The following is a 70,357-nucleotide window of genomic DNA, read 5'->3' as shown; positions in this document are numbered from 1 at the left end:
TTAAAAAATATGACTTCAAAAGTCGTTTGTTTAATATATTGTCTAAAAGTGATTTAGAATAAATATTTAAATGTGGTCCTGTTCAGCTGCTACTGTTTTATGAACATATTTGTAAGCCTAAAAAAATTCAGTCATGAAAATCTGAAAATGGTGAAAATATTAAACTTCAGGAAATATTTTTCTGCTGGGCTAAAATATCTTGTAATATTTGAACACTAGGTGGTGCTGTTGTACCAACTGAGCAACATCTTAACAGGTGAAAGAGTTTGACTCACAGCTCTGGTTTAAACAGCTCATCTGGAGGAAATCAGATCTACATTATCGAGATGCCTGGTATGTAGAATATATGTTTTCTCAGCCGTTTTGAAATCCAAACAGTTAATGTGCACTCTAAGCCATGTTGTGGTTCACATGAGGAAGTATTGGACTCAGAGAACTCCTGTTTTGGCTGAAACTGTTTATTGCTTAAGCAAAGGCAAACTGTGATGGAGGTGTTTCAAAAACTTGGGAAAACACCAGTGATTGCACAGATTCTGTTTGTTTCCAATTAGTTTGATTCTGTGGCTGCTCAGCCAAAGGTTGTGGTTGGTGATCACAGCAGTGGTTTCAGTAAATTATTCAGACACAACCATGCATAAAGGAATGAGAAGCACAAAACTCTTCAGCATCTTTATTGTAATGTTTATTTATATAATTTTACTTTGCAGCCTTCCTTCCTTGCAAAGTTTATTTATAACTATGACTTTTCCCCTTTCACCTTTTCAGCTTTCACATTATGAGAGATTTACCCAGACAAAAAGCAAAAACCTGCAGCCAACAATATCAAGAATCATAGCAAGTGTAAAGAAGAACAAGGAGTCGTTGATATAAGAAAACTTTGAATTTAACAACTTGAAGTGAGTCGGATTTATATGAAGACACCTATGTTACATGGAAGAGCTCAGTTATCAAATTATGATGGAAATAAACAACTAAATTTATTCAGAAACTGTTTCTTGAAATACTTATTACACTTATAAGGCAAAATAAGAGCATTAAACTCTAATTTCACTCAGTTTGCCTTAATTGATGAATAACTGGGAATATTCTGACTCCTTGTAATTTTTTAAAATACGTATAACTATAAGAATCAAAGATTACAGAAAACTTTTTATATCAAATCATGTTTGCCAAAGAGGATCAGATGCTTCTTGTTCAGCCACTAGGGGGCGACTGCACCACTGTTTAGCATCTCTACGATTATCCCTGCTGGCAGTCCTTGTCTCTGCAGCTCCTCTTGAATCTAAAAAGATATAATGAGAGCTACATTATATAAACAATGAGTCACAAAAAACAAAACTAAATTGCATTTTTAAGCTCAAAAATTAGCTTTGGATCAAAGAGGCTTTTCACTTAGTAATTTGTTATGTTAAAGTAATATTTCTAAGAATAAAAACAATGCAGAAGATGAAAGTAAAACTCATAATGAAGCAGCTGAACGTGGATGAAGCTGATTGTTCTCGATAACATTGAGGTGAAGGAGGTTACTGACCAGGTTAATGATGGCTGCAGATTCATTCAGTGACAGTGAAGTGGAAAGCTTTGCGTTCAGAGCCAAAACATAGTCTAGAAGCACAGAGAATCAACATTATGATTTAAAGAAAAAGGATAATTAACCAACAAGGATCACTTGGCTGTGTTTTTATGCAAACTTTGTAGTTAGATCCGATTGTAAGTGGACGTCTTCCTGCGATTAGCAAAACCATCACGAATGCAACAAGTGGATTCTGGACAGTAAGTCAACAACAAAACACTTGTCTCTTCCAGCAGCCGTTGTACAGCGCTAAACTAGCCAACCAAACATTCTGGAACTCTGCTTGGGTTGCTAGGTAACAGGTGGGGTTGCTAGGTGACAGGTGGAGTTGCTAGGTGACAAGTGGAGTTGCTAGGTGAGAGGCAAACCTTTTTCAAACGGTCCATTTTCTACACACAGACACATGAACTTATTGCCAAATAAAAGCTGAATAATAAAATTCTGTGGACTGTTTGAAATTTGTTTGGAAAAAACATAAATGATAAATGGTTTGCATCAGTACAGCCTTTTATCAAGTCAGAGGACTCGAAAGCTGTTTATGCTCAAGTTAGTAATTCATCTATTTACATTCATATTCACATGCTGATGGGGGTGAGCTGCTGCATAGTAGCCACAGCTGCCCTGGGGCAGTTTGAGAGGCGTGAGGCTGCCGGACCGTCTGAGCACAACCAGCAGACAGATTGGGTGAAGAGTCCAGACCAAGTTCAGCAATGGGGACTCAGAGGAACCACAAGATGAAGGGACCCATAAGACTTAGACACTTGGACTTATTTCATTGGTTGAGAACAAAAAGCTTCAGGTTTTATGAGTTTATCTTCATGCTCAACATCCCACACTTACATGATTCTGAGGCTGGTGTTGAGTTTGGGTCGGAGGATGGAGGAGGTGAAGTTGTAGTTGGAGGGGAAGCAGTTACTGGACCTGTGGATGGAGCAGCAATGTTATTAGTTCAGGAGAAATCCCACTGACTTCACGTTGAAAAGTATTGATTTCCACTCACTGTTCCCAGTTCTCACAACGATGCATCGAAGGTCAGACTGGTAAACTGAGCCGGAGGAACTGGGAGGTAATTAGAGCAACAGCTTAGATATAAAACTAATCATAAAATGACCAATCAATTCAGTTTATCTAAGCATTAAAAAAGCAATTTCAACGAATCAATACAGTATCTGTTAGATTCTAAATTTTAGGAAAAAATATTATGATTATAATTATCAGTTCTTATAATTTTTTTTTTGTTTTTCATTAAAATGTCCAAACTAGAATGTCTTTGACCTTAAAAATATTTGCTTCAGCATCTAAATCAGATTTTTTACATCACTACTGTAAAAAAACAAAAAACATTCCTAGTCTTTAAACTTTTCACATTTTGTCAAATCCCAAACTTTAGCATGCTGTTTGTACAAACTGCATCTAAAATGGATTATTTTAAATGTTTAATCACTTTGGATTTAATGCTTTAATTTATTAAAACCAGAGAACCTTTAGAAACTTTTGTGGTGGAATTGTATTTATTTTCCAACCGTTCATTTGATTCCTTAAAGCTCCCACACATTCAGGCTCTGTGCACAAATTAGATTCATAGTCAAGTGTACTGATTGTATATATTCGCTGCAGAAGCACAATATCTTATCAAGTTATTCTGGTCTAGTTTCTAGTTAAATTATCTTGAAATAAGACAAAACTGACTCACAATTTTGATGAAAAAGTACTTGTTCCATTGGGAAATTACTTCACATATGACAAGGCATAAAATAATCTAGAAGCTTTTCATCAATATTAAAGAATCATTCACTCAAAACAAGCTGTTATTTCTTGCTGAAGAGGTGCTTGGAAGCACCGTAGCTTCTAAGATCAAAAATACATGATACGTTTTAGTGTTTTTGCAGTATTTCTTGTGCCAGATAGATAAAAGCAGGTTTTATGAGTCAGATGCGTATCTTTGCACCTGTTCTTCTCCACCAGATCTTTTAGAGCAGCATTCATTCATGCATCTCTTTGAGTTGATCAGCCCAGCGTTGCAGCCAGAACAGTTGGATAAGAACTCTGCTTCCTGCTGGGTGAGGCCGGGTATTATTTAAGCAGTTTTTAAAAGCACTAATGAAATAAGACACTAACTTTGCTTGGACAACGAAGCAGAGATGATGACCCTGTCCTTCATCACTGGCCGATGGCGTCCATGTCAGGCTGAAGTTTCCTGGTCCTGATGATCTCTTGGTAAATCCCAGCGGCCCGCTGAACAGGAGCTCAGTGGTCCTGTAATAAGATACGGCGATATTTCAAACATATAAGCATGACAGGATCCCAGATAGCAATAGATGCTAATTCAATGTTGAGTTATTGGTCAAAAAGGTCTATTGATTGATGATTGATGGTCGATCATTGAGCAAACAATCATCCAATTCTAGCCAATTAGCTCATGTTGAACAGATGTGATTGAATCAATCCTGTTTTGTTTTTGAATACTAATGACTGAAATCCCAATGTCTAGTCAATATTGAATCAATATTGAATCAATATTGAATCAATGTCCAGAAGGTAATTTATTCCAGTTTTTTCACTGTTTATATTTAGGGTAAAAAATAAATATAACTTTTCAGGAGACTCCATTTTCTGCAGACTTTGTGAACTTCCTGTATTGACCACTCACTCAGCCTGGGTTGCTTCTGCTCTGACGCTGATTTCCAGAGTCTGGTTAACGTTGGTGAAGATCTGAGCTCCATGTTGTGGAGTTGGAGGCAGAAACCTGGGCAGATATTCACCTGCTGTGCAGGACGGAGCTGCAGGATCCACTGGAGCAAAACAACAAACATTCCTTCACTGGTGAAAAGTTTGATTCTCTGTGTTAGTTTATAACCCTCAGTTGATATTTCAAAGGTTTACTAGTAGATCGAACACATTCAGCTAAAAAACAAACTTTATAATTCATTCTAGCTCTGTGTGGTTCAAAACAAGCTCAAACTCTGCAGCTGTACCTCTGAAAACAAACTGGACAGGCATGCTGCTGAGGGAGTCGCTGGTAGTTTTGGTTCCTTGTGAACCAAAGCTGTCAGTCAGAATGACGTTCTGTCTGGGAAAATCCTCCACCACCATCTGAACCGCATACGGACCTTCAACGCTGCTGTTAGTGGGTCTGAATGACAGAGAACAAGACTGGAGGAGAACAGAAAGGAGGAACAAAAAGGTCCAAATCAGAGAAAGAGTATTTTTATTTAAAATCAAATTCATTCAGACCAAGCGAACTAGTAACTAGTTACATTTACTCGAGTATCTTTTTTTTTGAAAAAAGGTACTTTTAGGAGTATTTTTACAACACTGTACTTCAGTAATTTTATTATGAAGTATTTCTACTTTTACTTGAGTTCTGGACTTTCTACCCACTGAATGAAAACAAACATGTTTTAACCAAAGATTCACCTGACACAGACAAACACCTGCAGTTTTTGTTAAAAGTTTATCAGTTTTTTTTTTTAATTGCTTCAGATAAAAATCTGATTTTGTAATTTTATCTTATTAATATGAATCATTTCAGTCTTTAAGACACCAACATTTTCACATAATTTATATGATATTTTTAAAAAGTAATAAAATTCAGACTAACTAGTGTTAATTTTAATACTTACAGACGAGAGGGTGAGAACGGATGGCGGAGTGCAGATGTTGCACTCTGGAAACGCTGCATATCTGCATCGACTGTCGTCTCCGTCTGGATCAGAGACCAACAGGTCGACGCTCCTCTGACAGTTTGAAGGAACTCTGAGAAAAAGAAACACGTCAACAAAGCCAAAAATAGAAGAGCCAAAAAATGTAATTAAGTAAAAATGTTTTTGGTAAAATGTCTACTCAAGTACTGAGTAACTGATCAGATTATCAGTAATCATGTAACATCATCAGATAAATATAAATATATATAATTAAACATTCCTTCACTTAAATAAATATAATTAAGTTAAGTGGAAATATTGGTGTTTTAAGTCAGAAAATTACAATAATTTATATGAGCAACAAAAAAAAACTCATTTTCCAAATCAGTTACTTTCACTTAAAAACTTTAACAAAAACTGCAGATGGGTGAATTTTTGGTTATAAAGTGTTTGTTCTTTATTCAACAGAAAAAAATCACAACAAAATTACTCAAGTACAGTATTGTGAAAATCCTCCTAAAAGTACATTTGTTTCATAATAGTTGCTCCTGTAAATGTTATTATTTTCTACCAACTCTGCATAATACATGTGAAATAACCACGTCTTTATCCGTCGTTTCATGGATTTGTTTCACAATTTAAACCCGTCTGATTGGTTCTTCAGGGTTTATGTCCCAAAACACTTTAATTGTGTCTGTTTTCTTTAGTTTTCTCTCATGATAAAGTCTCTCCTTAAAACATAATCAAATATATTTTATTCTGATTTATCTGGTCAACTGCTTTGAATAGAAACACTTTGAAACAAAAGCATCAACATCCAATTTAAAAAAAACAACAAATCTTTGGAAATGATCTTGCATTTTTATGACAATAATCATCTTTTCTTCTTCAGGACGACTGATTCACAGAGTTTCATCTGCCAAAGCTGATAAAGACTATGAAGCAAATTATAAAAAAGTAATCATTTACTCTCAACATTTATCTGTCTGTAAAATGCTCTGTTTGTAATGGATGAAAACATTAGAAATGACAAACAGAATCACCTGACTAGAGGGAGGATGGTGGTCCGGGGCGATGAGTTGGGTTTGTTGATGTCAGACCGGTTTCTCAAGTCAAACTGCAAAAGAGCTGTCGATAATACGATCCCATTTCGGTTTTCTGTCCAGGGTGAAGCACTGACCCTGCAGAGGACGATATTATTAGAAAAAATGATGCAGAAAGAGCAAATCTATAAAGACCAACTAGACAGAAGATTTTTCCATTATCCTAAAAAAACGAAAAACCCAAATGAGCCCGGCTGCTGACGTTGTCTTGTTGGTGTTTAAGATTAGATCACAATATGAATAAAAGACATTATATTTCCATTTAAAGTTGAAGTGGACTTACGATTGAGTTAATGTATAGAGGTATGGATAAGAGAAAGTGCCAGAATATCCTTTCTGACACCATTCACCTCCGACTTCATCGATTGAATAAGTCGGCCCAGTACAGAATCCATTACAAGTCTCAGTGTCGAACTCTGCACAGGAGCTGAAGCTCACCTTAAAGTCATATGGTACCTGTGGATTTACAGTGAAGAGTTGGTAAATAGGTCTTTTTTCCTGGAAAAAACTAAAACAATATTTATAAAGAAGCTCAACTTACTGCGTATCCACCTGGCTCACTGTTTCCAAAGGCGTAGTTGAAGACGACACCATAGAAAGAAGCTTGAGCTCCGCTGATTAACAGCAGCAGCAGCAACACAGACGGCGGCATGTTGGCAGAGTCTGCAGAGTAAAACTGAAAGCTGTCAGAGACAAATGAAGTTATTCTTTCACGGACGATGTCTGGTTCACGCCCTGAAAGAATGACGGTCTGATGGTATGCATCAGCATAATGGACCAGGATTCTACCTGGTATGAGGAAGGTCATGGCTGAAAGATCAAATTCAAAAGCCTAAGAGTGAATCATTATGCGGAGCAACAGGAAAAGTCACAGTTTGCTTTGAAATGTGAATTCGTGAAGAGAGGAGAGAGAATTTTATCTGTGTTCAAAATTCAAAACAAACATCTTAGATTCATACTGAGATGGACGATTAAAACCAGCTCACAGAGTAGCTTCCTTTGTTACAATGCTTTAAGAACATTAGACGACTGAGAACTTCAAAGTAAGTAACATTTAATTTAAAACACACTCATATACTTGAAAACATTGTGTCAAATAACATTTGTGTTGCATATTTGTAAATCTAAATAATTTCAGACAAGAAAGTTGGGCAAAAGTGAAAACGTTAAACTTCAGGAAACATTTTTCTTCTGGGATAAAATGCCTTCTAATCATTAGACAGCAGGGGGCGCTGCTGTAGCAACTGTTTCAGTCCCTTTTGTTCAGGACATTTCTACAGGTGAAAATGGATTACATGGAAACCTTTATTTTCTCCAGCCTTTATTTGCATCCAAATAAAAAGGAAAAACTTGCAGTTAATGTCATCAAGAACCAAAGAAGAAAAAGTTTTTGACATAATTCTAAGAAGAGCAGAAAAACTTTATTTTCTCAGGGATTTAGGGACTTAAAATTACTTGAAATATGTTTGGCTACATCCCCAAAATTTTATCCAAAACTGTCTCATAGAAGAGTTGATGCTACTAATTGGCATCATGTCATTTTATTCTGTTTTCATTCATTGATAAACAAACCATAAATAATATGAAACAGAGCTTTCTGACTTAACAGGACGATGAGAGATTGAAGAATATTTTAAATATCAAACCATGTTTTCTTGCATGGAAATCAACCAGAATAAAGAAGTTGCTGGTTTCTTTCCCAAACTTTACAGATAAAAGAAACAAAAGCAAGAAATATTCCCTGTTATACATAATAAAAATACACTTATTCACACTTTCTTACACTTATTTCTTCAATAAGTGTAAGAAATTATATGATATTAAGGTCAATAAAAACCCCATGTTATACATAGCCATATTATATGGTAATAAAGAAATACCAAACCCTGCTTTTTCTGATTACTGTAAAAACTAAGTTTAGCCCCATTACCTAAGACAACCATAAATTTCTAAATTTAAAACAGATAAACCCAGTAATTTTCATTTTTAGCCACTAGGGGGCAGCTTTTTCTTTAACCTAAACTGAACCGTCGCTCTTCAGACGGACATTTATGTCTGCAGGCAGCCCTCGTCTGATCAGTTCATCTTTAATCTGCAGAAGAAAATATTAGATAAATATGAGACACAGTCAGTGCTGATTTATAAAATATAATCTGATTAACACTGCAGTTAAACTTCAGGTCATGATTTGACATTTGAGTGAAATGTGTTTGTGTTAAACTCAGGTTGTGATGGTTTGTGTTAAAGTCCAGGACGTCACTGACCGCTTTCTCGATTTCATCCTTGTTGTCTTTCAGTGACAGCGAAGTCTTGATCTTCAGCTTCAGAACCGTAATATGAGCTGGAAGAGCAAGAGATCAACATGGAGTAAAGAACAACTTCCTGTTACTTTCAGTCCTGTTTTCATCCTACTTACATGTTTTAGGAGGAGGATTAGTAGGTGCTATGGAGGGTACTGGGATAACAACAGCAGAAACATCATGAGTTCAGAAAATAAAACGTAAGACAAATCAATGACCAAAAAGGAATAATTGACTCACTGTTTCCAACCCTCACAATGACGCATCGAAGCTCAGACTGGTAGACAGAACTGTTCACACTGGGGAGATAATTTAGCACCACAACATTAATATTAAACTATTTCTCAAAATAACCATATGATGCAAAATTTATTTTTTTTTGTTTTTGCATAAATGTTTTTAGTTTTCTGTGAATAGTCTTTAAAGTCTCTGCTTAAATTTGACTTTTCTCATAATTGTACCCACATCATTGTATCACTGAAGGTGAACATTATTTAAATTACTTGTCTACTTAAGCACATTTCTATCCCTTTTACTAAAGTAAACTAGTTACATTTATCGGTCTTTTTCAGATAAGTATTTCTACAAAGTTTCAAAACTTCTAATCAGATCAGATACTAACGTTGCCTGGACAGCAAAACAGACGGGATGACTTTCATCATCATCAATGACAGACGGCGTCCATCTCAGGGTGAAATTTCCTGAACCAGATGAACTCTTGGTCATGTTGAAGGGTCCACTGAACAGGAGCTCAGTGATCCTTTAACACACAGGAAAAGCATCAGTCTGTTTGGTTATATCAGCAAAATGCCCTGGAAACATTTTTATGAACTAATGATCAAAATGATCTGACAGCTAAAAATAATTAATGTTCAGATTTTATGTGTTTGGTACCAGTTGGAGTCATTGTGTTATTTTAACACAATAAAGATCAAGTTTCAGATTTTCACCATGAATTATTTAGAAGCTGAACTCTAATTAGAGACTATATTTATTTTCTACTCACACAGACTGAGTCGCCTCTGCTCTGATGCTGATTTCTATCGTCTCATTAAGGTCTATGAAGAACTGAGCTCCATGTTCAGGAGTTGGAGGCAGAAACCTGGGCAGATATTCACCTGCTGTGCAGGACGGAGCTGCAGGATCCACTGGAGCAACGCAGGGAAAAAACAAATACAGAGAAACTTATGAAACCCCCTGGGTTCCCAGGAATATACATGTAAATGTTCTTTTTAAAAAGAACAAATATAATTTATGCAGCTTATCATGTTAAAATAAGATATAATAATTTCCAAGTATTTTGGTAGGAGTTTTAAATGGGTAAGAGTTCATTTAAAAAAGATAAGCAGTTGAAGTTGACTATATTGCTTTTATTTGTTTTATATTTTGGTGGGCACACTAATTAAAAACTGTCAGTTATTTTCTGTGTATTGGGTTCAGACTCAAAGACTCTGATGTGTTCGGACTGTTCAAAATAATTTCATTTAGAACTCCAGGAACATTTAAAAGAAAGGGAAAGTCCCTATTTATAAACCAGGTGGTTGATAAAGGCTGTTGTATTTTTACATATTTGTTTTATTTTTCTGGTTATTTGAAGGTTAAAGAACTTGGCTTTTAAGTTCTACTCATTCAACCAGACATAAGGTCAACTGGTGACCATATTCAGTGTGTCTACTTTACTTTTCATTCTGAAGTTTGGTAAATAACTTCTTCACTGTTATAAAGTCTCATTCTTTATGGGTCAGACTTAGGCAGTTCAGTTGAGTTTTATTCCTTATGACAAATCAGTACCTGGTGGTTCATGGGAAGTGTAGTGAAACCAGTTTCTTGGGGCGTAACATTAAATAACGAGAACCCAGAGCGCTAAATCTAGCTTTAGATACCAGAAAGCACTGCACTTATGAAACTCTCGTCTACTAAACTAGCAACTCTTCTGTCAGTTTAAAGATTAATTCAGTAAAGTTACACATTTGTCCATCTGAGTTGTTCTAATACTATGGGATTTTCTTGTATTAAGAAATGTAAAAGTAATTTAGTATTATTTCAACTGATAATGATTGAATATTAAATTTATTCACATCAGTGTTTCTCTTTGAAGTGAAGCAACATGATTGAAATATAAACTCAAACCTTTGAAAACAAACTGGACAGGGACTCTGCTCATAGAAATGCTGGAGTTTCTCGACTCTGTTGCACCAATGTTATCAGTCAGATTGATTGTCTGTCTGGGAAAATCGTCCATCATCAGCTGAACTGCATATAAACCTTCATTATTGCTGCTGGTTGGACTGAATGATAGAGAACAAGCCTGCAAGAGGACAGAGGGAGAAATAACAGATTATAAATCAAGTTTAATAATATATTTATATATATTTCATTGTGGGTTCTATTTGTGTTTGTTTGTACTGACAGTATTAATTTATTTTTAACTTAAGCTGCAGATTTATGGCTGTAAGCACTTCAATTGAGAGTTCATGCTGAGAGCACAAAGCAGTTAATTTACAAAATAAGGTATTTTGTAAATTAACCAAATATGTTTCCAATGAGTTGGAATCTTTTCAAACCCCTGGGGTCAAAGGTAAATATAAATATCAAATCTGAGAATGAAAACAATTATTTTTATAGATTTTTTGTCAGTGACAAAAATCATTACACATTCAAGTACTTAGTTCAAGTACTTAGTTCAAGTACTTAGTTCAAGTACTTAAACATACAATGCTGATAGGTGAACTTATTGAATGTATTAAAATGCAGTGAACTAATTAATAAACATTTCTTAATAGTTTATGAAACTATTAAAAACTACTTTGACTATCTAAAAAAGTCTGAGATTCCAACGAACTACAAATTTCTGTATTTTACGACTCCACCACCAGTTTGCTTTACCATTTTGTCCACTGGGGGCAGTGTTCACACGTTTGACTTTCATCAACCTTTTGTTAGGCTGTAGCTAAATTGTGTCTCATGTTACATAGAAAAGTGTGTGTTTATGTGTATTTTAAACATACGATCACATCTAAAGAACAATGGAAAAATAAAGGATTGTGAGGAATGCTGGTGGGGCCATTTGCATGCAGTTAGAATATACTGGTTATACTGGTACCATGAGTTGGATGATGAGTGAAGGCTACACTCATAATGTGTTTCATACAGGGGGAAAGTAGCTTTGAATTCTTGGTGGTACAATGACTAAAAAACATAAATGAATTTTTGTTCTCTCTCTAACTCTTTGTGTATTTTACAAAGGAAAGTCCAAACTCAAATAAACACGTATCAATGTTTTACTTTTCTGCACGCTATGCATTTCTGCTATTTCTAAGGCAGAAATTACAAGATCTTGACGACATGAAAAAATAATTATTATGTAGGTAGGCTACTAGCATGTATGAATGAATGACTTTAGCTTGCTGCAGTTAAATCATAATTTAAAAGTCAGCAAATGTTTTATTTTATATAGTCACATAATATGCTGCTCTAATACTGTGGAAATCTTATCAGAACAGAAATGTTCTGATGAAAAACATTTCTCCTTGTGCTTTTTCTCCCACCTGTGAGTGAGTTTGGCTGAAGGATATTTCCCTCCTCTCTTCTGCCTGTGAACCTCACATCTTCCTTTCCTGTAACCTGATATCATTTATTACTTACTGGTGAGAGGCTGAGGACAGACGGAGGTGTGCAGGTGTAGCACTCATAGATATTGGATGCAAATCTGCATTGAACATGGTCTCCGTCAGGGTCAAAGGTCAACAAGTTGATGTTTCTCTGACAGTTAGAGGGAACTCTGAGAGAAACAGAAAACAAACATCACATAATTACAAGAGAACTCCTGAGAACAAATAATCTGTTTAAATGTTTTCATTTACAGAGGAGCTTCAATATATTGACTGATTTATACTTCAGTGTTTTTCATTTTTTAGTTTTGAACTTTTGTTTGAGTTTTGTTGCTTTGAGAAATTACCAAATGGATCCAATATTTAATATGTCTAATCTGTATTTCTCAGTGTTGGATAAATTGTGATGTTATTAATCAAATATTTGTTATTCTCATGTAACTTTATAATGTATCTTTTCTTATGTGCTTTTATTGTTTAATTTCATCTTAGCATTAAGAATGTTTCTGTATTGTTGAATTACTCTGATTCCTTTCTCAGAAGGAAAGGAATCAGAAGAAAAGCAGACATCAGGATTCAATAAAAAAAAGAGAGGAGCAGACAAATGTGGTTTCAGACGGTAGGAGATTGTAACTGAAAGCACATCTCTGTCTGTTCTCCTCGCGAGTCAGAAAGAATCTAACTCTCTTGTCTTTCCTGTGTTTGTTTAATAGGTGTTAAACCTGACAGATTAAAATGTTTAAGGAGAAATATTATTTTTAAGTAATTTTAAATTAATTACTAAATCTGCTTTTTTTGCATGTGACTCTTTGTTACAGATAGAATTGATTCAGTTTTTGGATCTAACTTTTCTTTGAAAGAAAAAAGAACAAAAAACCATCAGACTCAAAATACAGTTTATGCTCCATCAAAAGCACAAAAAGTTTCAGGTATTTGTTATTAACATGATATAAAATCTGAATTACCTCATAACAGGAAGGATGCCGGTTAGTGGTGATGAATTCGATCTGTTGAGGTCAGATCGTTGTCTCTCTTCAAGAAACATTATAGCAACGCCAGAATAAATGCTGTTTCTATTGTTTATCCAATATATATACATATTCCACCTTTAATAGAAGATATTTAGGATATTTCTGATGTTACTAAGTTTTTAATACACAGAAAATTTTACAAAACAGCAGATCAGAAAACTGACAGGAAGAATTTTAGACTTCTTGGAAAAGCAGAAAATTATTAGATATATTTTTGCATGATGTTGAGATTCAGTTACCCAAGGGAGGAACTGTGGAAACTCCGACTGAACTTAAAGGTATACTCTCTCAGACACCATTCACCGCTGCTTTCATCAATCTTCTTGCTACAGCCATCACACAGCCATGTCTCAAGCTCTTCACATGAGCTGTAGCCAAACTTCAAGCGAAACACAGTCTGTAGATTTAAAGTGAAGAGACTTTAGATACAAGACAATATTTTTTTCAAAAGGGAAAATAAAAGAAACTTAAGAAAATCTCAACTTACTGCATGAGCGTTTCCTTGTACATCTTTAGTGGTGTGGGAAAACACAGTACCAGTATAACCAGCTTCTGTCCAGCTGACCATCAGCAGCAGCAGCAGCACAGAGAGCAACATGATGAACGACTCAGTTCTACTAAACTAAGATCATCAGAGACAGACGACTTTATACAGTCTCTCCTTATTCTCTCTGTTTATTATTGGAAACATGTAAAACTCGTTCTCTGGACTGTATTGACATCATGAACCAGCAAATGTCGGACACCTGAGTCAGAACGATTAGAAAAACATTTCCTACATTGTAAAATTTGTTTTGCAAACTAAAAACTAATTTTTGCTTCATCTCAGTTTTCTAAACCCTGCAGCACTACCAGGTTAATTATTTATCTCTCCTGGTCAGTTTTTGTGTTTCAGTGAATATTTAAGATGTTCACAGATCAGAGCTGATCAATACCAGTTCACCACTGGTTTCACCAGATACAGACTTTAATAGCTGCAGACCAGCAGTTTATCGCTGCAGTTTACACCAATATTATCTGACATATAATCCATGTTATGGTTTTGTTTGCTTGTTTTTACACCAATATTTACAGATACATTTTAAACTGCTACTTAGTTTGGTGGAAAACCTTCTGCTGTCAATGTTTGACTATGAATCTGTAAATAATCAATATTAAAGATATTTATGTATTTAATTTGCTCTTCTGTCTGCTATGTAACGCAGTAATTTTGGTTATTTTTTCTTTTTTGTCCAGACATTTCAATGAACATGGTGTTCGACACTTCTACAAAATATGGACAGGGAGAACAACATCATGCAAAATATTATAAATATACACATCATTTTTATTTACATGTTTTTGGAGGTGTGTGAAAATCACCTAACTGATGTCCTCAGTTGAACTTCTCTTATTTACTATGTTCTAGTTGGAAAATGTTTAGGTTTTTAGAGTTTAAATGAGTCTTTCATTCTTTATCTCTGTAATATGAGAAAATCATTTTGTCTTCCTGTTATGACAAAAACCAGGTCATAACAAAAACAGGAGACCAATCAGTGGTTACGGTGTGGAAATAGACAAAAACACAAAGAATGTACATTTACTCAATTACATTTACATAAGTAACTTTTTTGAAAACATGTACTTTTAGGAGTATTTTCCTATGTTGTACTTGAATAATGTTTCATAAAGTATTTCTACTTTTACTTGAGTAAAGTTTCTGGATTCTATACCCTCTGAATGAAAAACATATTTTAACCAAAACAACAGATACGATCACGTTCCACGTACATTCAAATCATTTTTTAAAACTAGAAAAACTGGTCCAACAATAAAAAGCACAATACATTGGATTGTTTTTCTTTTTGTTTTCTTTTGCTGTCACGAAACAGGCAGTGTCATGTTCCATGTTTTTCTGTGTTTGATTTTGAGTTTTCTGTGTCCTAAGTCTCCTCGTTGTCCTGTCTTCCCCTTGATTGTTCCCAGGTGTGTCTTGTTCCCTTGAGTGCCCTCAGTGTATTTAATCCCTCCTGTGTCCTTTGTTCCTCGTCGGGTCCTTGTCGTTGTTGTCATACGTTGCTGTCTGTCGACGTCGTTTGTTTTGCTCTCCGCCTGTTTGAACCATTGCTATCGGTGTGAGCCCTGGCTTCCGCTCAGCTGTGCTGCCTGCCCGCGAACTTACTTGTCTGTTTGACTGTGTTTTCTGGGCAATTTTTGTTCTTAAATTTTTACCACTCGCCTTACCTGGGCCTCCAGCGTCTGCCTCACCGCCTCCTCTACACCACCACATGACAGGCAGAGGGCAAGCTAAAGATGGCATGAAAAATTCATTTTTGTAGGTTTAAAAGAAAGTGTGAAAAGTCTGAGAAACAAATGCAAATGCAAAGGGAAGAAAACAAATAAACCAAGAAACTAAACTAAAAGTGATTATATTGCAACAGCTTAGTACCTGGCAATATATGACAAAAAAAAATCAAAACCCATGTCAATAAATCATAACATCTGTTGTTTCTGCATCTTAAATTAATAATTTATGTTTCGTTTATTAGCTTAGCACAAGTTCAGCCCAAAGTAGTAGCCTTGAGTATCTCTGTATCTTGAGTATCTTTCTCCTGAAAGCATCCTGATCTTTCACCATAACACAAAGACTGTGCTCAATGTGTGTATTGTGAAAAGAGCCATTTAAAAAGATGCTCAATATTTAAAATTTTACATATCACAACACCTATTACAAAAAAACAACATAAAAAATTAATCAGAATTTTAAATTCCCAGATTAAAAAAAAATACCTTCAGCCCAATATGGATAACTGCCCAGCTGGGGAGGTTTGCTTCTCAGACTACGATGTTTTTGTCCCATCCCCAGTTGACTACGATGTTTTTGATCACAATGTTTTTGATTCTTATGGTTTTGATCTGTCCCCATTTGAAATGCAGACAGTTGTGTCTGAGAGCGCAACTTCTGCTTTAAAGAAGACAGCATTTGAAGAGAGTAAAGAGAGCCATGTTCAGATCAATGTGGAACAGAATGATTTCTCTGTAGAAGTTTGCTTTGAATGCGGTTCTAGATCAAAGAACATCTGAGGTTATGAATGCGTGTTTCAAGACATCAGTTCATATCCGAGTAGCACTTCGAACTTCAGCATTGGTTTTCAAAAGGATATTCAAGACATGATGGTTAGCATGTGTTTCCCCCTCGGCTTTGGCCTCGGCTATTTAGTTACAACCGGGATGAAAAGGGTTTTTGACAAACTTCTCCTTGAAAGAGATTTTGAACAAAGTACTGAATATGACGCGTTTGACGCATTTCTCTTCAACTCGACCCCAGTTGAGAACCAAACCTCCCCAACTGGGGAGGTTTGCTTTTCAGTCTACGATGTTTTTGATTCGTATCTTTTTGACCCGTCCCCAGTTGACCACGATGTTTTTGATTGTTATGGTTTGCTGTGAAATGCAGACAGTTGTGTCTGAGAGCACATATTCTGCTTTAAAAAAAGAGAGCAATTGATGAGAGTTCCAATGAAGAAAGCCAAGTTCAGATCAATGTGATAAAGAATGATTTCTCTCATCTTCCCAAAGATCAAAATTCTGCGGCTGCAGAAGTTTGCTTTGAAATGGCAAGTTTGGATTTGACGTTAGCGTTTAAAGAGAGTCCCCAGGAAGACAACGTTGTCCTCAAGAATGATTTCCCCAATCTCTCAATAGAACCAATGTCCTCGGCTGGGGACATTTGGACTGTGGTTGAGAAAGTGCTCACTGAAACCATAGATGTCAAGAACCAAGTCAGCAGAAACGAAGAAAGCGACATTTGCAATTTCTGTACGTTTTCTAATCCTTCCAAAGGTGGTTGGTTGAAGCAAAAATCTTTAATGGATGTATCTGAAGAATGACAGAAACCGTTGTAGAGGGAGGAGGAGGAACAATCTTGATAGAGAAAGAAAATGAATTTAATTCCCTAAACAATATATATGTAAGAGAAAATATACATAATAATATACATGGATGGGAGCCATTGCTGTTAATTTTCTGTGTACTTTCCATTCTTGTCATTGTTGTTTTGTTTTTTTTTGTGATTTGCACATGTTTGCATTATTTGTAATTTCTGTTTTTGTAGTTTCTATTGTGTGTTCAACATCATGGGAAGCATTGGATGTTTAGGTTTAAATTTTATTCCAACTGACAATGTTTTTTTACCAGTAGTAATTAAATATCCTGTTTTTACTTAAAAATACTTTATTGATCCCACAGAAAATTGAATGTTCATCAAGATTCTTCAAAGAGCCATTTAAGACAAGACAATCGGACGAAGAGGATGGACAGGATTGTCCCTAATTTTCTTGATCCTATGAAGAATCCTTCTCTGCATGATCCTCTCCAGAAGTTTCCCAGAACAGAACCAGAACAGAACCAGTCTTCTTTACCAAGGTGTTGAGCGTTTTTAGGTCTCTGGCTCTGACGCTCCTCCAGTCCAGTCTGTTGTCCAGATGAACACCGAGGTGTTTATATCCCTCAACCACGTCCACATATAGATAGATAGACCTTGTTGAGAATCTAAGTCTGGTTAGCATAACTGTAGAGACAGTCAACCTTTATGCATATGAAATATTAGATGTAGCATGAACATTTGGAGTAGACTTTACATTAAGGTAAATTTAGATAAAGATCCAAACTAAAACAACTGGTAACGCTCTGAACTTGCATACATTTCTAAGGAGGGTTTTTCAGACAGGCAGTGTTGTACTCCCTTAAGGGGTTTTCAGACAGGCAGTCTGTCTGTTATCAGGATGAGTAAATTCTCTGGTGTTTGTTCAAGAGTTCAGTAAAACACTAAAACCTTTAAAAACAATTCTGCTAGAAGTATAATCAAATGTATTAAGAAATTTCCTATAAGCATTAACAGCATGTTCTGAATTAGTTAGTCTCTAATCATACTATTTGCATGCATTTTACATTACTGAAATAGAATAGGATTAGGAAACTATTTCACTTCTAAAATATTTCAGGTATTCTAAAAGAGCTTTTCTAAAAGTAGACAACCCTGCGGGTTTTAGATCCAAACTCATAGTTATTATTTGGCATTACATTTTTGTGCCAGTTTGTTTAAAATAGAAATCTGTTTCTTGTTGAATCACTGAGGCAGAAAACCACTAGGCCTAGCTGCAGGTCATAAATTCTGGTCTGGAATGTAAAAAGGAGGGAGACTATTTCCTCTGACTGGTACGAGAAGATCTTGGTTCAGGATGACTTTTGTTCTCTCCATATATTTGTCTTTGGATTTTAGCAGGTCTCAAGCCAGGTAATAAAATTAACATTAAACAGCCCTACAAGGGGAGGACACACCTTCTAATGCATTTATTTAAATTAAGGGAATACACATTCTTATAAAAAGGTTTGTTTTACAGCAGAAGATCGAACTGCTTTGTGCCCGAGTGAGCAGTTCCCAAAAATGCATTTTTGTCTTTCCTTTTCAACTCGTTGCAAGTAATGCTATGTTTTGTCATGTGTTGGACTTCTTGATGATCTGAGTGTAATGCTGATGTAACATTCTGTATGCATTGAATTCTCTGGATAAAGCACTCGATATATCTGATGTCGTATGGTTGTTCTTTATTATTCCCACTGCGCGTGCGGAGACTTTTGGATCTGGGAAACTAGACGAAAATTAACAAGCAAAGTGAAGCTATTCCTCTGGTTCTAACAACCTATATCTATAGAAATAGATATCTCTCTCTCTCTTAATATATGGAAATCAGAGGTGCTCTGTCAAAGAATATAGATGTTTCTAGACATTTTCTGGCTTGTTAACAGTTTATGGGCTCCTTGCACCTGCCACGCTTACTTCACAACCTCATGTGCAAATGCAGCTCTCTTTCCGCTTTCAGTTACTATGACTGATATAAAAGACAAAGTCGTACTTAAGACACAAATAAAACAATACTATGCACTTTAAGTTTTCATGGATTTCCAAGCGATCCTGAATTAAGACAGCTTGTAAATATTCATCACTACCAGTTAAAGGTAACGCCTCACAACAAATTTTGTAGCTTTCACTTCATGCCGGATCAGCTTCTTCAGCCTAAAGACGAAGGGAAAAAAAGTTGTCCTGTGTTATTTCCAATGAATCGCGTCTGTATTCAGCCTGAAACAGCGAGTGTATGGGAACAAGAGATCAGAGCCGAACAGCCGAGCAACTGATCCGCCTGTGAACACCGCTGTAAACGCCGTCCTAATGAGCCCTTCACAAGAAGCATGCAAAACAAAACAGAGACCTTAAGTGACACAGCCATATTTTTCTAAAAGTAACTACTCTGAACCTGAACAGTCAGCTGAACTAGAACTGAGACACCAGAGCCGCTCTACTGTTAAGCTCTGGGGTCGTTGTGCTTCGTCAGGCTCCAAAACCATAATCTTGTTACAGATTTTTGCATCAAGATTTTTCTTTTCAAAAACATATTTTCTACAAAAACTAATCTAACATGCAATAACATCTGTTTATTTTTTTATGCATAAAAAACATGCAAAAAATACAAATTCTTAAAGAAATTTGGAAATACAAAAACAGAAAGAACAAAGTACTTGAAACTTCAGAGAACATTATATCAGAAGATAGAAGGCTGATTTTGTAACTGTCTTTATGTGTCTCTGAAGGTTCAGGTCAGACTTATCGTTATGAAATTATCTGTATTAAATAAAGTTTATCACACAGATATAAAAATCCACTGAACTATTTCTGTTTACTGTCATCACTAAGTTTAGTCTGACAACCGTTGAGATTTTTCTGCTGTTGCTCGTCGTCTCTTCTCGTCTCTCCAGGTCTCTAGATGCCGAACGATAAAGTGACAACAATCACAGATCAATCAATATTTTATTCAATCAATCAAAAGCATGAAATCACAGCAACATCCCAACATGATTATTGATTATCACAAACAAAAGGAACCATTGATCACCTTAATAGATACAGAGAAGCGTCTTCAGAGAGCACCGTGTCTCACCCAGTGATTTGACCAACTGTTGTAGCTCACATACATTTATACCTGGCTGTGTCCAGGTGGGTTTTCTACCTGGGCCGTCCTGACCTTGGCAGGCAGGAGATGGACGCTCTCCTTCATCATGATTTTCTACCCACAGATAATCCAGGAGTCATTTTGAACAGAATATTCTTCTCCAGGACGTGGGACTGAGTTTATCAGTTCACTGGAGCGTTCCACTAAGTTCTCCTCCCTGCCGTCCTAAACAGCCTCAGACTGGTTTCTGAGACCACACGGCGCTCTCCTTGACCCCTCGATGACCCCTCTGTGACCCCACATGTCAGAGTTATACAGAAGATTGATTACAAAGAATTGATACACATAAAATATAATGTTCATAAAGAAAATTGAATGACAATCAGTTTAAGATCAATACAAAATATAAAGATTAAATAGATGAAAACCCGACTAATTAAACTACAACTGATTAACCCATAAATGAAAGACTAAGTGCTGAGTAACATGACTTATAGAGTAGAAGATAGTAGACACAACTAAATGCAGCTCAAATGTTTTACAGTGCATTTAAGATTTTAAGCTGAATAAAAATCCCAGAGATAGAAATGCTGCACATGAACACAGAGTAGCAATCCCTCTGTAAATATCCGCTTTAATGAAAACATGATGCCAAATATTGACCTTATTTACTTTGTATTAATAATCTATAATAATAATTTGTGAAAGTTTATCTATTTTTTTTAAAGCATTGACAGACTAAATTACTGAAAACAACCAAAACTCCCTGAAGTATTTATAATATACAAGAAGCTTAAATCAAATTTCCTGCAGGGATCAGATTCATTCTCCTGTTTGGCCACTAGGGGGCAGCGGTTTTATTAGCTATACCGAAGCTTAGCAGGTGAACCTTTATGTCTGCAGGCAGCCCTCCTGTAATCAGTTGATCTTGAATCTGCAGAAGAAAACATGAAATCTATGTTAGATACAGTCATTTAAAATCTTCTAGTTAAAAATGGAAAAAAGTCAAGAGTTGAATTTAACATCACAACACAATATTTTAATAAAATAAAGATTTATACAGAAGAGGAACTTTAAATTATTGTAGATATGAAACATAAAATCTAGCAGGTTTTTCATCATTTAAAAACTCTACAAACTAAATATTAAATGTTGATAGTTTTTATTATCTTTGGACTTTTTGTATTTTTGTCAGCAACAAGATCTGGATCACTCATTCTTTATAAACTTTTGCTTTATTTAGTGAAGTTTGCTAAAATATATTTTTAATTGGTTCATATTTATAGCATGGAAGTTAATTGTTTCTTACTTTACATATTAACTTAAGTTATGAAATAACATTTGGGATAAATTAATTAGGATTAAACTCAGGTTGTGATGGTTTGTGTTAAAGTCCAGGACGTCACTGACCGCTTTCTCCAGTTCATCTTGTTTGTCTTTCAGTGACATGGAAGTCTTGATCTTCAGCTTCACAACCTTAACATGAGCTGGAAGAGCAAGAGATCAACATGGAGTAAAGAACAACTTACTGTTACTTTCAGTCCTGTTTTCATCCCACTTACATGTTTTAGGAGGAGTAGTTGTAGTCGCTATGAAAGGTACTGGGATAAGAGCAGCAGAAACATCATGAGTTCAGGAAATAAAAGATAAATTAATGATCAAGAAGAAAAACTCACTGTTTGAAACCGTCACAATGACGCATCGAAGCTCAGACTGGTAGACAGAACTGGAGGCACTGGGGAGATAATTTAGCACCAAAAACTCTTATTGAAATGGTCATTTATTAATGTTCAAAATAACCATAAAGGAGATATATTATGCAAAATGCAGTGTTTTAGTTAAACGTTTGTGGTGGTTTGTGCAGCAAAAAGTTTTGTTTTTGCCGCTATCATTTCACCCCCACCTTCTTCAAATCAGACAAAATGAGAGTCAATTAACTCGACTACATTTGTGCTGGTTTGTGAAAATGTTTGATACCAATTTTGTCTGATTTAATAAAAGTGGGGGGTCTGGTTGACCTTTTGACCTTTAACCTTTCATTAATATTGTCAAAGCCAAAGCAGCACAAATGAAAATTATTGCTGCACAAATATAGCACAAACGTTTAACACCAATTTTGTCTGATTTGAAGAAATTGGGGTGGCCAACTTCACTCAGGTGTATCTGTGTTTCTACTTAAATAGAGAAAATGAAAACATTTGAAAACTTCTGATCAGATCAGATACTGACGTTGCCTGGACAGCAAAACAGATGGGATGACTTTCTTCATCATCAATGACAGACGGCGTCCATCTCAGGGTGAAATATTCTGAACCAGATGAACTCTTGGCCATGTTGAACGGTCCGCTGAACTGGATCCCAGTGATCCTTTAACACACAGGAAACACATCAGTCTGTTTGGTTATATGTGAAAAATATCCTGGAAACATATTTATGAATTAATTACAAAAATTACAGCTAAAGAGAAAAATTGTGTCCAGGTTTTATGTGTTTTTGTACCATTTAGCATCATTCTTTTATTTTAGCACAACAGTAAATATCACATTTCAGAATTTTACCATAAATTATGTTGAAACTATATTTATTTTCTACTCACACAGACTGAGTCGCCTCTGCTCTGATGCTGATTTCTATCTTCTCATTAAGGTCTATGAAGAACTGAGCTCCATGTTCAGGAGTTGGAGGCAGAAACCTGGGCAGATATTCACCTGCTGTGCAGGACGGAGCTGCAGGATCCACTGGAGCAACGCAGGGAAAAAACAAGAACAAATAAGTGTGCAGTTAGTTTAAAACAGTACTTTTGAAAGAGTGAGGTGCAGGGGGTTCATGAGTATCATATATATCGGTGCCAGAATCAAGTCCTAATAATTGTCCTTTTTATTCATGCCTGAGTGATAAACAAGCCTCCAGTCACTAGGTGGCAGCAGTGTTCAAATCAATCAACAGGCTGCCTCTAGTATAGGGAGTCTACACTGAAATACGGGTGTAAACAGAGCTGACAATGTATGTAAATGTTTGGAAATATGTCTATGCCCATATTATAGTTTTAAATAGTTATTTTTTGAGTACTTTGGAGAAAGTGAATAGAAAAACTGAAAGATTAAATATTTCCTTATCTGTAAAATTCACTGGGCAATCTGGATTGAACTATTGAGTTGATTAACTGAACTTGGAAATTGTTAAGCCTGATGTCCTTTAATAATCTGTAGTTATTGATCACCTTTAAACAGACAATTATTAAATATTAAATGTATTTACACCAGTTTTTCTCTTTGTGACATAAAACAAACTGATTGAAACATGAAATCAAACCTTTGAAAACAAACTGGACAGGGATTCGGCTCATGAAGTTGCTGGGCCTCCATGAATAAGTTGAACCATTGTAATGAGTCAAAGTGATTGACCATCTGGGAAAATCCTCCATCATCAGCTGAACTGCATATGAACCTTCATTACTGCTGTTAGTTGGACTGAATGATAGAGAACAAGCCTGCAGGAGGACAGAGAGAGAAATATTAACAATGTTATATTTAATAGATTTATGTTGTTTTTGTTCATACAATATTTGTGATTTAAAAAGTTTCAGAGTAATGTTTCATCATTAGTGATTTATAGTCCAATAATCAATAAATTCAGTTTAATTATCTTTGATTATTTTCTACTGCATTATTGTAAACTGACACCAACATTTATTACTCACTGATGAGAGACTGAGGACAGACGGTGCTGTGCAGTTGTAACACTCATATTCACTGGGATTGGATCCATATCTGCATTGAACGTTATCTCCATCAGGGTCAAAGGTCAACAAGTTGATATCCCTCTGACAGTTTGAGGGAACTCTGAGAGAAACAGAAAACATCACAAAGTCACCTGACAACAAACAATCTGCTCAAATTATCTTATTCACATGATGAATCTTTAATATCTTGACTGATTTGTATTTCAGTTTTTATTCATTATGTTTTAGTTTATTTTGTTTCTCTTTGGTCTCTTTTAAAGAAAATCTATTCACAACATTTGGATATTAATTGGAAAATATTTCTAATTATTAAAGCTCTATGGTTTGGCTTTACAAGAAAAAAAAATAAAAATATTAACAAATCAAACTATTCTTCATGTTCAGCTAAAGACACTAATTGTTTCAGGTATTTATTTTCATGATGTAAAAACTGAATTACCTGATAAGAGGAATGATGCCGGTCTGTGGTGATGAGTTCGGTCTGTTGATGTCGGATCGTTTTCTCAGCTCATATGTGATCCGAAATCGGCCAGATGAAACACCGTTTCTGTTATTTATCCAGGCTGGAGTATCCCACCTTTAATAGAAGATATTGGGAAGATTTCTGATGTCACTCAGAGTTTTAGAAACACAGAAAACTTTACAGACCAGGAGACCAGAAAACTGACAAGAGATTTAATTCAGTAGGAATTTTAGATTTAGTTACTTCTTGGGAACAACTGAAAAATATTGGATATTTTTTATGATGTTGAAATTCAGTTACCTGTTCGAGTAATAGTTGAAACTCCAACCAGTGAACTTCTGGGTACGCTCTTTCAGACACCATTCACCGCTGATTTCTTCAATCTTATCAGTGGAACTCCACCATGACTCAATCTCTGCACATGAGCTGCAGGTCAACTTAACGCGACGCACTACCTGCAGATTTAAGGTGAAGAACTGTTGGATAAAATATGATTCTTTTAAAAAAGAAAATTGAAAAAACTTCAAGAAGTCTGAACTTACTGTAAATGTGTTTCCTTGTACATCTTTAGTGGTGTGAGAAAACACAGTGCCATAATAACCAGCTTCTGTCCAGCCAATTATCGCTACCAGAGCAAAGAGCAACATGGTGAACGACTCGGTTCTGCTGAACAAAGATTGGATCATCAGGTAACCTTGGCATAATCAAAGTAAGGCGCTTTGATTATGCAAATGTCTGAAGACCGGAGACGACAACGTTAAGCTTTCTAAGTATTCAAAGGAGTTTCTAGGAATGAGCTGCTATTTTAGTTTTCTCCTTTTTATTTTATTGTGGAAGGTAAACTTTTGTCATTTGGTTTATTTACTTTCAATTTAAAATGAACCTGTTCAAAGAACTGAAAACAGAAAAATATGAGAGCTCTTCTCTTTGTTTCTCTTTAGAAATTTAGATACATTTTTTACATTTTTTATTGATGAATGTCAGATTTACCTTAGACAGAAGATAAAGGCTCTAAAACCTAAAATGTCTTACCTGTTCGGATGTCAATGTCTGTATGTAACAGAATCTAAGTTATAATGTGCTTTGATGATTAATTATGTGATGTTAGATAACTTTGCGCAAACCAACTTTGTGTTTATTTAAATTATTGATGCAAATGTTGAGCATTGTGGTAGCTCCCATTGTTTGCTTTGCAAATAGACAATTAGCATACTGGTAGCCTTTAGCTCATATTGAGTTACATCTTACATGTGACAATGTTGGGTTTATTCCAGTTTCAGCGTCATTAGGTTTCTGCTAACATTGATATCAGTCACATCTAAATTGCTGCTGATTTCATTTTCTTGAATAACTGACTCATTAATCCTGATAAGTGAAATATGTTTGACTAATCGAGCACCAAGAACATGATGTGCAATATATCTAGGTCAGTGGTGAGCAAACCTTTTGTAATGTGAAATAAAACTTTTCAGAAGTGGGGGCCACAAATAATCTGTTCAGAGGCCACAGATGAGCCTCACGCCACACTTTAGACACCCATTATTCAGGCAAAACCTTTCTCTGAGAACTCAAAAGCAAACATCACAAAGTCACGCCTGAGAACAAACAATTTGCTTTGATTTAAATTGCAAAGTTTCTGAGTTTTGACTGATTTGTATTTCAGTGTTTTACTTCCAAGCTTTTTTCTCTGCTTTTAAACTGTTCAAGCATCGTTTCATTGAGAATTACTGAATGGTTCCTATGCTCAACATGTTCAATAGGTATTTTCCAGTTTCACATGTTAAGAATAAGACCTAAAAGTTGCAACAATATGGACCTTGGGGAAGCAAGATCTCATTAAGCTGTTCCACTATCTAAGGTGCAGTGAAATGGCAGGTGAAGAATTCGATGGACAAGCCCACCGTGCCGTAATGATGATGGAGGGGATGACAATCGGTGAAACTGAGGATGGTGAAGAACCCCAAGTGTACCACCAGTTTTTGAAGAACTGCAGTTAGTTTTCCATTCCAGGAAACTCATTAAGCAGTTGAACCTGTGTGTCATATGTCAGGAAATGCTGTCATAGAAAAATGTTGATCAGTGTTTCATTAATTATGTTTCAAAATCAGCTCTAATCAGGTGGGTTTTTAGTTCAGATAGGGACTCGGTGTTTTGGCTGTTTTGCAGTTTTCTGGAAGTTTGTTCCAGATTTATGGTGCATAGAAGCTGAGTGTTGCTTCTCCAGGTTTGGTTCTGGTCTGGTGATGCAGAACAGACCAGAACCAGATGACCTTAGAAATCGTGGAAGGTTGCTACGACAACAGCAGATGTTTTGTGGTGTTAAACTGTTTAGTAATTTATAAACTCACAACATTATTTTAAAATCCATTCTCTGAGCTACAGGAAGCCAGTGTAAAGACTTTAGAACTGGGTGATATTCTGGTTTCAGTCAGAACTCCAGCAGCAGGATTCTGGATCTGGTTGATCTTTTAGTCAAACCTCTGAAAATACTGTTACAGTAATTGATGCGATAAGATAAACACATGGATGAGTTTCTCTACATTTTGTTGTGCATTAGTCCTCTAATCCTGGAAATGCTCTTCAGGTGATAGAAGACCGACTTTGTAACCGTCTTTATGTTGCTCTGTAGGTTCAGGTCTGAATACACCTTAAATAACTGAAGCTGTGCGTAGATTGTTCCACTTTAGGTTCAAAGATAACTTCAATTTTGTTTCTATTCAGTTGGACAAACTGATGGCACATCAACACATAAATAAAGCCAATTCAATAGTTTTTCATTTGATATTTTTCCTTCTTGACATCACAATACAACACATCTTCTCATCCAGGTGTGGATTGAAAGGGAGATTAACACCAAATGTCATTTTCAGATTACAAACACCAAGCATTAATAAAACTTCAGCAGATGATGCAGCAATCCCTGCAGCCTGATGGAAACAAATACATTCAGCATTTAAAAACACAAAACAGGATTTTAGCTGAACTCCATATCTGTAGTTCTTAGAACATTCATGCATGAATGTCACTTTTAGACAGAGGCTTAGTGGGTAATTTTTCATTACTTATTTATCTAGTTAGTTTTTGTCAACATCCACCTAGTGGTGGATGTTGACAATAGATAAGGCATCAGTTAATTATTGATATAATTAATGATGAATTAACATGTTTACATTTCATATTTTAGCTTAGCACAAGTTCAGCCCAAAATCGTAGCCTAGAGTATCTCTGTCCAAGATGTCAGGCTGCTTTCAGGAGACATAATCTTTCATCGTAACACAAAGACTGTACTTAATGTTTGTATTGTGAAAAGGGGCATTTAAAAAGATGCTCAATATTTAACATTTAACATTTCTGAACAGCTAAAACAGAAAAAGGACATAAAAAATTAATCTGAATGTTAAATTTCCTGGGTCCTCTACCAGAGGCCTGGGAGCTTGAGGGTCCTGCAGTATCTTCGCTATGCCAAGGACTGCAAATTTCTGGACTGAGATGTCTGATGTTGTTCCTGGGATCTGTTGTAGCCACTGCTCCAGTTTGGGGGTTACTGCCCCGAGGGCCCCGATGACCACAGGCACCACTGTGGTCTTCACCTTCCAGGCCCTCTCCAGTTCTTCCCTGAGGCCCTGGTTTCTCCAGTTTCTCCTTTTTCCTGATGTTGCAATCACTTGGTATTGCTACATCTACCACAACGGCTTTCCTCTGATGTTTATCCACTACGACAATGTCTGGTTGGTTCGCCATTACCATTTTGTCTGTCTGGATCTGGAAGTCCCACAGGATCTTAGCTCTGGCGTTCTCCACCACCTTTGGGGGTGTTTCCCTCTTTGATCTCGGGGTTTCCAGTCCATATTCTGCACAGATGTTTCTGTACACTATGCCTGCCACTTGGTTATGTCGCTCCATGTATGCTTTCCCTGCCAGTATCTTGCACCCTGCTGTGATGTGCTGGACTGTCTCAGGGCCTCCTTGCACAACCTACACCTTGGGTCTTGTCTGGTGTGGTAGATCTGGGCCTCTATTGCTCTGGTGTTTAGGGCCTGTTCCTGGGCGGCCAGGATGAGGGCCTCTGTGCTATCCTTGAGTCCAGCTTTTTCCAGCCATTGGTATTTACTGATATCAGCCACTTGGGTTATTTGCTGGTGGTACATCCCATGTAGGGGCTTGTCCTCCCATGATGGTATCTCTGGCACCTCAACCTCCGTTCCCTGTTGTCTGAGACATTCACTGAGCACATTGTCTGTTGAGGCTTTGTCCCTGATGTATTTATGGATCTTAGTTGTTTCGTCCTGGACAGTGGTTCTCACACTCACTAGTCCTCTGCCTCCTTCCTTGCGGCTCGTGTACAGTTTCAGGGTGCTGGATTTGGGATGAAACCCTCCATGCATGGTTAGTAGTTTTCTGGTCTTAATATCTGTGGCTTTTATCTCCTCCTTTGGCCAGCTAATTATTCCAGGTATACCACATTTGCTTGTGGTATACCTAGGTACTTGTAACTGTCCTCTATGTCTGCTATTGTTCCTTGTGGGAGTGAGACCCCTTCTGACTGGCTGGATAGCTCAATAGATAAGGCATCAGTATATCATTTGAGAGGGTGGGGTTTGAATCCAGTCTGGGTCCTTATATATAGAGAGAGAGAGGGCGATATAAATATGGATATAAAGAGAGAGAGCCAGAAGAGGAGCTTGCAGTCCTGATTTTAAAAAGAAGTTTATTAATATATTTCTGTTAAATAAAAAAACACAGACTCCAAACAACATTGGAAAACAACTTCAGTCGCTCAGTTCTGTTCTCCCGTTCCTCACTTCGTGTCGTGGCACCTAGAATGATTAAATGATGCCGTCGCAAAGGGTCAATAATTTGGTTTATGCAGAACTGACCTGATTGTTTCAATAGCAAGAAGCAGAAACAAGACATTCCCTCATTGTAGTTATGGTCTCATCTATGGCATGCAGTTCTAGATCAAAGAACATCTGAGGTTATGAATGCATGTTTCAAGACATCAGTTCATATCCGAGTAGCACTTCGAACTTCAGCATTGGTTTTCACAAGGATATTCAAGACATGATGGTTGGCATGTGTTTCCCCCTCGGCTTTGGCCTCGGCTATTTAGTTACGACCGGGATAAAAAAAGTTTTTGACAAACTTCTCCCTGAAAGAGATTTTGAACAAAGTACTGCTGAGGAAGAGAGCACTTCCACTGAATATGACGCGTTTGACGCATTTCTCTTTAACTCGACCCCAGTTGAGAACCAAACCTCCCCAACTGGGGAGGTTTGCTTTTTAGTCTACGATGTTTTTGATTCGTATCTTTTTTGACCCGTCCCCAGTTGACCACGATGTTTTTGAATCTTATGGTTTTGATCTGTCCGTAGTTTGAAATAGAGACAGTTTGTCTGAGAGCACATTTCTGCTTTAAAAAAAGAGAGTAATTGAAGAGAGTTCCAATGAAGAAAGCCAAGTTCAGATCAATGTGGTAGGAAATGATTTCTCTCATCTTCCCAAAGATCAAAATTCTGCTGCTGCAGAAATATTTGTAATATTGATTACAAATATTTCAATAACAATTCTGATCAATCAGTTTTATTTACTGATTTATTGGTAGATGATCTTTATTGCCCTAAGCACCATTTGAGTTTTTAGAAATTTTACAAAATCAAGAAATGTCAATATTTCACATTAAGTCTGTTCCTCCTTCTGGTTTCCCTCGACTTTGAGGGAAACCAGAAGTGATGCCCAATAATTATAAGCAGCTGTCATTCAGGTAAACAGTTACCTCATTATATAAATCTTTTCTACATTTAAAACTAATGCATAACATTCTTTTTTTAAACATATAATGATCTATTATTTTAATTCCTATGAAATAATGCCAGAGATCTTTATCTGCTTGACCTGAAGCCATAGTGACTGTCACAGAGTAGATTATTTACAAATCTATAAACATTTCTAGTTGGTTAAGTTTATTGCATTTGTCCTTTTCAGCTTCAGCTCGCCACCTAGTGGAGCAACAGTGTAACTGTTACCATGGAGGCTTCACAGAAAGATTTCTACTTCAAAATCTCAGCTTTTACTTTTTTTGTTAGATTTTTGTATCAAGATTTTTCTTTTCAAAAATACATTTTCCACAAAAACTAATCTAACATGCAATAACATCTGTTTATTTTTTTATGCATAAAAAACATGCAAAAAATACAAATTCCTACAGAAATTTGGAAATTCAAAAACAAAGAAAGAACAAATGACTTGAAACTTCAGAGAACGTTATATTGTTATATCCAGGTATGAAATACATGATTGGCCTCAGCGACTTTTTGTCACGGCCCTGAGAAGATGAACAATCATTGTTGGTGCAATCCTCGCCTGACCAGTTCATCTTTAATCTGCAGAGGAACACACAAGGCTCAGTGGAGATACAATCAGTGGCACATTAGGAATTGTTCTCAATTTGTATTTATGTCATTCTGATCTACACTAAGTTGTTTTTAACAAGTGATGATTTGCTTCTGCTATAATTCAAGACAAGACATTTTAAACAAGACATAAAACAGGCAGTAGAATAAACATCATCAGGTTCATGATTTAAATCAGACCATGATGAGCATTAGAATTGTTGGAGCCTGTCAAGATTTAAATTAATTTATTTTTGCAGAGTTATTGATGCTACAGATCTAAGGTTATGTGAATGGTAGATCTATTGTTGTTTATTTATTTATTGTTTGTTTTGCTTAGACCCGCCTCCTTATCAGTCAACCTCCTGTGATTAAAAAGCAGAAGCAGCTGCAGTGTTTGATCTAATTGTTTGGCAAAGGAGTGATGCAGTTTTTCTACCGTGCCAATTAACGTTTATATTTAAATTTTTTGTAAGACAACTCGGAGAATATTTCTGTTATTTTTAGAAGTAAAGAAAACACAATTTTGAAACTTGAAAACTCTCCACAAGTGCTTTTTGTTTTGGGTGAGTCGAAACCTCTTTCTTGAAACTACTCTGGCAGGTTTTGATTTTTGAAAAGTGGTTATTCTGCAAGAGTAGCCTTAAGTACAAAAACTTTACTGATGACTTGAAGAAAAGCACAAAGTTGTGGGATCCAGCCGATCACAAGCACACGAACATAGAAATGAGTTTATGAATGATTGAGTTTATGAATGAAAGCGCCGCTGCGCTACAGAGGAACGATCGATGACTACAGAATGCAAAGTTGTTTGTGGAAAAGGACTGTGACAAAAAAGGATATTTATTGATGAACTTATTTGACAGTGAAGGGATCTGTGTGGTCATTAACAATGTCTGACCCTGAAACTCCGCCTGCGTCTCCGTACATGAAGTTACTGACCTGCTTCACAATGGTCCCATAATCATTTTCCAGTGACAAACTGGTGGAGATTTTGCCATTCAGAGCCACAACATAATCTAGAAGGAAAGAGATATTTTTATTCTGAACAGTAAATGAAAACCAGTTTTATTCCTATTCATAGCATTATGTGGACAAAACATGAACTTTAGCCATTTACACGGCCCTGAAGCAGGTGTTGAATTTGTAGGTAGTGATGTAACTGTAGTTGTAGTTCGGGATTTGGTTGTTGTTGAGTGAACCTTCCTGATCCCAATGAACTCTTAGTTACGTTGTGCGGTCCGCTTTACAGGAGCTCTGTCTATCTTTACCAAACAGAAAATACAGAGTAGTTGAAAATGTTTTCCAAAGTTTCAAGCAGCTGTTTTTCTTGACATCATGATCTAAACATGTTGACAGACAAATAACTCAGGCATGAAAACTTTACTTTCATGTTGATAGCAGTTAAGATCAGATTCCTGACCTTACTAACAGTTAAACCATTTTATTGTGTTGTGGTATTTTAACGTCTGAGCTTCAGGGAGCCAGTGACGGGACTGTAGAACCGGGTGATGAGCTCTAACTTCCTGGTTTTAGTCAGAATCCCAGCAGAAGCATTTTGGATCTTTTAGGCCGACGTGTGAAGATACTGTTGCATTAATCAGTGTGACTAAAGATGAACACATTAATGAGTTTCTCTAGATCTCATTAGTCCTCTCATCCTGAAAATGTTCTTCAGAAGATAGAAGGCTGATTTTGTAACTGTCTTTATGTCTCTGAAGGTTCAGGTCAGACTTATCATTATAAAATTATCGTATTGTATAAAGTTTTTCACACATATATAAAAACCGACTGGACTATTTCTGTTTACTGTCATCACTAAGTTTAGTCTGACAACCGTTGAGATTTTTCTGCTGTTGCTCGTCGTCTCTTCTCGTCTCTCCAGGTCTCTAGATGCCGAACGTTAAACTGACAACAATCACAGATCAATCAATATTTTATTCAATCAATCAAAAGCATGAAATCACAGCAACATCCCAACATGATCATTGATGATCACAAACAAAAGGAAACATTGATCACCTTGATAGATACAGAGAAGCGTCTTCAGAGAGCACCATGTCTCACCCAGTGATCTGACCAACTGTTGTAGCTCACATTCATTTATACCTGGCTGTGTCCAGGTGGGTTTTCTACGTGGGCCGGCCTGACCTTGGCAGGCAGGAGATGGACGCTCTCCTTCATCATGATTTTCTACCCACAGATGATCCAGGAGTCATTTTGAACAGAATGTTCTTCTCAAGGACGTGGGACTGAGTTTATCAGATCACTGGAGCGTTCCACTAAGTTCTCCTCCCTGCCGTCCTAAACAGCCTCAGACTGGTTTCTGAGACCACACGGTGCTCTCCTTGACCCCTCAATGACCCCTCTGTGACCCCACATGTCAGAGTTAAACAGAAGATTGATTACAAAGAATTGATACACATAAAATATAATGTTCATAAAGAAAATTGAATGACAATCAGTTTAAGATCAATACAAAATATAAAGATTAAATAGATGAAAACCCGACTAATTAAACTACAACTGATTAACCCATAAATGAAAGACTAAGTGCTGAGTAACATGACTTATAGAGTAGAAGATAGTAGACACAACTAAATGCAGCTCAAATGTTTTACAGTGCATTTAAGATTTTAAGCTGAATAAAAATCCCAGAGATAGAAATGCTGCACATGAACACAGAGTAGCAATCCCTCTGTAAATATCCGCTTTAATAAAAACATGATGCCAAATATTGAACTTATTTACTTTGTATTAATAATCTGTAATAATTTTTGAAAGTTTCCCTAATTTATAAAAAAAAACTATTGACAGACTAAATTACTGAAAACAACCAAAACTCCCTGAAGTATTTAAAATATACAAGAAGCTTAATCAAATTTCCTGCAGGGATCAGATTCATTCTCCTGTTGGCCACTAGGGGGCAGCTGTTTTATTAGCTATACCGAAGCTTAGCAGGTGAACCTTTATGTCTGCAGGCAGCCCTCCTGTAATCAGTTGATCTCGAATCTTCAGAAGAAAACATGAAATCTATGTTAGATACAGTCATTTAAAATCTTCTAGTTAAAAATGGAAAAAAGTCAAGAGTTGAATTTAACCATCACAACTCAATATTTTAATAAAATAAAGATTTATACAGAAGAGGAACTTTAAATTATTGTAGATATGAAACATAAAATCTAGCAGGTTTTTCATCATTTAAAAACTCTACAAACTAAATATTAAATGTTGATAGTTTTTATTATCTTTGGATTTTTTGTATTTTTTTCAGCAACAAGATCTGGATCACTCATTCTTCATAAACTTTTGCTTTATTTAGTGAAGTTTACTAAAATATATTTTTAACTGGTTCATATTTATAGCATGGAAGTTAAGTGTTTGTTACTTTACTGATTAGTTTAAGTTATGAAATAACATTGGGATGAATTAATTAGGATTAAACTCAGGTTGTGATGGTTTGTGTTAAAGTCCAGGACGTCACTGACCGCTTTCTCCAGTTTCATCTTGTTGTCTTTCAGTGACATCGAAGTCTTGATCTTCAGCTTCACAACCTTAACATGAGCTGGAAGAGCAAGAGATCAACATGGAGTAAAGAACAACTTCCTGTTACTTTCAGTCCTGTTTCATCCTACTTACATGTTTTAGGAGGAGGAGATGGAGTCACTATGAAAGGTACTGGGATAAGAGCAGCAGAAAAATCATGAGTTCAGGAAATAAAAGATAAATCAATAATCAAGAAGAAAAACTCACTGTTTGAAACCGTCACAATGACGCATCGAAGCTCAGACTGGTAGACAGTACTGGAGGCACTGGGGAGATAATTTAGCACCACAACATTAATATTAATTCTTTTTCATTTATTAATGTTCAAAATAACCATAAAGGAGACATATTATGCAAAATCCAGTGTTTTAGTACTTATATTATTTCTTTATATTGTAATAAAATAAAATGTAACTTTATTCTCTCCTGATGCTGCATAGACATCATTTTTCATTCTGTTCATGTTTCTCTATTTGTTATAACATTATCTCTGTTATGATGTCGCCACGTTTTCTGTGGAACTGATAAAGGAGGTCATGACCTCCAGCTGGTCAGTTTTGAGAATCCGCCATTTTTTCCCTCAACGATTTAATGGTCCAAGTTCAGTTGTGCAAAGTTTGAAGTAAACAAGTCAAAACATTTGGTTCTAGGGTTTATTAATGCAGAGGATTTCTTACATCGCCTCCCAAAATCAGAGCCTCTTTACAAGGATCTGGTCAGATTTTATTTTTTAAGGAATCTCTCATTTTGGAGATCTTATGGATCTCTGCTTCAGCAACCTGTCAGAATCAGGAGGGGATTTTCATCAAGACATTTTGTATCACTGAACCTTTTCCTTTAACTAAAGTAAACTAGTCATGTTATCAGTCTTTTTCAGATACATTATGTGTTTTTACTTAAATAGAGAAAATGAAAACATTTGAAAACTTCTGATCAGATCAGATACTGACTTTGCCTGGACAGCAAAAACAGATGGGATGACTTTCTTCATCATCAATGTCAGACGGCGTCCATCTCAGGGTGAAATATCCTGAACCAGATGAACTCTTGGCCATGTTGAACGGTCCACTGAACAGGAGCTCAGTGATCCTTTAACACACAGGAAACACATCAGTCTGTTTGGTTATATCAGCAAAATGCCCTGGAAACATTTTTATGAACTAATGATCAAAATGATCTGACAGCTAAAAATAATTAATGTTCAGATTTTATGTGTTTGGTACCAGTTGGAGTCATTGTGTTATTTTAACACAATAAAGATCAAGTTTCAGATTTTCACCATGAATTATTTAGAAGCTGAACTCTGATTAGAGACTATATTTATTTTCTACTCACACAGACTGAGTCGCCTCTGCTCTGATGCTGATTTCTATCATCTCATTAACGTCTATGAAGAACTGAGCTCCATGTTCAGGAGTTGGAGGCAGAAAGCTGGGCAGATATTCACCTGCTGTGCAGGACGGAGCTGCAGGATCCACTGGAGCAACACAGGGAAAAATAATGCAGGTCACAAAACAACAGAGTTAAACTAGCAACTCTTCTGTCAGTTTGAAGATTAATCCAGTAAAGTTACACATTTATCCATCTGCGTTGTTCTAATAAAAATAGGATTTTCTTGTGTTAAATTCTTGTATTAAGAAATGTAAAAGTAATTTATTATTATTGATCAACTTTCAACTGATAATTATTGAATGTTAAATTTAGTGACTCCAGTGTTTCTCTTTGCAGTGAAGCAACATGATTGAAATATTAAATCAAACCTTTGAAAACAAACTGGACAGGCATTCTGGTCATAGAAATGCTGGAGTTTCTCGACTCTGTTGCATCTTTGCTATCAGTCAGATTGATTGTCTGTCTGGGAAAATCCTCCATCATCAGCTGAACTGCATATGAACCTTCATAACTGCTGCTGGTTGGACTGAATGATAGAGAACAAGCCTGCAAGAGAGAAATAAAAGATTATAAATCAAGTTTAACAATGTTTTATTTACTGTATTTCATTGTGAGTTTTATTTGTGTTTTATAGTGACAATATTCATTTCTGTTTATCTCAAGTTGCAGATTTATGGTTCTAAGCACATCAAGTGAGAGTTCATGCAGAGAGCACAGCGCAGTTAATTTGCAATATAAAATATTTTGTGGAACTTCAAATATTGCCGCTATCATTTCGGCAATATGATAGTTCGACTCTTTTCAAACTTTGAGTTTCAATCAACCTTTTGTTAGGCTGTAGCTAAATTGTAGCTCATGTTACACAGAAAAGTGTGTATTTATGTGTAGGCCTATGTGAATTTTACCTAAAATAATAATAATAGTATGTATTTATAATGAGACTTATGAATATGTTTAGAGCCACCTGGTGGTGTGATGCGGAACTGCATGTAACGGTTCCTTCAGATGCTCTCATGGTGCGAGTGAAGCAGCTCTCCACTACTTTTCTTTACTTAGGCTCATATTTTTCTAGTTCAGCAATAATAAAATACTGTAATAACATCTAACATCTACAAATATAATTTGTAAAGTTTTCTCGTTGATTGGGCTGGAAAAATATGACCCTCTAAGTGGGAGCTGGTGGCTGACCACTCAGTCACAAAACTAACCGTGTCTTTTATTGTCAGCTGTGAGGTCACTCTCCTTGTGCTTTTTTCTCCCACCTGTGTGTGACAGTTTGACTGAAGGATATTTAGCTACTCTCTTCTACATGTGAACCTCACATTTTCCTTTCACTGTAACTTCATATCCACAGTTATTACTTACTGGTGAGAGGCTGAGGACAGACGGAGGTGTGCAGGTGTAGCACTCATAGTTACTGGGCGTGGATCCATGTCTGCATTGAATATGGTCTCCATCAAGGTCAAAGGTCAACAAGCTGATATTTCTCTGACAGTTTGAGGGAACTCTGAGAGAAAACACAAAACAAACATCACATAATTATACCTGAACTCTTGGGAACAAATAATCTATTGAAATGTTTTCATTTATCCAGAGGAGCTTCAATATATTGAGTGATTTATACTTTAGTGTTTTCTACCATCATTTTTTAGTTATAAATTCTTGTTTCCTTGAGAAATTACCAAATGGTTCCTATATTTAGTTTGTCTAATTTAATCTGTATTTCACAATTCAAATTTTTAAGGAGAAATATTATCTGTAAGTATCCATCCATCCATTTTCTTCCGCTAATCCAAGGTTGGTCGCGGGGGTTGCAGCTTCAGAAGGGAGGCCCAGACTTCCATCTCCCAGCCACTTCTTCCAGCTCTTCCAGGGGAACCCCAAGGCGTTCCCAGGCCAGCCGGAGACATAGTCCCTCCAGCGCTTCCTGGGTCTTCCTCTCCTCCCAGTGGGACGTGCCGATATCACCTCACCAGGGAGGCGTCCAGGAGGCATCCTGACCAGATGCCGGAGCCTGAACTGGCTCCTCTCGATGTGAAGGAGCAGCGGCTCTACTCTGAGTCCCTCCCGGATGATCGAGCTTCTCACCCTATCTCTAAGGGAGAGCCCAGCCACTCTACGGAGAAAACCCGTTTCGGCTGTTTTGTATGCACAATCTCGTTTTTCGGTCATGACCCAAAGCTCATGACTATAGATGAGGGCAGGAACATAGATCAACCAGTAAATCGAGAGCTTTGCTTTTTGACTCAGCTCTCTCTTCACCACGACGGACGGTACAGCGCCCGCTTCACTGCAGATGCTGCGCTAATCCGCCTGTCGATCTCCCGCTCCCTTCTTCCCTCATTCATGAACAAGATCCCGAGATACTTGAACTGCTCCACTTGAGACAGAACATCCTCCTCGACCTGGAGAAGGCACTCTACCCTTTTCCGGCTGAGTAACATGGCATCGGACTTGGAGGCACTGATCCTCATCCCGGCCGCTTCACACTCGGCTGCGAACCTCTCCAGCGAGAGCTGCAGATCATGTCCCAATGAAGCCAATCGGTGTAGTTGACACTGATCATACAGGGACCTGACAGCCCGTATCATACTCCAGGAGAACCCCCAACAGGGCTTCCTGAAGGACATGGTCGAACGCCTTTTCCAAGATCATAAAACACATGTGGACCAGTTGGGCGAACTCCCATGCACCCTCCAGCACCCTGCTGAGGGTGTAGAGCTGGTCCAGTGTTCCACGACCAGGACAAAAAACCACACTGCTCTTCCTTAATCCAAGGTTCGACTATCTGACAGACCTTTCTCTCCAGGACCCTTGAATACACCTTGCCAGGGAGGCTTAAGAGTGTGACCCCCCTATAATCGGAGCACACCCTCCTTCCCCCCTTTTTAAACAGGGGGACCACCACCCAGTCTGCCAATCCAGGGGAACTTTCCCCGATGTCCATGTGACTACAGAGTCGCATCGACTAACACAATCCTACAACATTCAGAGCCTTAAGAAACTCTGGGCGAATCTCATCCACCCCCGGGGCGCTGCCACCGAGGAGCTTTTTAACCACCTCACCGACCTCGTCCCCAGAGATTGGAGAGCCCGACCCAGCATCCCCAGACTCAGCTTCCTCAATGGAAGGCATGTTGGTGGGATTGAGGAGGTCTTAGAAGTATTCTGCCCACCGGCCCAAAACGTCCCGAGTAGAGGTCAGCAGCACACCATCCATCCCACTATATAATCGCCTCGAAGCCGTGAGGAAGCCTTTTTTCCATGGCCTCTCCAAACTCCTCCCACACCCAAGTTTTTGCCTCAGCAACCACACGAGCTGCATGCTACTTCACCCGCCAGTACGCGTCAGCTGCTTCTGGAGTCCCAGAGGCCAAAAAGGCCCGATAGGACTCTTTCTTCAGCCTGAGAGCATCCCTCACCAAAGTAAGTAATTTTTCTGAATTACAAAATTTGGTTTTGTTTCCATGTAACTTTTTCGTCTCTGGTAAATTGATTCACAAAGTTTGGATCTTATTTTTCTTTAAAAGAGAAAGGAACAAAATAAGAATCAAAATACAGTTTATACTCCAGCAAAAGCATCAAAAGTTTCAGGTATTTATTATTAACATGATATAAAATCTGAATTACCTCATAACAGGAAGGATTCCGGTTTGTGGTGATGAATTCGGTCTGTTAATGTCAGAACGTTTCTCTCTTCCATAAACATCTTAATGAGGCCAGATGAAATGCCATTTCTGTTGCTTGTCCAGGTTGGAGGAGTATTCCTGACATTGGAAAGATTTCTGATGTTACTAAGTTTCTAAAACACAGAAAACTTTACAGAACAGCAGATCAGAAAACTGACAGGAGGAATTTTAGTCTTCTTGGAAGAAACAAAATATTATTAGATATATTTTTGCGTGTTGTGATTCAGTTACCCGTCGTAGTATTACTGAAAATCTTTATTGTCCCGTCCAGGTATACTCTCTCAGACACCATTCACTGATTCTTTCATCAATCTTCGTAGTACAGCCAGAACAAAGCCATGACTGAAGCTCTGCACAAGAGCTGAAGCTAAACTTAAAGCGACGCGCAGTCTGCAGATTTAAAGTGAAGAGGCTTTAGATACAAGACAATATTTTTTTAAAAGGTAAAATAAAAGAAACTTCAGAAAATCTGCACTTACTGTAAAATTGCTTCCTTGTACACGTTTAGAGGTGTGTGTTAATACACCACCAGTATAACCAGCTTCTGTCCAGCTGACCATCAGCAGCAGCAGCACAGAGAGCAACATGATGAACGACTCAGTTCTACTAAACTAAGATCATCAGAGACAGACGACTTTGTACAGTCTCTCCTTATTCTCTCTGTTTATTATTGGAAACTTGGGAAAATCTTTTAATAGACTGTATTTACATAATGAACCAGGAAATGTCAGACACCTGGTTCATATCAGAAAAACATTTCCTACATTGTAAAATTAGTTTTCCAAACTGAAAAATAATAAATCTATTTTTGTTTCATCTCAGTTTTCTAAATCCTGCAGCACTACCAGGTTAATTATTTATCTCTCCTAGTCAGTTTTTGTGTTTCAGTGAATATTTGAGATGTTCACAGATCAGAGCTGATCAATACCAGTTCACCACTGGTTTCACCAGATACAGACTTTAATAGCTGCAGACCAGCAGTTTATCTCTGCAGTTTACACCAATAATATCTGACATATTATTATTTAAAGATATGTTTTAATTTGTTCTTCTGCCTGCTGACTATACAACTCAGTAATTTTAGTCCTTTTTTGTCCAGACATTTCAATAAACATCAAATATTTTAGCTGAGTGGTTGTCAGGTCATCCATTCTCTGAAACTGTGGATTTGAATATCAGGTTTCCAGTGAATCCATGTTTTGAATAAACTCACATGAAGGTCTTTCATGGACGGATCAGGCAGATTCTAATGAAACCTATTTTTAAAACGTGGGTCTAACAAACAGCTGTAGTGAGCATCATCATTTGTTTGGCTGCTATTTTAAATATGTTTTACCTATTCAGACGGATTAGCTTCTGTTCTGACGGTGATAAAAAAAATAGCCTGAATGATGCAGGTAGAACTGAGCTCTGTGGTTTAGTGTTGGAGGCAGGAATAGCAGGAGCTCTGCAAGATCACAACCAGATCTACTGGAAAAAAGACCTGAGAGCTCTGGAAGGTTGCTATGACAAAAGCAGATCTTTATTGTGTTGTGGTATTTTAACGTCTGAGCTTCAGGGAGCCAGTGAAGGGACTGTAGAACCGGGTGATGAGATCTAATTTCCTGGTTTTAGTCAGAATCCCAGCAGCAGCATTTTGGATCTTTTAGGCCGACTTGTGAAGATGCTGTTGCATTAATCAGTGAGACTAAAGATGAACACATTAATGAGTTTCTCTAGATCTCATTAGTCCTCTGATCCTGAAAATGTTCTTCAGAAGATAGAAGGCTGATTTTGTAACTGTCTTTATGTGTCTCTGAAGGTTCAGGTCAGACTTATCGTTATGAAATTATCTGTATTAAATAAAGTTTATCACACAGATATAAAAATCCACTGAACTATTTCTGTTTACTGTCATCACTAAGTTTAGTCTGACAACCGTTGAGATTTTTCTGCTGTTGCTCGTCTCTTCTCGTCTCTCCAGGTCTCTAGATGCCGAACGTTAAACTGACAACAATCACAGATCAATCAATATTTTATTCAATCAATCAAAAGCATGAAATCACAGCAACATCCCAACATGATCATTGATGATCACAAACAAAAGGAAACATTGATCACCTTAATAGATACAGAGAAGCGTCTTCAGAGAGCACCATGTCTCACCCAGTGATCTGACCAACTGTTGTAGCTCACATTCATTTATACCTGGCTGTGTCCAGGTGGGTTTTCTACCTGGGCCGTCCTGACCTTGGCAGGCAGGAGATGGACGCTCTCCTTCATCATGATTTTCTACCCACAGATAATCCAGGAGTCATTTTGAACAGAATATTCTTCTCAAGGACGTGGGACTGAGTTTATCAGTTCACTGGAGCGTTCCACTAAGTTCTCCTCCCTGCCGTCCTAAACAGCCTCAGACTGGTTTCTGAGACCACACGGCGCTCTCCTTGACCCCTCAATGACCCCTCTGTGACCCCACATGTTAGAGATAAACAGAAGATTGATTACAAAGAATTGATACACATACCATATAATGTTCATAAAGAAAATTGAATGACAATCAGTTTAAGATCAATACAAAATAAAAAGATTAAATAGATGAAAACCCGACTAATTAAACTACAACTGATTAACCCATAAATGAAAGACTAAGTGCTGAGTAACATGACTTATAGAGTAGAAGATAGTAGACACAAACTAAATGCAGCTCAAATGTTTTACAGTGCATTTAAGATTTTAAGATGAATAAAAATCCCAGAGATAGAAATGCTGCACATGAACACAGAGTAGCAATCCCTCTGTAAATATCAGCTTTAATAAAAACATGATGCCAAATATTGACCTTATTCACCTTATATTAATAACCTATAATAATTTTTGAAAGTTTCCCTAATTTATAAAAAAAAACTATTGACAGACTAAATTACTGAAAACAACCAAAACTCCCTGAAGTATTTAAAATATACAAGAAGATTAAATCAAATTTCCTGCAGGGATCAGATTCATTCTCCTGTTTGGCCACTAGGGGGCAGCTGTTTTATTAGCTATACCGAAGCTTAGCAGGTGAACCTTTATGTCTGCAGGCAGCCCTCCTGTAATCAGTTGATCTTGAATCTGCAGAAGAAAACATGAAATCTATGTTAGATACAGTCATTTAAAATCTTCTAGTTAAAAATGGAAAAAAGTCAAGAGTTGAATTTAACATCACAACACAATATTTTAATAAAATAAAGATTTATACAGAAGAGGAACTTTAAATTATTGTAGATATGAAACATAAAATCTAGCAGGTTTTTCTCATTTAAAAATTCTACAAACTAAATATTAAATGTTGATAGTTTTTATTATCTTTGGATTTTTTGTGTTTTTTCAGCAACAAGATCTGGATCACTCATTCTTTATAAACTTTTGCTTTATTTAGTGAAGTTTACTAAAATATATTTTTAACTGGTTCATATTTATAGCATGGAAGTTAATTGTTTGTTACTTTACATATTAATTTAAGTTATGAAATAACATTTGGGATAAATTAATTAGGATTAAACTCAGGTTGTGATGGTTTGTGTTAAAGTCCAGGACGTCACTGACCGCTTTCTCCAGTTCATCTTGTTTGTCTTTCAGTGACATCGAAGTCTTGATCTTCAGCTTCACAACCTTAACATGAGCTGGAAGAGCAAGAGATCAACATGGAGTAAAGAACAACTTCCTGTTACTTTCAGTCCAGTTTTCATCCCACTTACATGTTTTAGGAGGAGGAGATGGAGTCGCTATGAAAGGTACTGGGATAAGAGCAGCAGAAACATCATGAGTTCAGGAAATAAAAGATAAATCAATGATCAAGAAGAAAAACTCACTGTTTCCAACCCTCACAATGACGCATCGAAGCTCAGACTGGTAGACAGAACTGGAGGCACTGGGGAGATAATTTAGCACCACAACATTAATATTAAACTCTTTTTGAAATGGTCATTTATTAATGTTCAAAATAACCATAAAGGAGATATATTATGCAAATTGCAGTGTTTTAGTCAAACGTTTGTGGTGGTTTGTGCAGCAAAAAGTTTTGTTTTTGCCACTATCATTTCACAGACATCAAAGGTCAATCAACCCCACCACCTTCTTCAAATCAGACAAAATGAGAGTCAATTAACTCGACTACATTTGTGCTGGTTTGTGCAAATGTTTGATACCAATTTCATCTGATTTAATAAAAGTGGGGGGTCTGGTTGACCTTTTGACCTTTAACCTTTCATTAATATTGTCAAAGCCAAAGCAGCACAAATAAAAATTATTGCTGCACAAATATAGCACAAACGTTTAACACCAATTTTGTCTGATTTGAAGAAATTGTGGTGGCCAACTTCACTCAGGTCTGGACAGGTCGCCAGTCTGTCGCACTTTTACATGTCATGTAAAATTTACTTTTATAGTCCTTAAATAGTTGTTTTTTGAGTACTTTGAGAGTTGAGAGTGCAAAATAATTAAATTTATTCTCTCCTGGTCCTCTGTAGATATCTTTATACTTGTTTTAGGTTTTTTTTTTCAGTTTGTTAATTTTTCTCTATTGCCTTTAACATTTCCTTAGCTATGATTTCACCACATTAGCTGCTGAACAAGGTCATGACTTCCAGCCAACCAGTTCTATGAATCCAACATTTTGTCCTCAGTGATTTTGTGGTCCAGGTTCAGTTATGCTGAATTGTTTAGTTCTTGGGTTTATTAACACAGAAGGTTCTTTACATCGCTGCTCAGCTTGTTTTTCTCAGTAACGTTCCCATCAGGTGGAAAAGTGGGTTTGTGGGGAGCAGAGAGCTTCAGCAGCTTCTGCCACTGCACAGGGATTTTCAGGCAGATTTTTCTGATTGAGGGTCAGTTCCTCCTCTGCTGAAATGATGGACACAGCAAAGCAAAGAGCTCCAAATAATGACAACACTAACTTTACAGATGAATTTTATGTTTTGATAATGATGTCCTGTTTTGCTAGTAGCATTGAGCCTTTTGCTTCTGTTAGCGCTGTGTGCTAGCTATTAGCGCCCTCTATGAGAATATGATGGTACTGCATGTTTTGGATGTGATTCTTTGGCTTGTTTTTGTCTTGGGGAACAAATGATCCAAATGCATTCAGTGATGTTAGCTAACTCATGAATTATCTTGAGGTTTTGTTTACTTCATTTTTCTGCTGTGGATCAGACTCCGACTCCAACATGTATGGATGATTGCTGACATTTTTAATTAACTATGGGATGAAAAGTTTCTCTCCCGGTAGATGATGTGTTGTTGCCGTCAGACTACAGAAATGGCCGACCGGGGTGGAGTGGAGGCCTCTGTGACGTGGAGGAGGGCGGGGCTTGAAATGCAAATATCACAGCAGCAAAGCAAGTTGCTCTAGCAGCTCAGAACAAGAGTAAACAAAGAGTCTGTGAAGCTACAATAACCAGGAGTTCAGAGTCAAACATTGCAGTTCTGTTTATATGAACCATAAACTAATTGGTTTATTTAAAACCATTGAAGGTAACAATTATATTTACTTTTGAACATAAGTACATTTCAAAACCTTTTCTTTAATTAATTTTATTTTCTACTTTGTTACTTTTATCCGTCGCTAGTATTTGTACCTCTACTTAAGAAGAGAAAATGAAAACATTTGAAAACTTCTGATCAGATCAGATACTGACGTTGCCTGGACAGCAAAACAGATGGGATGACTTTCATTATCATCATTTTGACTGAAAGACGGCGTCCATCTCAGGGTGAAATTTCCTGAACCAGATGAACTCTTGGCCATGTTGAGCGGTCCATTGAACTGGATCCCAGTGATCCTTTAACACACAGGAAACACATCAGTCTGTTTGGTTATGTGAGCAAAATGCCCTCAAACCTGCATTAAATAATATCTTCAAAATATTATTAAATAATATAAAAATTGCCCTGTGATTAGAGACTATATTTATTTTCTACTCACACAGACTGAGTCGCCTCTGCTCTGATGCTGATTTCTATCGTCTCATCAAGGTCTATGAAGAACTGAGCTCCATGTTCAGGAGTTGGAGGCAGAAACCTGGGCAGATATTCACCTGCTGTGCAGGACGGAGCTGCAGGATCCACTGGAGCAACACAGGGAAAAATAATGCAGAGAAACTAATGAAACATATTAAAGATGGTTTGTCTAGAATGGACAAGTGGGCCGTTAATTAAAATGATAAATTTAGTAAATTTACACTTTGGTCAAATAATCTGTCTTGATAATAAGTGATCTTCTTCTTACTGTATTATATTCCTGTATTTGGAATTTAAAAACTTGATGTGCTTTAATAATCTGTAGTTATTGATCATCTTTAAACAGACAATTATTAAATATTAAATGTATTTACACCAGTGTTTCTCTTTGTGACATAAAACAAACTGAAACATAAAATCAAACCTTTGAAAACAAACTGGACAGAGATTTGGCTCATGAAGTTGCTGGGGCTCCATGAATAAGTTGAACCATTATAATGAGTCAAAGTGATTGACCATCTGGGAAAATCCTCCATCATCAGCTGAACTGCATATGAACCTTCATTGCTGCTGTTAGTTGGACTGAATGATAGAGAACAAGCCTGCAGGAGGACAGAGAGAGAAATATTAACAATGTTATATTTAATAGATTTATGTTGTTTTTGTTCATACAATATTTGTGATTTAAAAAGTTTCAGAGTAATGTTTCATCATTAGTGATTTATAGTCCAATAATCAATAAATTCAGCTTAATTATCTTTGATCATTTTCTAAACTGACACCAACATTTATTACTCACTGATGAGACACTGAGGACAGACGGTGCTGTGCAGGTGTAGCACTCATAGTCACTGGGATTGGATCCATATCTGCATTGAACATTATCTCCATCAGGGTCAAAGGTCAACAAGTTGATATCCCTCTGACAGTTTGAGGGAACTCTGAGAGAAACAGAAAACATCACAAAGTCACCTGACAACAAACAATCTGCTCAAATTATCTTATTCACATGATGAATCTTTAATATATTGACTGATTTGTATTTCAGTTTTTATTCTTAATGTTTTAGTTTATTTTGTTTCTCTTTGGTCTCTTTTAAAATAAAATCTATTCACAACATTTGGATATTAATTGGAAACTATTTCTAATTATTAAAGCTCTATGGTTTGGCTTTACAAGAAAAAAAAAGAAAACAGGACAAAATACCAACAAACTAATCCTATAGTTTATGCTCAACAAAAGACACCAAAAATATTAATTAATGTAACTAAAAAAACTACATGAATTACCTGATAAGAGGGATGATGCTGGTCTGTGGTGATGAGTTCGGTCTGTTGATGTCGGATCGTTTTCTCAGCTCATATGTCATCAGATATCGCGCGATTGAAACACTGTTTCTGTTATTTATCCAGGCTTTAGGATTCCACCTTTAATAGAAGATATTGGGAAGATTTCTGATGTCACTCAGAGTTTCAGACCCACAGAAAACTTTACAGACCAGGAGACCAGAAAACTGACAAGAGATTTAATTCAGTAGGAATTTTAGATTTAGTTACTTCTTGGGAACAACTGAAAAATATTGGATATTTTTTATGATGTTGAAATTCAGTTACTTGTGCTGGTAATAGTGGAACCTCCAATCAGTGAACTGCTGGGTATGCTCATGCAGACACCATTCCCCGCTGATTTCATCAATTTTATTAGTACAGCACCACCATGACACAATCTCTGCACATGAGGTGAAGCTCAACTTAAAGCGACGCACAATCTGCAGATTTAAGGTGATAAACTGTTGGATAAAATATGATTCTTTTAATAAAGAAAATGAAATAAACTTCAAAATATCTGAACTTACTGTAAATGCTTGTCCTTGTACATCTTTAGTGGTGAGAAAGCACAATGCCATGATAACCAGCTTCTGTCCAGCCAATTATCGCTACCAGAGCAAAGAGCAACATGGTGAACGACTCGGTTCTGCTGAACAAAGATTGGATCATCAGGTAACCTTTGCTGCGACTGCTGTCATGAAGCGCTTTGTTTATGCAAATGTCTGAAGACCGGAGACGACAACATGATGCTTTCTAAGTATTCAAAGGAGTTTCTAGGAATGAGCTGCTATTTTAGTTTTCTCCTTTTTATTTTATTGTGGAAGGTAAACTTTTGTCATTTGGTTTATTTACTTTCAATTTAAAATGAACCAGTTCAAAGAACTGAAAACAGAAAAATATGAGAGCTCTTCTCTTTGTTTCTCTTTAGTGTCTTGCTGCAGAAATTTAGATCAAGTGACAGAGAAAAATATTTTTATTGATGAATGTCAGATTTACCTCAGAAGATAAAGGCTCTAAAACCTAAAATGTCTTACCTGTTTGGTTGTCAATGTCTGTATGTAACAGAATCTAAGTTATAATGTGCTTTGATGATTAATTATGTGATGTGAACTAACTTTGTGCACACCACCCATGTGTTTATTTAAATTATTGACGTAAATGTTGAGCATTGTGGTAGCTCCCATTGTTTGCTTTGCAAATGTCTGATTAGCATACTGGTAGCCTTTAGCTCACACTGTGTTGGGTTTTTTCCAATTTGACTGTCAAATTCTGCTTTGTTTATCCATGCAGGTGTTTACATTGTTTTTATAGGTTGGACCTTAATGTGTTATTTTATCACAACACTACAATATCCAATTTCAGATTGTTGCCATGAACCTTTTCAAATTGGGCAGATTTTCGCTGTGCAGGACGGAGCTGCAGGACCACTGGAACAAAAGAAGAAGGAACAAATTTAGAGAAATAGGTTGATGAAATATGGTTTATTTACTGCAAAAAACTCTGCAGCTGAATTCAGTGAAGTTAAACAGTTGCATATCTCAGCTGTTCTTATAAGAAGCAGATTTTGTTTTGTTACATGTCTGTATTCAGACACTAAAAAGTCAAAGGTCCTTCAGTAATCTTTAGTTTTTGTTTAATATTGACAGTTAAATAAGGAACACCAAATTTAAAGAATTGATACTGATGTGAGTTAGAATAAGTTAACTGAAACATTTAATCACACCTTAGAAAAGAAACTGGACAGGGATTTTGCTCATTGCTTTTCTGGCGCTGCGTAAATTTGTTGAACCAGAACCGTCAGTGAGAATGAAGTTCTCTCCAGGAACGTCATCCATCATCAGCATATAATTAGAAAAGATAGATTCAGCTTTCATTTTCAATTAGTTCATAGTATGTTTGCACAGCAGCAGTTGGTAAGAAAATAAGTAAACGTAATTCAGATGATTTCTTTCGCAGGAAATAAAAATAAAAACCATCATGTCCTTTAAAATTTAAAAATCAAAACATAATTAAAAGTTTAAAAAATACTTTCTCTTTGTTTGTTTTTTTTTTTACTTTTCATTAAAAACTCTTTTTTTAACCTCTTTTGGTATAATTTCTTTCACCATATAATATTCTCACATGTACAAATTTGAAAGTTAGTCAAGACTTTAAAATGAACCAGTTTAAAGAAATGAAAACAGGAAAACAGGGGAGCTCTTCTGTTTGTTTCTTGCTGCAGAGATTTAGATCAAGTGACAGCAATTCTTTTTTCTTATTGATGAAGGTCAGAATTACTGTAGAAAGGAGATAAAAGCACTAAAATCTAATCTCTTATCTGCTTGATGTGAATGTCTGCATGTAAATGAAAATGTGGTTTTAGGATTAATTACCTGATGTGAACTAACTTTGTGCACACCAACTTTGTGTTTATTTAAACTATTGATGCAAATGTTGAGCATTGTGGTAGCTCCCATTGTTTGCTTTGCAAATAGACATTAGCATACTGGTATCCTCAAGGTCATACTGAGTTACATCTTACATGTGACAATGTTGGGTTTATTCCAGTTTCAGTTTCCTTAGGATTCTGCTAACATTGATATCAGTCACATCTAAATTGCTGCTGATTTCATTTTCTTGAATAACTGACTCATTAATCCTGATAAGTGAAATATGTTTGACTAATCGAGCACCAAGAACATGATGTGCAATATATCTAGGTCAGTGGTGAGCAAAACTTTTGTAATGTGAAATAAAACTTTTCAGAAGTGGGGGCCACAAATAATCTGTTCATATATAGATTATTATATAGATAGAAACATCTACCTCTCTCTGTCTAGATATAGATAGATAGATAGATAGATAGATAGATAGATAGATAGATAGATAGATAGATAGATAGATAGATAGATAGATAGATAGATATAGATAGATAGATAGATAGATAGATAGATAGATAGATAGATAGATAGATAGATAGATAGATAGATAGATAGATAGATAGATAGATATAGATAGATAGATAGATAGATAGATAGATAGATAGATAGATAGATAGATAGATAGATAGATAGATAGATAGATAGATAGATAGATAGATAGATAGATAGATAGATAGATAGATAGATAGATAGATAGATAGATAGATAGATAGATAGATAGATAGATAGATAGATAGATAGATAGATTTCTACTTCATAATCTCAGCTACTTTTTTTGTTAGATTTTTCTATCAAGATTTTTCTTTTCAAAAACATATTTTCTACAAAAACTAATCTAACATGCAATAACGTCTGTTTATTTTTTTTTATGCATAAAAAACATGCAAAAAATACAAATTCTTAAAGAAATTTGGAAATACAAAAACAGAAAGAACAAAGGACTTGAAACTTCAGAGAACGTTATATCAGAAGATAGAAGGCTGATTTTGTGACTATCTTTATGTGTCTCTGAAGGTTCAGGTCAGACTTATCGTTATGAAAGTCTGAAGTCTAAAGTTTTTCACACAGATATAAAAATCCACTGGACTATTTCTGTTTACTGTCATCACTAAGTTTAGTCTGACAACCGTTGAGATTTTTCTGCTGTTGCTCGTCGTCTCTTCTCGTCTCTCCAGGTCTCTAGATGCGGAACGATAAAGTGACAACAATCACAGATCAATCAATATTTTATTCAATCAATCAAAAGCATGAAATCACAGCAACATCCCAACATGATCATTGATGATCACAAACAAAAGGAAACATTAATCACCTTGATAGATACAGAGAAGCGTCTTCAGAGAGCACCGTGTCTCACCCAGTGATCTGACCAACTGTTGTAGCTCACATACATTTATACCTGGCTGTGTCCAGGTGGGTTTTTCTACCTGGGCCGTCCTGACCTTGGCAGGCAGGAGATGGACGCTCTCCTTCATCATGATTTTCTACCCACAGATGATCCAGGAGTCATTTTGAACAGAATATTCTTCTCAAGGACGTGGGACTGAGTTTATCAGTTCACTGGAGCGTTCCACTAAGTTCTCCTCCCTGCCGTCCTAAACAGCCTCAGACTGGTTTCTGAGACCACACGGCGCTCTCCTTGACCCCTCGATGACCCCTCTGTGACCCCACATGTCAGAGTCATACAGAAGATTGATTACAAAGAATTGATACACAAACCATAATGTTCATAAAGAAAATTGAATGACAATCAGTTTAAGATCAATACAAAATAAAAAGATTAAATGGATGAAAACCCGACTAATTAAACTACAACTGATTAACTCATAAATGAAAGACTAAGTGCTGAGTAACATACCATACCATACCAACTTTATTTATAAAGCACTTTTAAAAAACCACAGCTGAAACAGAGTGCTGTACATAAAATAGATATAAAAAAAAATACAGTTTAAAACAACAAACATACAATATAAAACTAGATCTCGCTGGAGTTGAAAGCCAAGTAAAATAAATGGGTTTTAAGACGAGCGTTGAAAGTGGACAGTGAAGGGGCCTCTTTGACCTGCAGGTCATTCCATAACTTAGGACCCCGACAGAGAAAGCTCTGTCCCCTCTGAGCTTCCTTCTAGATCTCGGTTCCTCCAAGAGCAACTGATCTGCAGATCTAAGAGACCGATAAGGTATGTAAGGGTGAAGAAGCTCAGTGAGGTAAGCCGGGGCAAGATTGTGCAGCGATTTAAAAACAAACATAAGAATTTTAAAACGGATCCAAAATAAACAGGCAGCCAGTGAAGTGATGCCAAGACAGGGGTTACATGCTCTCTCTTTCGAGTTCCTGTCAAAAGTCTTGCAGCCGCATTCTGAAGCAGTTGCAGACGTGAGAGCAGTGACTGACTGACTCCCAAATATAGAGAGTTACAGTAATCCAGTCGAGTCGAAATAAAAGCGTGGATCACTGTTTCAAAATGCTGCCTTGAAAGAAAAGATTTTACTGATGCCAATCGCCTTAAATGATAAAAACTGGACTTAACCACAGCTCTAATTTGGCTGTCCAATTTAAAATCACTGTCCACCTTAAAACCAAGATCTGTAATAACAGGTTTAAAACAAACCTCCAAGGGTCCCAGGTCAACAGAGGAGGGGTCACAGGAGCCACTGGGTCCGAACACCATCACCTCCGTTTTCTTTTCGTTAAAATTTAAAAAGTTCAAAGCCAACCAAGCTTTAACATCATCTAGACATGCCAGGAGATGTTTGATTGACTGGACATCTTTCTGCTTCAGGGACAAGTAAATCTGGCAATCGTCAGCATAACAATGAAATGAAATCCCATGTTTCCTGAGAATAGAACCCAGAGGCAGTAAATAAAGACAGAAAAGCAGTGGGCCCAGAATTGAGCCCTGTGGTACACCATATAACATTGAAGCAGTAGATGATTCAGAGTCTCTAATATTTACTGAAAATGTTCTGTCCTCCAGGTAGGACCTGAACCAATTAAGAACAGTGTCACCAATACCTACAATATGCTGTAATCGCGATATTAAAATGTCGTGGTCGACTGTATCAAAGGCAGCAGTGAGGTCAAGTAAAATCAGAACAACATGATTACCAGAATCACATGCTAAAAGGATGTCATTAAAAACTCTTATTAAAGCAGATTCTGTGCTATGAAGAGTTTTAAAACCTGACTGGAAAACCTCCAGAATACCATCTTCATCTAAAAACTGTTTCAGCTGATGGTATACAATTTTTCTAAAACCTTAGAAAGAAAAGGCAGCTTCGAGATGGGCCGATAATTTGCCAGAACAGAAGGATCAATGCCAGGTTTTTTAAGCAGTGGCTGCACTACTGCATGTTTAAAACTAGCAGGGACCACACCTGAGGACAGACTGCTATTTATAATTGCACAAACAGGCTGCACTATGCTAGATAAAATATCTTTAAAACGTCGTGGAGGGACAGGATCACGGGGGGAACCTGCTGGCTTAATATGGCCAACCACATCCTCTAAAAGTGAGACAGTCACAGGCTCAAACTGAGTGAAAGCAGCAGAGCGAGGGACCGAAACAGAGGGGTCAGAGTCAGGAGCTATGGTAAGAGGCCTGGCACTACCAACCTTGTCAATAAAGAAACACAGAAAATTCTCACACATGTCAGGAGAAGCTTCCAAACAGGCATTCTGTGGAGTATTAAGCATAGAGTCAATGGTGTTGAATAAGACACGTGGGTTATGTCTGTTTGAGGAGATAATATTAGCCAAATATTCCCTTTTTGCCTCTTTAACTGTGCTCTGCTAGAGTCGCCAACAGTCTTTTAAAATTTGAAAAGTAGCCTGCAGTTTATCCTTCTTCCACCTGCGTTTAACACGGCGACATTCCTTCCTTACAGCACGAGTTCTGTCATTAAACCAAGGCTCAGGGTTAATCTTTGGTTGCCTAGTTTTAATGGAGCAACCGAGTCCAGGATTGTTTGACAGAAGGAACAGAACCAGGAGCAGAACTCTTCAGTATCAAAGTGGAGGAAGTCAGATGATCCATGAAGTTGAAGAAAAGCAGTAGAGAACTGAGTGGCCGTGGAGGGGTTAACATGACTTATAGAGTAAAAGATAGCAGACACAACTAAATGCAGCTCAAATGTTTTACAGTGCATTTAAGATTTTAAGCTGAATAAAAATCCCAGAGATAGAAATGCTGCACATGAACACAGAGTAGCAATCCCTCAGTAAATATCAGCTTTAATAAAAACTTGATGCCAAATATTGACCTCATTAACTTTATATTAATAATCTATAAAAATAATTTGTGAAAGTTTATCTATTGTTTTAAAGCATTGACAGACTAAATTACTGAAAACAACCAAAACTCCCTGAATTATTTATAATATACAGGAAGATTAAATCAAATTTCCTGCAGGGATCAGATTCATTCTCCTGTTTGGCCACTAGGGGGCAGCTGTTTTATTAGCTATACCGAAGCTTAGCAGGTGAACCTTTATGTCTGCAGGCAGCCCTCCTGTAATCAGTTGATCTTGAATCTGCAGAAGAAAACATGAAATCTATGTTAGATACAGTCATTTAAAATCTTCTAGTTAAAAATGGAAAAAAGTCAAGAGTTGAATTTAACATCACAACACAATATTTTAATAAAGATTTATACAGAAGAGGAACTTTAAATTATTGTAGATATGAAACATAAAATCTAGCAGGTTTTTCATCATTTAAAAACTCTACAAACTAAATATTAAATGTTGATAGTTTTTATTATCTTTGGACTTTTTGTATTTTTTTCAGCAACAAGATCTGGATCACTCATTCTTTATAAACTTTTTCTTTATTTAGTGAAGTTTGCTAAAATAAATTTTTTAACTGGTTCATATTTATAGCATGGAAGTTAATTGTTTGTTACTTTACTGATTAGTTTAAGTTATGAAATAACATTTGGGATAAATTAATTAGGATTAAACTCAGGTTGTGATGGTTTGTGTTAAAGTCCAGGACGTCACTGACCGCTTTCTCCAGTTCATCTTGTTTGTCTTTCAGTGACATCGAAGTCTTGATCTTCAGCTTCACAACCTTAACATGAGCTGGAAGAGCAAGAGATCAAGATGGAGTAAAGAACAACTTCCTGTTACTTTCAGTCCTGTTTTCATCCTACTTACATGTTTTAGGAGGAGGAGATGGAGTCGCTATGAAAGGTACTGGGATAATAGAAGCAGAAACATCATGAGTTCAGGAAATCAAAGATAAATCAATGATCAAGAAAAACTCACTGTTTCCAACCCTCACAATGACGCATCGAAGCTCAGACTGGTAGACAGAACTGGAGGCACTGGGGAGATAATTTAGCACCAAAACATTAATATTAAACTCTTTTTGAAATGGTCATTTATTAATGTTACAATTAACATCCATCCATTTTCTGTTCATCCTTCTCCCTAACGGGTCGGGAGGAGCTGCTGCCTCTCCAGCTGCGTTCTGGGCGAGAGGCGGCGTCGCCCTGGACAGGTCGCCAGTCTGTCGCAATTTTACATATCATGTAAAATTTACTTTTATAGTCCTTAAATAGTTGTTTTTTGAGTACTTTGAGAGTTGAGAGTGCAAAATAATTAAATTTATTCTCTCCTGGTCCTCTGTAGATATCTTTATACTTGTTTTAGGTTTTATTTTTCAGTTTGTTAATTTTTCTCTATTGCCTTTAACATTTCTTTAGCTATGATTTCACCACATTAGCTGCTGAACAAGGTCATGACTTCCAGCCAACCAGTTCTATGAATCCAACATTTTATCCTCAGTGATTTTGTGGTCCAGGTTCAGTTATGCTGAATTGTTTAGTTCTTGGGTTTATTAACACAGAAGGTTCTTTACATCGCTGCTCAGCTTGTTTTTCTCAGTAACGTTCCCATCAGGTGGAAAAGTGGGTTTGTGGGGAGCAGAGAGCTTCAGCAGCTTCTGCCACTGCACAGGGATTTTCAGGCAGATTTTTCTGATTGAGGGTCAGTTCCTCCTCTGCTGAAATGATGGACACAGCAAAGCAAAGAGCTCCAAATAATGACAACAACACTAACGTTACAGATGAATTTTATGTTTTGATAATGATGTCCTGTTTTGCTAGTAGCATTGAGCCTTTTGCTTCTGTTAGCGCTGTGTGCTAGCTGTTAGCGCCCTCTATGGGAATATAGAGGTACTGCATGTTTTGGATGTGATTCTTTGGCTTGTTTTTGTCTTGGGGAACAAATGATCCAAATGCATTCAGTAATGTTAGCTAACTCATGAATTATCTTGAGGTTTTGTTTACTTCATTCTCCTGCTGTGGATCAGACTCCGACTCCAACATGTATGGATGATTGCTGACATTTTTAATTAACTATGGGATGAAAAGTTTCTCTGCCGGTAGATGATGTTTTGTTGCCGTCAGACTACAGAAATGGCCGACCGGGGTGGAGTGGAGGCCTCTGTGACCTGGAGGAGGGCGGGGCGTGAAATGCAAATATCACAGCAGCAAAGCAAGTTGCTCTAGCAGCTCAGAACAGGAGTAAACAAAGAGTCTGTGAAGCTACAATAACCAGGAGTTCAGAGTCAAACATTGCAGTTCTGTTTATATGAACCATAAACTAATTGGTTTATTTAAAACCATTGAAGGTAACAATTATATTTACTTTTGTACATAAGTACATTTCAAAACCTTTTCTTTAATTAATTTTATTTTCTACTTTGTAACTTTTATCCGTCGCTAGTATTTGTACCTCTACTTAAATGGAGAAAATGGAAACATTTGAAAACTTCTGATCAGATCAGATACTGACGTTGCCTGGACAGCAAAACAGATGGGATGACTTTCATTATCATCATTTTGACTGAAAGACGGCGTCCATCTCAGGGTGAAATTTCCTGAACCAGATGAACTCTTGGCCATGTTGAACGGTCCACTGAACTGGATCCCAGTGATCCTTTAACACACAGGAAACACATCAGTCTGTTTGGTTATATCAGCAAAATGCCCTCAAACCTGCATTAAATAGTATCTTCAAAATATTATGAAATAATATAAAAATTGCCCTGTGATTAGAGACTATATTTATTTTCTACTCACACAGACTGAGTCGCCTCTGCTCTGATGCTGATTTCTATCATCTTATTAACGTCTATGAAGAACTGAGCTCCATGTTCAGGAGTTGGAGGCAGAAACCTGGGCAGATATTCACCTGCTGTGCAGGACGGAGCTGCAGGATCCACTGGAGCAACGCAGGGAAAAATAATGCAGAGAAACTAATAAAACATATTAAAGATGGTTTGTCTAGAATGGACAAGTGGGCCGTTAATTAAAATGATAAATTTAGTAAATTTACACTTTGGTCAAATGATCTGTCTTGATAATAAGTGATCTTCTTCTTACTGTATTATATTACTGTATCTGGAATTTAAAAGCTTGATGTCCTTTAATAATCTGTAGTTATTGATCACCTTTAAACAGACAATTATTAAATATTAAATGTATTTACACCAGTTTTTCTCTTTGTGACATAAAACAAACTGATTGAAGCATGAAATCAAACCTTTGAAAACAAACTGGACAGAGATTTGGGTCATGAAGTTGCTGGGGCTCCATGAATAAGTTGAACCATTGTAATGAGTCAAAGTGATTGACCATCTGGGAAAATCCTCCATCATCAGCTGAACTGCATATGAACCTTCATTGCTGCTGCTGGTTGGACTGAATGATAGAGAACAAGCCTGCAGGAGGACAGAGAGAGAAATATTAACAATGTTATATTTAATAGATTTATGTTGTTTTTGTTCATACAACAATATTTGTGATTTAAAAAGTTTCAGAGTAATGTTTCATCATTAGTGATTTATAGTCCAATAATCAATAAATTCAGCTTAATTACCTTTGATCATTTTCTACTGCATTACTGTAAACTGACACCAACATTTATTACTCACTGATGAGAGACTGAGGACAGACGGTGCTGTGCAAATGTAACACTCATAGTCAATGGGATTAGATCTATATCTGCATTGAACATTATCTCCATCAGGGTCAAAGGTCAACAAGTTGATATCCCTCTGACAGTTTGAGGGAACTCTGAGAGAAACAGAAAACATCACAAAGTCACCTGACAACAAACAATCTGCTCAAATTATCTTATTCACATGATGAATCTTTAATGTATTGACTGATTTGTATTTCAGTTTTTATTCATTATGTTTTAGTTTATTTTGTTTCTCTTTGGTCTCTTTTAAAGATAAAATCTATTCACAACATTTGGATATTAATTGTAAACTATTTCTAATTATTAAAGCTCTATGGTTCGGCTTTACAAGAAATAAAAAAGAAAACAGGACAAAATACCAACAAACTAAACCTATAGTTTATGCTCAACAAAAGACACCAAAAATATTTATTAATGTAAATAAAAAAAACTACATGAATTACCTGATAAGAGGGATGATGCTGGTCTGTGGTGATGAGTTCGGTCTGTTGATGTCGGATCGTTTTCTCAGCTCATATGTCATCAGAAATCGTGAAGATGAAACACCGTTTCTGTTATTTACCCAGGTTTTAGGAGGATCCCACCTTTAATAGAAGATATTTAATCTTAATATAAGATTCTGATGTCACTCAGAGTTTCAGAAACACAGAAAACTTTACAGACCAGGAGACCAGAAAACTGACAAGAGATTTAATTCAGTAGGATTTTTAGATTTAGTTACTTCTTGGGAACAACTGAGAAATGTTGGATATTTTTGTATGATGTTGAGATTCAGTTACCTGTCCCAGTGATAGTCGAAACTCCAAACATTGTACTTCCAGGTATGCTCATGCAGACACCATTCACCGCTGCTTTCATCAATCTTATTAGTACAACACCAGTATGACACAATCTCTGCACATGAGCTGAAGCTCACTTTAAAGCGATGCACAAACTGCAGATTTAAGGTGAAGAAGTGTTAAATACAAAACAATTTTGATAAAAACCTCAGAAAATCTGAACTTACTGTAAAACTGCTTCCTTGTACATCTTTAGTGGTGTGTGTGATCACAACACCAGTATAACCAGCTTCTGTCCAGCTGACCATCAGCAGCAGCAGCACAGAGAGCAACATGATGAACGACTCAGTTCTACTAAACTAAGATCATCAGAGACAGACGACTTTGTACAGTCTCTCCTTATTCTCTCTGTTTATTATTGGAAACATGGGAAAATTTCCATGGACTGTATTTACATAATGAACCAGGAAATGTCAGACACCTGGTTCATATCAGAAAAACATTTCCTACATTGTAAAATTTGATTTTCAAACTAAAAACTAATAATTTTTGCTTCATCTCAGTTTTCTAAATCCTGCAGCACTACCAGGTTAATTATTTATCTCTCCTGGTCAGTTTTTGTGTTTAAGTGAATATTTAAGATGTTCACAGATCAGAGCTGATCAATACCAGTTCACCACTGGTTTCACCAGATACAGACTTTAATAGCTGCAGACCAGCAGTTTATCTCTGCAGTTTACACCAATAATATCTGACATATAATCCATGTTATGATTTTGTTTGCTTGTTTTTTATAGAAATATTTCCAGATTTATTTTAAACTGCTACTTAGTTTGATGGAAAACCTTCTGCTGTCAATGTTTGACTATGAATCTGTAAATAATCAATATTAAAGATATTTATGTATTTAATTTGCTCTTCTGTCTGCTGACTATATAACTCAGTAATTTTGGTTATTTTTCCTTTTTTGTCCAGACATTTCAATGAACATGGTGTTCGACACTTCTACGAAACATGGACAAGCAGAACAACATCATGCAAAATGTTATTTTGCATGATGTCTATAAATACACACTTCCGTGTTATCTATAAATACACACTTCCGTGTTATTTTCATATTTTTGCAGGTGTGTGGAAATTCCCTACCTGATGTCCTTTACTTTCATTTTATTAACTGAACTTCTCTCCTCATTTATTATATTCTAGTTTAAAAATGTTTTTTAGGTTTTTAGAGTTTAAATGTGTCTTTCATTCTTTATCTCTGTAATATGAGAAAATCATTTTGTCTTCCTGTTATGACAAAAACCAGGTCATAACAAAAACAGGAGACCATTCAGTGGTTATGGTGTAGAAAATGAATATTTATTAAAACCTACAATGATCATTAATGTCAGTGGCGTAAAGCAAATGGTTGGATGTGTTGAAGAGCAAAAACAAAGAAACTGAAATGTGCAAGAGGAAGGGAGCTGAGGCCTGGCAGCAGGAGGCAGAGCCGACGCAGGAGGCGACCCGGAAGGTGGAGACGACCAGATTAAATGTTCTGGGCTCCAGATCAGCTGAACCTGTAAAGGAGAAAAACGAGACAGAAACCAAAATCACCTGGACCAGCTCAGGAGGCCCAGGACTGTAACACCACCCTTTAACCAGAGTCGGGTAGAAACTACTCACATTTACTCAATTACATTTACATAAGTAACTTTTTGGAAAACATGCACATTAAAGAGTATTTTTACTATACTGTACTTTTCACTTTTACATGAGTAATCTCATTATAAAGTATTTCTACTGTTGATCCAAGTTAAGTAAGGATGAAATAAACAGAAAACAAAAAGCAGAGCATAAAAAAACAAGTAATCCAGGATCCTGATAAACCTGCCATCTTCCTGGTATGAAGGAAAGACATTTACATGTTGTTTGTACTTTTGAATAATTGTTTAAAAATATGCACAGAAAACCTACAGACATCTGAAAATATATGCAGGAATAAATAAATCTTACTCAGGTGCAATTCTGTTGGATTTTTTAAATTTTAGGGTAAAATTAAAGAGAAAGGTCTTTTTACAAATGGATGTTGACATGGGTAAAAAGCAGGAAGCGACAGATACGATCAATTTCCAGGCACATTCAAATAAGTTATTCAAAAAAAACTGGTTCGACAAGGGAAAGCACAGTACACCAATGTTTCTTCTCATTTTTTTTTCTTTTTGCTGATGTCATAAAACAGGAAGAGGCCGAGCCAAAGCATGGATGGAGAGAAAAACTGCATTTCTGTAAATTTAAAAGAAAAAGTGTAAAAAAACATGAGAATAATCTGAGAAACAAATTCAAATGAACAAGAAAGAAAACAAAAATAAACCAAGAAACTAAACTAAAAGAAATAAACTAGTATGGTAACACATTAGTAACAATAATAAACACAGAGAAATTAAATAAACCTGGCAAAAAATGGCAAATAAAACCCAAAACAGCCAAAAATCATGACAACTGTTGTGTCTGCATCTTAAATTAATGATGAATTAACATGCTTAGATTTTATATAACAGCAACATATCAGACTCAGCCTTCCAGATCAACAGTCTCCAGTTATTCCGATCGGAATAACTGGAGACTGTTGAGGAAAAACACGGTCAGGAAAAACACGAGGAGGAGGATTCTGTCTGAATGTGAATGTAGGTTTGTGTACGAACTGTGGCCTGGTAAAAAGCTGCTGATCTGAGGCGGTAGACCTGACGACGGTGAAATGTCGGCCATACTGTCTGCCTTGGCAGTTTACTGCAGTGTTTTCATCCAGGTGCTGACGGCAATGAAGCATCGCAGCAGCTGCATGACACCGTTAGCTCACTGCAGATGAAGCACCAGGAGGCCTTTTGCATGGTTGCTGGGAGTTTAACATTATGATGATACGCTGGTCCTGCAACTTAAATTAATGATGAATTAACATGTTTACATTTCATATATGAGCTTATAGCCAATATGGATAACTGGGAAACCTCAAGGTTGTGTGCTCGGCCCACTGCTTCTCACACAGCAATGAGTTCACAGATAAGGCCTGAAAATGTACTTTATGGGTGATTTCACGGTTGAGGGGCTCATTTATTGGATTTAGAACTCAATGAACAGGGAGCCGATCCAACTGTGAGTGTGTGTGTATATATAATCCCTCACAGAATACATTCAGATGCAGCAGTGAACTGCTGAAATGCTCCCTTATCCATAATCCAAATCCTGGACCGAACAGCATGGCGCCAGAACTCGTCCAGCCATGATCCAACTGTGCACAACAATTGACCTGACACACACTTAACTTGGCGTTCACACCCGGTGCCCATATACGCCAATAAGCCCGGCTAACCAGGAGTGACAACGTCATGCATTCAAGAGCCTGTTATGATGGTTGGCATGTGTTTCCCCCTCGGCTTTGGCCTCGGCTATTTAGTTACAACCGGGATAAAAAAGGTTTTTGACAAACTTCGCCCTGAAAGAGATTTTGAACAAAGTACTTCTGAGGAAGAGAGCACTTCCACTGAATATGACGCGTTTGACGCATTTCTCTTTAACCCCACACCACTTGAGAAAGATACGATGTTTTTGATTCGTATCTTTTTGACCCGTCCCTAGTGACAACGTGTTGCATTCAAGAGCCTGAAACGGGTGGGAATTTACAACTACATATAGACAGCCTCCAACTAATATACCACCTGTTTACATCCGACATGCGGTTCTAGATCAAAGAACATCTGAGGTTATGAATGCGTGTTTCAAGACATCAGTTCATATCCGAGTAGCACTTCGAACTTCAGCATTGGTTTTCACAAGGATTTTCAGGATGGCAGACATGATGGTTGGCATGTGTTTCTCCCTCGGCTTTGGCCTCGGCTATTTAGTTACAACCGGGATGAAAAGGGTTTTTGACAAACTTCTCCTTGAAAGAGATTTTGAACAAAGTACTGAATATGACGTGTTTGACCCATTTCTCTTCAACTCGACCCCAGTTGAGAACCAAACCTCCCCGTTTGGGGAGGTTTTCTTCTCAGTCTACGATGTTTTTGATTCCTTTCTTTTTGACCCATCCCCAGTTGACTGCGATGTTTTTGACTACGATGTTTTTGATTCTTATGGTTTTGATCTGTCCGTAGTTGAAATAGAGACAGTTGTGTCTGAGAGCACATATTCTGCTTTAAAAAAGAGAGCAATTGAAGAGAGTTCCAATGAAGAAAGCCAAGTTCAGATCAATGTGATAGGAAATGATTTCTTTCATCTTCCCAAAGATCAAAATTCTGCAGCTGCAGAAGTAACAATTCTGATCAATCAGTTTTATTTACAGATTTATTGGTAGATGATCTTTATTGCCCTAAGCACCATTTGAGTTTTTAGAAATTTCACTAAATCAAGAAATGTCAATATTTCACATTAAGTCTGTTCCTTATGTGTAGTTACTGCCCCAGAAAACTGTACAATATTCAGCAATATACAGTATATTAAGTACTTGGCTTCATTTTGCTCTAGGATTAAAATAATTATTATGGACTTTTAATCTAAGCTTGTCAACCTTAATGACCCCAAAAAGTATCTTTTATTTACAGTCCCACTTAGTTGATCTTTTCCTACTATTTTAATTTTTTATTTACTGATAAAATTATTTTAGTTTCATTTAAATTATTGTCTGACAATAAAACAAATCAATTATTCAATTTATTTGCAAGCAGGACAACAAAAACAAGAGTAAAAATGTCAACATTTGTAACTTAATTCATCCTAAATATATAAAATAAATAATTTAAGGCCCAACACTCGACCTTGAGGGAAACCAGAAGTGATGCCCAATAATTATAAGCAGCTGTCATTCAGGTAAACAGTTACCTCATTATATAAATCTTATCTACATTGAAAACTAATGCATAACATTCCTTTTTTTTTTTTTACATATAATGATCTATTATTTTGATTCCTATGAAATAATGCCAGAGATCTTTATCTGTTTGACCTAAAGCCATAGTGACTGTCACAGAGTAGATTATTTACAAATCTATAAACATTTCTAGCTGGTTAAGTTTATTGCATTTGTCCTTTTCAGCTTCAGCTCGCCACCTAGTGGAGCAACAGTGTAACTGTTACCATGGAGGCTTCACAGAAAGATTTCTACTTCAAAATCTCAGCTTCTACTTTTTTGTTAGATTTTTGTATCAAGATTTTTCTTTTCAAAAATACATTTTCCACAAAAACTAATCTAACATGCAATAACATCTGTTTATTTTTTTTACGTGTAAAAAACATGCAAAAAATACAAATTCCTACAGAAATTTGGAAATTCAAAAACAAAGAAAGAACAAATGACTTGAAACTTCAGAGAACGTTATATTGTTATATCCAGGTATGAAATACATGATTGGCCTCAGCGACTTGTTGTTACGACCCTGAGAAGACGAACAATCATTGTTGGTGGCAATCCTCGCCTGACCAGTTCATCTTTAATCTGCAGAGGAACACACAAGGCTCAGTGGAGATACAATCAGTGGCACATTAGGAATTGTTCTCAATTTGTATTTATGTCATTCTGATCTACACTAAGTTGTTTTTAACAAGTGAAGATTTGCTTCTGCTCAAATTCAAGACAAAACATTTTAAAAACAAGACATAAAACAGGCAGTAGAATAAACATCATCAGGTTCATGATTTAAATCAGACCATGATGAGTATTAGAGTTCATGAAGTTACTGACCTGCTTCACAACGGTCTCATGATCATTTTCCATTGACAAACTGGTAGAGATTTTGCCATTCAGCACCACAACATAATCTAGAAGGAAAGAGATATTTTTATTCTGAACTTTAAATGAAAACCAGTTTTATTTCTATTCATAGCTTTATGGTGGACAAAACATGAACTTTAGCCACTTACACGGCCCTGAAGCAGATGTTGAATTTGTAGGTAGTGATGTAAGTGTAATCATAGTTGGTGATTGGGTTGTTGTAGTCGGTATAGGGGTAGTTGTAGTTGGGGATTCGGTTGTTGTAGTTGGTGATTGGATAGTTGTAGTTGGCAATTCAGTTGTTGTAGTCAGTGTTGGGGTAGTTGTTGTTAGGGATTGAGCTGTTGTAGTTGTTATAGGGGTTGTTGTAGTTGGCGATTCAGTTGTTGTAGTTGGTATAGGGGTTGTTGTAGTTGGGGATTCAGTTGTTGTAGTCGGTATAGGGGTTGTTGTAGTTGGTATAGGGGTTGTTGTAGTCGGTATAGGGGTTGTTGTAGTTGGTGATTGGGTTGTTGTAGTCGGTATAGGGGTAGTTGTAGTTGGGGATTCGGTTGTTGTAGTTGGGGATTGGGTAGTTGTAGTCGGGGATTCGGTTGTACTCTGGAATTCAGTTGTTGTAGTTGGTGACTGAGTAGTTGTAGTTGAGGATTTGGTTGTTGTAGTTGGGGGTCCGGTTGTAGTAGTTGGGGATTCAGTGGTTGTAGTTGGTGATTGGGTAGTTGTAGTTGGGGATTCGGTTGTAGTCTGGAATTCGGTTGTTATAGTTGGTGATTGGATAGTTGTAGTTGGCAATTCAGTTGTTGTAGTCAGTGTTGGGGTAGTTGTTGTTAGGGATTGAGCTGTTGTAGTTGTTATAGGGGTTGTTGTAGTTGGGGATTCAGTTGTTGTAGTCGGTATAGGGTTGTTGTAGTTGGTATAGGGGTTGTTGTAGTTGGTATAGGGGTTGTTGTAGTTGGCAATTCAGTTGTTGTAGTCGGTATAAGGGTAGTTGTTAGGGATTGAGTTGTTGAAGTTGGGGATTCGGTTGTTGTAGTTGGTATAGGGGTTGTTGTAGTTGGGGATTCGGTTGTTGTAGTTGGGGATTGGGTAGTTGTAGTTGGGGTTCGGTTGTTGTAGTTGGGGATTCGGTTGTTGTAGTTGGTGATTGGGTTGTTGTAGTTGGGGATTCGGTTGTTATAATTGGGGATTGGGTAGTTGTAGTTGGGGATTCAGTTGTTGTAGTCGGTATAGGGGTAGTTGTTAGGGATTGAGTTGTTGTAGTCGGTATAGGGGTAGTTGTAGTTGGGGATTGGGTTGTTGTAGTTGGGGATTCAGTTGTTGTAGTTGGGGATTCAGTTGTTGTAGTTGGGGATTCGGTTGTTGTAGTTGGGGATTCGGTTGTTGTAGTTATGGAGTCAGTAGTTGAAGTTGAGGATTCGGTTGTTGTAGTTGCATGGAAAACTATTGTTAAAGGAAATGCACTAGGAAATGACTTAGCAGTCATAAAATGGATTGCATATAAATCAAAAATTAAAGGGAAAATTATCTCGCTTATCTATGAAAACCTTATAGATTTTTTTTAAAATTCAACTTTACATATCAAAGAAATTTAACAATGACAGAGGAGGAATGGACAACAATGTGGAGATATCAGTGGACATATAATAAACCACTGCAATGGCAAGAATTTGGATGGAAGAATCTGGTAAGATTTTTTATTACACCGGCCCAGAAATGATGGAAATCCTCCTGTATGTTGGAGAAAATGTAGAAATCAAAACGCAAACCAATATCACGTCTTCCGGGAATGCCCAATTATAAAAGAATATTGGAAAGAGATTAATAAGGCCTAGATATGTTTAAGCAGGACATTCCCTTGGAGTTCAAGTTCATGTATTGTGGAATAATTCCTCACGAAGCCACAAAAAGCAGCAAATATTTGATGACTGTATTATTAACAGCAAGTAAGAAAAACATTACAAAAAAATGGTTATCACACGATAAACCTACTTTAAATGACTGGATTGACATAACATTTAATATATATAAAATGGAAAAAATAACAGCTTCTCTCAATCACAGGACTGAACAATTTGATCACTGGCAGATATGGATGAACTATGTTCAGCCTAAGAGACCTGATTTTATCTTTAAAGACCGGATCTGTTGGCCTGTTGAACGTCCTTAACAATCCACTCTCCAACGATAGCCATACTTTGTAGTTAATTTATATTTTTGTGGGGTTTTTTTCCCTCTGTTTCTCTTTTTTACTCTCTTTCTTTGTAATCACCTTAAAATCTTTCTCAGGGAAGTGCAGTTACACTTTTGATGTGACTGTTGAGAGGCAATGGTTTACTTGTGCATCTTATTTCAAATATTGAAGTTGATATGGAGATGTAAATTTTTAAAAAATGATTTAGTTCTCAGACATTTTAATTTCTGGGGATAGAAGCACTAGATAATTTAGCATGTTATACTTTTATGTATCATCTTTATGCTATCCATGAGCATTGAAAAGTTAACGTCTCTTAATAAAATGTTTCTGAACATTTCAGAATAGTGTGATGTTTATCAGATTAGACACTGACGTTGCCTGGATAACGAAACAGATGGGGTGACTTTCTCCATCTTCGGCCACAGATGGTGTCCACGTCAGAGTGAAGCTTCCTGATCCCAATGAACTCTTAGCCACGTTCTGCAGCCCGCTGTACAGGAGCTGTGTCGATCTTTACCAAACAGGAAATGCAGAGAGTAGTTAAAAAATATTTTCCAGAGTTTCAAGCAACTGTTTTTCTTGATTTCATAATCTAAACATGTTGACAGACATCTAACTCAGGCATGAAAACTTTGCTTTCATGTTGTTAGCAGTTAATAGCAGTTGATAGCAGTTAATATCAGCTTCCTGAACTTACTAACAGTTAAACCATTTTAGTCGTTCTCACGTGGCTTGAGTTGCCTGTGAACTGATGTTGATCACCAGTATCTGATTGACTGGTGTGTAGAGCTGAGCTCTGTTGTTTGGAGTTGGACTCAGGAATCTGGGCAGATATTGACCTTCTGTGCAGGACGGTGCTGCAGCCACCACTGCAACAATAAAGGGAAACCACAAACTCACAATCTGACTCATCTTTTTATGCAACAGTCCACCATCTAAATGTATTAGTTCAGATCATAAACGTCTTGTAAAGTGACTCAAGATGATATTTGCTTATACAGTTATTAGTATAAGCTATAGTAACAACTATAAGTTGTCTCTAGAAGTTGTTGTAACTCATAGTAAGTGCTTCATTAGTTACTATAAATAATCTGTAGTTACTACTATGCATTATAGTTACAACTTAGAAATATTATAGCTGTCATTATATAGTAACAACTATAAGTAGGAAGTCATACTAACAACTTATAGTAGCAACTGTAGTAGTTACTATAAATTGTTGCTATGCATTATCGTAACAATTTATAGTAAAAACTTTAAGTTGTAACAACATATTCTAACAACTTAAATTGGCAATTATAAACTATAAGTTTTCACTTACAGTTGTAACAACCAGATGTTACTACACACAGATGTGACTATATTCCAGAAAATCCATCCCATCATTAAAAACATGTTAACAATGATATACGTTTGTACCTTTTAAAATGAACTGGATGGGTATTTTGCTGATGGCATCACTGGTCGTTCTCTGCTCCTGAGATCCGTTGGTTTGGGTCAGACTGATCTGGTCTGCAGGGGAAAGTCCTCCATCACCATCTGGACCACATATGAACCTTGGCTGCTGCTGGCAGATGAGCTGAACGATAAAGTACAAGAGGACTGCAAGAAGAAAAATGGAAATGGTCAAAATAAAGAAAATCTTTTATGCCAAATAATATTCAAGCTCATAATACAAATCTGAATATGTTGATGCTTACAGACGAGACGCTGAGGACAGACGGAGTCGTGCAGGTGTCGCACTCTGACGAGGCACTGGAGGCAAATCTGCATCTAACATCGTCTCCATCGGGGTCAAAGGCCAACATGCTTATGTTTCTCTGACAGTTATAAGGAACTCTATGATAGAAAATATATATAAACATAACTCATAAAGAGTCTTTCACACTCATGGTAAGATTTAAAAATGCACTTCTTTCTATTTTAAGGTTGTTTGTTTTGTATGTAACTAGAAATAAAAGATGATACGGTTTTTATCCATTTTAAAATGATTTAAAGGCCATCCATTGAAATGGATCAACGTTTACACTCGCACGTTTAAATGTCTGAAAACAATCTCTGGAAAGCAGAAGTGGCGTCTCCTGCACAGCCAACAAGAATGTAGCAAGTAGTTTCTGGATAGTAAGTCAACAACAATATGACTTATTATTGTAAGTCATACAAGAGAAAACACTTCTATTTTCCAGCAGCCATTGTACAGCGATAAAACCAGCTGACCAACTCTTCTGGAGCTCTGCTGCTGTTGCTAGTTGTGCTGATTTGTGACATTTGAAACAGTTTGTTTTCGTGGCAAAAAAAAAGTAAATTTACTTCCGAAAAAAAACGTCTAGGTAGTTTTATTGAAGCACTTTGCCTGTTACAACCAAAATGTTAATTTGACAAAGTAGAGCCACTTTAAATCTTACCTAATCTCTACACAACACAGAGGAGATTTGATTCTGGGGCATAAAGGACAGAAAGGCAAATAAATAAATAAAAACATCTAGAATGCAGCAGAATTACCTCAGAGCTGGGAGGATGGTCGTCTGCGGTGATGTGTTGGCTTTGCCGATGTCAGATCGGGTCCTTAGTTCAACTTTAGTCACAGCTTTCCAGCCTATGATATTCTGTACGTTACTTATCCAGTTTCCACTAGCAAATCTACAATGAAAGTAGAGATAATTTACAACAAAGTCTGATGCATTTTGGTGTTTTATGCCTTTCATTAGAGGAATCCAACATCCATGCTTTGTTCCAGAAATCTTGTGATTAGCTGAGCCACTGATATTTTAGAGTAGCGTGTTAGATCCAATATTTCCTCAGTGATATTGGAAGGATATAATTCGGCAAAGTGTCCAGAAGGACTTACTGAAGTGTAAGTGGAGAGTTGTCTGTCAGCTGCCGAGACGTCACTGCTTCTCTCTGGCACCATTCACCACTGAGTTCATCAACTTTGGTTAAAGGAAGGATCTGGGTCTCAGTCCCACAGTTTCCAGTGCAAGTCCACTACAAAGTGGTCATAGCTCACTTTGTAGTGAAGCTCAACCTGCAGATTTAAAGTGAGAAGGCGGTGAGTACGATCAAATGATAAAAGAGGAGATTTGAAAATCCCCGAAGGTTTAACTTACAGAAGTAGATCCGGTTGGGTAGTAGGTCATCATGACGCCATAGAAATGTGAAGCGTAGGAATCGCTGACCAGCAGCGGCAGCAGCAGAACCACTGAGAGGAACATGATGACTGTGAAAGTGTCTCCACACACAGACCGAGTTTGTTAGAAGCCAGGAGGATTCGTGGTTTGACAGCATGTGATCCACGCCTCTCACTGTTTACTGGCCCGGAAATGAAAATGTTTGACTGGCTTCACACAGAAACCTGGCAGGAGGAACGTTTATTTGACTGAAAGGTAATGATCAGAAATAAGGTGAGTGAAATGAAAACAAGGATGTGCACTAAGTATAATTTGTGAATCTATGTATATCTGTGAGCAGCCATCTTCTTTATCAGTGACCGGTTGTGGCTCAACTTTCTTGTAGACGTTATCAGAGTGACAAAGATTTATAGTCACCAGTATTTCCAGTGATTATCTCCAGCATTCATCTAGTCTTCCACAGACACACTATAAATTCACAAATAATATGAAATTATAGAGACCAATCAACAAAGTAACAGTCACGTTTTTGGACCGAGAATCCAACTATGCAATGAGAGAACCTGCAAAATGCTGCAGCGTCACCATCACACAGGCCATAAATATTTATGTGTATTTATAAAATTCCAACAATCATTTTTGACAAGAACATATCTATAAACCAAAAAAACTTAAATCCTTAACTAATTCCTTTGAATGGATCCAAAAATATTGTTGTTTTTAGCCACAAACTGTCAGTTTAATCACTTCATCTATGATTTTATTGATAAAAAAATATATAAGTACAAATAATTTTTCTGATAAAATTGCATTAGAAAAAATAAATAAATACAACTAGTCTAAAAATACATATATCTAGACAGACAAGATAAAATATGTTTTTCCCACATTAGACCAACTTGAACTGTGATTTTTGATAATCAGATTCGCTTCATGCAGACCTGAATACATACTTTGTTTTCTCAGGGTTACACATCTTCACAACTCATTACCTTCATTTAACATCAACCGCTTTGTCACTTTTGCTCAGACAATAAAGAATCCGACGTCTCAGTGCACAATAAACGCTTTGTTAGAATAATTAGCGTGCCTGCAGCTTTCAGGTATAATTGTAAGCAGTAACAAAGCTGCAGTCTTTGCAAACGGTTCGCAGAAACAGGAGAAAACCATCGAGTGACTGTGGAATGATTCACACCAGGAACAAGGAAGAAACTCCCTGCCAAGACTCCAGCAACACTTGAAAAACAGGAAAACAACTTTAATAGCAGAACACATTTCACTGTCACCAAGACTTCAAAACCCAAAGAAAAAGAGAAAAA

The 70,357-nt window shown here is 36.7% G+C and overlaps 6 protein-coding genes across 6 annotated transcripts; all 6 read right to left on the bottom strand.

Moving 5' to 3' along the window:
- Nucleotides 1–665: 665 nt before the first annotated feature.
- LOC129379887 (uncharacterized) lies at nt 666–7,240 on the bottom strand. The gene is made up of 11 exons (XM_055060826.1): nt 6,862–7,240; nt 6,604–6,776; nt 6,261–6,398; nt 5,197–5,329; nt 4,549–4,726; nt 4,224–4,365; nt 3,692–3,829; nt 2,574–2,632; nt 2,414–2,494; nt 1,532–1,605; nt 666–1,282 (listed from the first exon to the last, which is right to left on the bottom strand). The coding sequence occupies exons 1-11, from the start codon at nt 7,126–7,128 to the stop codon at nt 1,202–1,204; spliced, it is 1,464 nt and encodes a 487-aa protein (XP_054916801.1). The 5' UTR covers nt 7,129–7,240; the 3' UTR covers nt 666–1,201.
- A 129-nt stretch (nt 7,241–7,369) lies between these two features.
- On the bottom strand, nt 7,370–13,320 carry LOC129379894 (uncharacterized). The gene is made up of 9 exons (XM_055060834.1): nt 13,197–13,320; nt 12,266–12,401; nt 10,751–10,928; nt 9,627–9,768; nt 9,243–9,380; nt 8,861–8,919; nt 8,737–8,775; nt 8,585–8,661; nt 7,370–8,412 (listed from the first exon to the last, which is right to left on the bottom strand). Exons 1-9 carry the CDS (start codon nt 13,274–13,276, stop codon nt 8,338–8,340), a joined length of 924 nt encoding a protein of 307 aa, XP_054916809.1. The 5' UTR covers nt 13,277–13,320; the 3' UTR covers nt 7,370–8,337.
- Nucleotides 13,321–21,815: 8,495 nt separating this feature from the next.
- On the bottom strand, nt 21,816–35,379 carry LOC129379910 (uncharacterized). The gene is made up of 15 exons (XM_055060854.1): nt 35,339–35,379; nt 34,596–34,654; nt 34,482–34,520; nt 34,331–34,407; nt 32,952–33,035; nt 32,653–32,731; nt 31,744–31,861; nt 24,996–25,116; nt 24,754–24,908; nt 24,430–24,567; nt 23,949–24,090; nt 23,561–23,738; nt 22,845–22,986; nt 22,478–22,615; nt 21,816–21,849 (listed from the first exon to the last, which is right to left on the bottom strand). Exons 1-15 carry the CDS (start codon nt 35,377–35,379, stop codon nt 21,816–21,818), a joined length of 1,545 nt encoding a protein of 514 aa, XP_054916829.1.
- A 6,967-nt stretch (nt 35,380–42,346) lies between these two features.
- Nucleotides 42,347–51,868, bottom strand: LOC129379909 (uncharacterized). Its single transcript, XM_055060853.1, has 12 exons — nt 51,809–51,868; nt 50,621–50,677; nt 48,151–48,200; nt 46,735–46,872; nt 46,245–46,386; nt 45,870–46,047; nt 45,411–45,552; nt 45,124–45,267; nt 43,303–43,361; nt 43,189–43,227; nt 43,037–43,113; nt 42,347–42,562 (listed from the first exon to the last, which is right to left on the bottom strand). The coding sequence occupies exons 1-12, from the start codon at nt 51,866–51,868 to the stop codon at nt 42,470–42,472; spliced, it is 1,179 nt and encodes a 392-aa protein (XP_054916828.1). The 3' UTR covers nt 42,347–42,469.
- A 1,667-nt stretch (nt 51,869–53,535) lies between these two features.
- Nucleotides 53,536–57,197, bottom strand: LOC129379879 (uncharacterized). The gene is made up of 8 exons (XM_055060817.1): nt 57,139–57,197; nt 56,748–56,925; nt 56,285–56,426; nt 55,998–56,141; nt 54,465–54,523; nt 54,354–54,392; nt 54,202–54,278; nt 53,536–53,729 (listed from the first exon to the last, which is right to left on the bottom strand). The coding sequence occupies exons 2-8, from the start codon at nt 56,860–56,862 to the stop codon at nt 53,637–53,639; spliced, it is 669 nt and encodes a 222-aa protein (XP_054916792.1). The 5' UTR covers nt 56,863–56,925; nt 57,139–57,197; the 3' UTR covers nt 53,536–53,636.
- A 6,110-nt stretch (nt 57,198–63,307) lies between these two features.
- On the bottom strand, nt 63,308–69,122 carry LOC129379908 (mucin-2-like). Its single transcript, XM_055060852.1, has 10 exons — nt 69,018–69,122; nt 68,877–68,935; nt 68,413–68,550; nt 67,611–67,749; nt 67,330–67,489; nt 66,638–66,779; nt 66,284–66,421; nt 63,866–64,677; nt 63,687–63,763; nt 63,308–63,440 (listed from the first exon to the last, which is right to left on the bottom strand). Exons 1-10 carry the CDS (start codon nt 69,120–69,122, stop codon nt 63,360–63,362), a joined length of 1,851 nt encoding a protein of 616 aa, XP_054916827.1. The 3' UTR covers nt 63,308–63,359.
- Between the last annotated feature and the right edge of the window lie 1,235 nt (nt 69,123–70,357).

Source organism: Poeciliopsis prolifica, unplaced genomic scaffold (assembly GCF_027474105.1).
Source record: "Poeciliopsis prolifica strain line A6 unplaced genomic scaffold, Auburn_PproV2 SCAFFOLD062, whole genome shotgun sequence".
NCBI lineage: Eukaryota > Metazoa > Chordata > Actinopteri > Cyprinodontiformes > Poeciliidae > Poeciliopsis > Poeciliopsis prolifica.
The sequence above is the reverse complement of the archived record's forward strand: the minus strand, read 5'-3'. Positions and strand labels throughout refer to the sequence as shown.

Excerpts from the sequence above, each read along its gene's own strand:
- LOC129379887 (XM_055060826.1), bottom strand. The coding sequence starts at position 7,128 with ATGACCTTCCTCATACCAGGTAGAATCCTGGTCCATTATGCTGATGCA. Across the intron at positions 4,727-5,196 it reads CCGTTCTCACCCTCTCGTCT|TCTTGTTCTCTGTCATTCAG; the intron begins GTAAGTATTAAA and ends GTTCTCCTCCAG. Across the intron at positions 2,633-3,691 it reads TGCTTCGTTGTCCAAGCAAA|TTCCTCCGGCTCAGTTTACC; the intron begins GTTAGTGTCTTA and ends ATTACCTCCCAG.
- LOC129379894 (XM_055060834.1), bottom strand. The coding sequence starts at position 13,276 with ATGTTTCTTGAAGAGAGACAACGATCTGACCTCAACAGATCGAATTCA. Across the intron at positions 12,402-13,196 it reads GGCATCCTTCCTGTTATGAG|AGTTCCCTCTAACTGTCAGA; the intron begins GTAATTCAGATT and ends TGTTTCTCTCAG. Across the intron at positions 9,381-9,626 it reads GCAGAGGCGACTCAGTCTGT|GATCACTGAGCTCCTGTTCA; the intron begins GTGAGTAGAAAA and ends TGTGTGTTAAAG.
- LOC129379910 (XM_055060854.1), bottom strand. The coding sequence starts at position 35,379 with ATGAAGAAAGTCATCCCATCTGTTTTTGCTGTCCAGGCAAA. Across the intron at positions 31,862-32,652 it reads GACTAAACTTAGTGATGACA|ATTATGTTGTGGCTCTGAAT; the intron begins GTAAACAGAAAT and ends CTTTCCTTCTAG. Across the intron at positions 21,850-22,477 it reads TGTTTTGCTGTCCAGGCAAC|TACCTTTCATAGCGACTACA; the intron begins GTCAGTATCTGA and ends CTCTTATCCCAG.
- LOC129379909 (XM_055060853.1), bottom strand. The coding sequence starts at position 51,868 with ATGGTGTTCGGACCCAGTGGCTCCTGTGACCCCTCCTCTGTTGACCTG. Across the intron at positions 45,553-45,869 it reads TGTCCAGTTTGTTTTCAAAG|TGGATCCTGCAGCTCCGTCC; the intron begins GTTTGATTTTAT and ends GTGTTGCTCCAG. Across the intron at positions 43,228-43,302 it reads CATTGTGAGGGTTGGAAACA|TACCTTTCATAGCGACTCCA; the intron begins GTGAGTTTTTCT and ends CTCTTATCCCAG.
- LOC129379879 (XM_055060817.1), bottom strand. The coding sequence starts at position 56,862 with ATGATGGAGGATTTTCCCAGATGGTCAATCACTTTGACTCATTACAAT. Across the intron at positions 54,393-54,464 it reads CATTGTGAGGGTTGGAAACA|TACCTTTCATAGCGACTCCA; the intron begins GTGAGTTTTTCT and ends CTATTATCCCAG. Across the intron at positions 53,730-54,201 it reads AAGATGAACTGGAGAAAGCG|ATTCAAGATCAACTGATTAC; the intron begins GTCAGTGACGTC and ends TTTCTTCTGCAG.
- LOC129379908 (XM_055060852.1), bottom strand. The coding sequence starts at position 69,122 with ATGTTCCTCTCAGTGGTTCTGCTGCTGCCGCTGCTGGTCAGCGATTCC. Across the intron at positions 68,936-69,017 it reads ACCCAACCGGATCTACTTCT|GTTGAGCTTCACTACAAAGT; the intron begins GTAAGTTAAACC and ends TTAAATCTGCAG. Across the intron at positions 67,750-68,412 it reads ACCATCCTCCCAGCTCTGAG|AGTTCCTTATAACTGTCAGA; the intron begins GTAATTCTGCTG and ends TTTCTATCATAG.